This window comes from Megalopta genalis, unplaced genomic scaffold, assembly GCF_051020955.1.
Source record: "Megalopta genalis isolate 19385.01 unplaced genomic scaffold, iyMegGena1_principal scaffold0023, whole genome shotgun sequence".
Classification (NCBI taxonomy): domain Eukaryota; kingdom Metazoa; phylum Arthropoda; class Insecta; order Hymenoptera; family Halictidae; genus Megalopta; species Megalopta genalis.
Genome location: NW_027476093.1, coordinates 1,713,006 through 1,785,094, shown reverse-complemented (window position 1 = coordinate 1,785,094; position 72,089 = coordinate 1,713,006).

Here is a 72,089-nt window from a genome sequence, read left to right as displayed (position 1 = left end):
CTGATCTCGCGAATAATCGTGGAAATCAATTGATACAATTTAGCAGAGAAATTTAATTAAATTAAATTGAATCAAATATTATCAAATTAAATTAAGAGAAAAAACAAAAGAAAGGCGAAACATTTTCTTCGTCGGTGAAAAAAGAATAACAGAGAGTAACAGAGAGTAAAAGAGCGTAAAAGAGAGTAATAGAGAGCAAAAGAGCAAAAGAGAGGAATATAGAGCATAATAGAGCAAATTAGAGTAAAAGAGAACAAAGAGAACAAAAGAGAATAAAAGACCGCAAAAGAGAGCAATATAGAGCACAATAGAGCAAAATAGAGTAAAATAGAGCAAAGAGAACAAAAGAGAGCAAAATAGAGAAAAATAGAGTAAAATAGAGCAAAAGAAAGCAATATAGAGCCAAAGAGAGCAAAAGAGAGCAAGAGAGAGACAGTAAAAGATAGCAATGAGAGCAAGAGGGAGCAAAAGACAGCAAAATAGAGAAAAATAGAGTAAAATAGAGAAACATAGAGAAAAATAGGGAAAAAGAGAGCAAAAGAGAGCAAAAGAGAGCAATATAGAGCCAAAGAGAGCAAAAGAGAGCAAGAGAGAGAGAGACAGTAAAAGATAGCAATGAGAGCAAAAGAGAGCAAAAGACAGCAAAATAGAGAAAAATAGAACAAAATAGGGAAAAATAGGGAAATGAGAGCAAAAGAGAGCAAAAGAGAGCGAAAGAGAGCAAAGAAAGCGAAAGAGAGCAAAAGAAAGCACAAGAGAGCCTCGGAGAGCAAAAGAGAGCAAAAGAGAGTAAAATAGAGCAAAATGTAGAGGAAACGGGGAAAATAGAGCAAAATAGAGAAAAATAGAGGAAAATAGAGACAAATAGAGCAAAATAGAGCGAAATAAGGCAAAATATAAGCATAAAAATATATATAAAATAGAGAAAAATAAAGAAAAAAATATAAAAAAATAGAGGAAAATAAGGAAAGACTTGCTTCAAGGATCGCGAAAACTCGCGTCGCACGAAGGACTATACTTCGAAGCGTACGCGTCGCGCTCTAAACAATGAGCCCGTTGTTCGAAGCGGAATCCGAAAAACCCGTTCATTGGCGCGGGAAGATCGGACGAGCGCGATCCGTTCTACCGCGCGTCGCAATTCCGATGTATGTACTCGTCGTCGCGGTGGCCGCGCGGTCGATTTAAATTAATAAAGCTAATCGCGCCATAATCTATCGGCTGGAGAGCGCCTAAAGCCGCGCGCCGGTTCATTGTTCACGGCGCGTTTCGAAATATGCAAATGAACGGGGGATGAAAGCGCCCCGACGCGACGCTGTCGGCCCGTCATCACTCAGGTGGTCGCGCGCGACGCCATCCTCTCTCTCTCTCTCTCTCTCTCTCTCTCTCTCTCGCTGCTTCCCTGCGTGGACCCCGCCCGTCAACCGGTGATAATGAAAATGCCGCGATGCCAGCGGGCTCGCCGATCATTATGCTCGTCTAGATGACCGACTCGATAGTCGATCAATTAAACGTACCCTGCCGGACCGTGGACGAAATCGATGACGGTGACCGAGGCGCGCCGGCGAATAGAATCCTTTCCCGCTCGTTCGAACGGGAACTATACTACAACTAGTATAGTATAGTATACAGGGTGTCCCAAAAATGTCTCGCAATCCAAAAGCGGCGGGTTCCTCAGGTCATTTGAAGCAACTTTTTCCTTTACAAAAATTTTCTCCAAGGCACCGTTAACGAGTTATTAACGAAAAACAGTGACCAATGAGAGGCGACCTCTGCTGGCGCGAGGCGACCGAGCCAATGAGTGGAACTGGGCTTCGCGCGCTGGTTGGCTGGGCCGCCTCGCGTCAGCCGTCCTCGATTCTTATTGGTCGCTGTTTTTCGTTAATAACTCGTTAACGGTGCCTCGGAGAACATTTTTGTAAAGGAAGAAGCTGCTTCAAATGATCCGAGGAACCCGCCATTTTCGAATTGCGAGACATTTTTGGGGACACTCTGTATACATATACAATATATATAGTATATATACTATATTAGTATATAACTATACTATAATTAGACTGTGAATGCAATTTATACGAAGAAGTGAATATGCACCATGTGCAATATATGTATATATAAGAGATGCCGTGAGCATTTGTTTCGAGTTTTAATGATTTTATCTGACTGAAAATAAGACAACATAATTTATAAGTTCCTCAAACGATCTTATTATTTTATATTATTTATATTATTTCTGTTTTATATATATTTTCGAGAAGTCCAATTGGCGAGCTGGATTTCCCGAAAAATCGGCCGTCGCCTGGAGCGCAGTGATTAATGATCTCTCGGATTCATTTCGATGTCGTTGTCACCGCGAACTCGACATTTCAACGCGCGCCATGTGTGTCTACATTATACAGGGTGTCCCACAATTATGGTACTGAGCGATTCCTGAAGTGATTCGAAGCAACTTTCTCCTTTACAAAAATGTTCTCCGAGGCATCGTTCACGAGTTATTCACGAAAAACACTGACCAATGGGCGGCGAGCGCTCGGCTAGCGCGAGGCGGCCGAGCCAATCAGCAGAACTGAGCTTCGCGCGCTCGTTGGCACGCTGAGCTCGCCTCTCATTGGTCACTGTTTTTTGTTAATATCTCGTAAACGAAGCGTTGTAGAACATTTTCGCTAAGGAAAAAGTTGCTTCGAATCACCTCAGGAACCCCTCACTTCCCGGAAATACCATAATTTTGGGACACCATGTAGAGTAGCTATCAACGATCTCGCCTAGAGTCGTGTATCCGAGAATTTAAAAAGCGATGATCCGTCGGACTGGTTCTAATTCTCGAAGGGAAAAATGGACAATTGGCATAACACCTAGAAGAAGATCGTGCGCGGAGTTTCGCACGGTACAGTCACCTCTAGATTCATCCGTCTTTTTAGACGTTAGAAACCTCGTTTGAAACCTGGAATCTATTCGCGAGGCACAATGCCGGACGATGTTCCGTTGGCTAAACTTTTCTTACGCCGATCTGCTCGGATCGCGCGCTATCAGCGTACGCCGATCAAAAGAAGAAACCATCCGGCCCGCGAGGATCGTTTGATTTTTATTTAACGACGGGTTGCGAAACCGCGTCGACCGGCGATAAATTACGACCGGCCCCGGCTTCCAGCAAAGTAATGCGCTTCCCCGAACGGCTTGTATTAGGTTGAACTCGCGCGCGAACGCGAACGCGCGAGCGCGCTCGCGCTCATGCCATTCCGTGAAACACACCGCGCGTCGTACTTTTTCGGTGTAAATTATTACGCTCTCGAACGAGGATCCCGGGCTATCCGGGAGACTGTAAAAAGCCAGCAATAAGAGAGGCCGGCCGTCCGCAACCATCGCTCCCTTCTATGCAACTTCTTCGGCATCGCCTTGAAATACGAGCGGCCGGAGAGGCGGGACACGCTTGCCGTTCGAGCAACGCGATTCTAACGGGCCACGTGGCCTCGCCGACGTAAATATTACGCCCGGTAGGCAAACCGCTCGTCATGTTTCCATGAATTCAACGGCGATCGTTGTTCCGGCCCCGCGGTAACGCTGTTCCACGTTCCTAACTGTCGTTTTAGTTGCATTAGGCGTCGTTGATTATCCGATTTTTCGGCGGAGCGACCGCGATGACATTTTTTAAACACGGCGAGGTCACTCTAATTGATGCTTAGATAGTGTGAAAATTATAAAGATTAACTGGAAGGCTCGAATAATCGTGTCTGCTCTACCCGAATTGTCCATTTTTGTTTCCAAGCTGGCCGGCAATTACGGAGAATTTACTGGACAGTAATGTCTCTCTAATTGACGCTCTGATTGTGCAGGAAAATGGACGATTTAGGGACAGGAGATACGATTTTCATTCGAGCCTTGCGGCGCGTTTTTATAGTTCTTGACAATTTACTAACTACGTAAACGAACCGCAAGGCTCGAATAATCGTATCTCCTGTTCCCATATTGTTCCCATTTTGATCGCAGAATGCGGCTGCTTTTCGAGGGATTGTCCGACGAGACCGACGGACATATACGACGGATACGAGTTTCGAGGATCTTGCTGAGGAAAAATGACGGTGAAATTCATTTTCTGCGCGTTGTACAGTAATGTCTCCCTGATTGACGCTCAGATTGTGCAGAAAAATGGACGATTTAGGGAGAGGAGATACGATTTTTATTCGAGCCTCGCGGCTCGTTTTTATAGTTATTGATTGTCAAGGACTATAACGAAGCGCAAGGGTTGAATAATCGTATTTCTTCTTCCAAAATTCTCCATTTTTGTTTGCAATCTCGCCGTCAATTACGAAGAATTTATTGTGCAACAATGTCTCCCTAATTGACGTTTAGATTGTACACGAAAATGGACAATTTGGGAAGAGTAGATGCGATTATTCGAGCCTTGCTCGATAATTATTGAAAAATTCGTAACTATAAATTCGGATAAAGCGTTGAATTCTACATAAAAAATTATTACATATATGTATATTAGGTATTAAGTATTACATATTATTATAAATTCATTATTTATACTACATATAAAGTATTAGGTATATATTTTGAAAAGATTTCAATATTGGAACATCTGGTGGCAGTAACATGACAGCAAATTTCGCCTAACAGGACAACGAGGATCCTCTTAAAAAGCAACTATGTAATAACAATAAAATCTATCGATAACATTGGTGCCATGGTCACACTACTCGCGTCACTTTGATGACCCTCGGTAGCACGCGTGTAAACCTCGATGCGTTAAGGTGCCCGTATTCGAAGTTACATTAGAATCGTTAGCTATTAAAAAAATATCTGTTATTTGCTTGCTGTAAAAGAGATATGGGTTCGATGAAACGATTCATTCCTCCACTCCCGATTTATTTACTATTTATTTTACCGTTCCAATATATTCTTATTAACATTTTATTTCTTGGTGGCCTATTAATTTATTACCCAATGATTGAATCCAATCGATAATAAATAAACTCGATAATTTGCTTCCAAAACGTGACTTTGGAAGAAGTTGCTACATTATATAAACTCAAATAATCTGTTGAATGATGGATAAAATTATAGTCGTTCTTTCATTAATTTGTTCTGAAATTTCCAGCTGTTGTATTTCGATTATAAAAAGACTATGAAGAACTATAAAAGATCATAAAGACTGTTAAAGAATATTATATTATATAATATTATATAATATGTAATATTTATTTATATAATATTTTTATTAAATTTTATTTTCATTTATATAATACAATATTTATTATATAATACTATATAATATAATATTTGTTAAATAATATTATACAAAATAATATTTATTGTATAATATTGCACAATATAATATATAATTTTATAATATTATACAATATAATATTCATTATATAATATTATACAATATAATATTTATTATATAATATTATACAATATAATATTTATTATATAATATTATATAATATAATATTTAATTTTTAGTATTATATAATAAATTACTATAATATAATAAATAATGTTTGCTACCAAACGACTATCTCTGCAGACATTTCCCTTGCCTTTAAAATATTCTTTAATCTGTCCCCGTCCCTCAACCATCCGAGATCCGTGCAGCATACAGCAATCTTGAGATTGCTACATTTTTAACCTCCGATTCAACCCTCGCGCATTTTCAGGTTCTCAGCATCTGTCCTCTTTGATCATCCTCGAGCAATAATTCCGTAATTTTCGTGATCTCGCGGGATCGCCGAGAGGATTAGAATTGTCCCCGGGTCCCATCATTTCTTTCTAAACCGAAACAGAAAAAAAAGTTTACGATCGACGATGCATCGACGCGATATTACACGTAGAAAGTAGGCTACTTGGTTAAACCGAAGCCCACGGTTATGATGCCCACTCCCGTTTTCAAGTTAATTATCCAATTACGATTCCGTGGCTGTCTCTGGCCACGGGAAAAAGCACGGCTTTAATGCGCGTATAAATCGGTTTATTACGCGACTCGCTCGAGCCGAAAATTGCGGCTATATTATGACGTTTGCCAGCCGCGTGCTGCTATTTCCGGCGTAGAAAACTTGCCGTTTCCCACGAAAACCGAAACATAACTGGGAAACGTTAACGAGCAGTATCCATTCGAAACTAGGAGGTCGTGGAAATTTCAACTGAAATCCGGTGCTTCGCGTCGTAAAATAATTACGAAGGATAATTGCAAACGAAAAAAATTGTATTCAGTTTTCGTTATAGACTCAGAGAGAAGAGCTAAAAAGCTCGAATTTTGTTTTATTTTTGGTCATTCCAAGTCGTAGCGTAATTAGAATAATGACATTATAGTCATTGTATAGTAGAGACTATTATTTAAAAAATATTATTATTATTATAGTCATTGTCCAGTAGAGGCTATTATTTAATATTACTATTATAGTCATTGCCTTACTAGACAATTAAATATTACTTAATATTACTATTATAGTCATTGTCTTACTAGACAATTAAATATTATTTAATATTACTATTATAGTCGTTGTCTAGTAGAGACTATTATTTAATATTAATATTATAGTTACTGTCTAGTAGAGACTATTATTTAATATTACTATTATAGTTACTGTCTAGTAGAGACCATTATTTAATGTTACTATTATAGTAATTGTCTAGTAGAGACTATTATCTAATATTACTATTATACTTATTGACTAGTAGAAACTATTATTTAATATTAATATTATAGTCATTGTCTTACTAGACAATTAAATATTATTTAATATTACTATTATAGTCATTGTCTAGTAGAGACTATTATTTAATATTATTATTATAGTCATTGTCTAGTAGAAACTATTATTTAATATTACTATTATAGTTACTGTCTAGTAGAGACTATTATCTAATATTACTATTATATTATAATATAATTATATTATTATGATTATGACTATAGAATGACAAGAACGACAAAAAATAGAATACAAAAACGTAACAAACAAATCACTAACAACTTAAAAAATTCCACTATTACTTCAAAGCTTGACTCGCCTATTCTTCACGCTTCGTAAAACAACAATTTTCAACCAGATGCAAACTCATGCACACAAACACACCACCATAAAATAAAATATCGCCTAGTTCTTCCATCTTCAAGCTATTACTCCCATCATCCCCTTTACACGTACTTGTCCCATTCACTGCGCCTCTCGACTGCATTTCCACGGAAACGAAGCCCCGCGATTGCCGTTATCGACAGTTTGAAATCCTCCAGTGTATAACTTTCCGAGTGGAGTACAAAAAAAAAGAAAAAAAAACAAGGACATCGAGGTGCGCCCACGCGAGCGGTGCGAATCAGCGCGGTCGCACCGCGAAGGAAGAGCACACTAATTCGCAGAAGCGGGTGGCGAGAAGGATGCGAGTAGAGAAACGGGGGAAAAGATCGTACGGCGAAGCAAAAGAGAGCGAAAGAGAAAAAGAGAGAGCGCGCGCGCGAGAGTGAGAGAGAGAGGAGAGGAAGGCACGACGAGTTCGGCAGAGCGGACGACAAAGGCGCGCATTGTGCGTGTCGAGGCCGCGCGAGGAGTTAAGACAAAAGCTCCTTTTCTCTGTTTCGACGGCCGGGAGAGGCCCCGGGGCATTATGCGGGGCGAACGTGTCTACGACTCGCGGAGAGAGCAGCGAGAGATCTTAATTTGCATGAGCTCGCCCGGCCGAGATAAACGCGGTGCGCAATAAAACTCCGTAAATCCTTCAGTCATCAGGCCGCGCTCCGCGGCGCGGAGGAAAAAGCTGCGCCGGGAAAAGACCGGCGAGATTCGGTCTGTCGGCTGAATAGAAACATGTCGCGCAACTTTAGCGAGGTGGTGCGGGGTGGGGGCGAGATAGCACCCCTTGTACGCCGTTATTTAAATTAGGCCAATAAACCTCGGGACGGCGGCGCGCGGGACGCCGAGGAAAACTGTTCCGTCGCGGCGACGGACGGGGCCGTGTGCGGGCGGCCCGATTTGCCGCGGACGAAATTTGGCGCCGCGGGCCCCGAATTTCCCTCGGAAGATGGCGGCTTTTCTCCGCTTTCGCCGGCAACGATTGCCAATCTCCCAGCATCGGTGGGATAAGTCCCTATCGTCGGCAATGATTGCGCGCCTATATCACCGGTGCGCGTCTGGACGAACCGAGGTTCTCCGTCGGCGACGTCGTTGTCGTCGGCGACGACCGATCGCGATAAACGCCCTTCGGCCGAGGTAACGGATCACGATCGTCGCGCCGATACGCGCTCGATCGTACCCGGCGCTTAGGATATCTTCTCGCGGAAGGAAGGATTACCCGAAAGGAATTTCACTGTTTTTTTCTTTGTTTTTTTTTTGGTGTTCTTCTTTGAGAGTCGGCGTCGATGCTGATGATCGTGAACTTGGTTTTTGGTATGTTTTATTGGGTGTCGTGATTTCTTTGTTTTGCGGATCGAACGGCGGAGGGTTTTGATTTATCGTGTTTTATAGTAATATGAGATTTTTGATTATTTTGTTATGTGTTTGGAATGATTCGTTGAGCAATTAATGCAGTTGGTGTGATTACTGTTTTATGTGGAATTCGTCGGTTTATCCGAGTTCTGGGAGAAATGTTAATGTTAGTTAATATTATTATTATTACTATTGTTATTAATTAATATTTATGTCGTTATTATTTATATCATTGTATCATTATTATTATTATTATTATTATTCATTAATATTCATATCAGTATTATTTATATCACTGTATCATTATTATTATTATTATTATTCGTTAATATTTATATCAGTATTATTTATATCATTATATCATTATTAATATTATTATTATCATATCATTATTAATATTATTGTATATATTGATATCAGTATTATTTGTATCATTATATCATTTAAATAATTGAAGGTGATGATTTCATATCTTGATTAAAAAGCAAAATAACAAAACTGATTATAATACTATGTGTCGCACTGGAAGCCGTATAACTTTTATCCGAAACATTTTTTCGTAGAACATATGTTTAACGAGTTATTTGTGGTCGTCACGTTACGAGACTCACCCTGTATATTGACGTATTATAAATATTGATGTCTATTGATATATTATAAATATTACTGTGTATTGACATATTATAAATATTAATATATTTTGATATATTGTAAATATTAGTGTGTACTGACATATTATAAATATTAATATATATTGACATATTGTAAATATTAGTATGCATTGACATATTCTAAATATTAATATACATTGACATATTATATAAATTATTACATAACCTTACCATATTCGATTATGTTTCATTTCCTATGCAAGCCAAACAGCTTCTGCCACGAACTAATCGATCGACACCGATTTTGTTCTGACAATCTAACAAAGCAAAGATCAAAAATCGATCTACACTTCTGAAACGATGCAAACTGAAAATAAAAATGCATTAAAAAATTCATTTTCATTCCAATATATTCGAACAAACTGAATTTGCCTAGGACGCGAAGAAATTCTAATGAAATCCACCATAATAAATTTCAACATTCCAGTTTCAGTTCACTTAATTAAATTTACCTGATTTACCTTAGTCAATTAATTAAATTGCTTTGACTTTACGAGAATATTAGTATTAGTTGATTATCGTCACTGAACTTGTCAAAGGATTAATTAAAAGTCAAAGTTAAAAATGTACACAAAGACCAAGAAAAAAAAGAAACAACGCACAGCCGAACAACGAATCTCCCAAAGAATTAAAAAAAAAACAAATGCGAAGAGCATCGAACGCACAGGTTTGACGCGTCAGCTCCTGGTAATAGTAGTATTTCGCCCTCGACCCATCGAGGGATGACGATAGTCACGGGGCGCAAAGAAATGATTCCTAATTACAGCGTCTACGCACGTGGCAATCGTGGCGCGTTTCGTTTTCCTTTTTTCTTTTTTTTTCGTGACTGGACTCGTCATGTGTTCGGGTGGGCAGCGACAGTGTAATTCGCGAAGTGTGTACACCATATTTCCGTGGCACGTGGTCACGCCGCCGGACTGACTAACCTACATATGGGCGAAAGGATTGGCGCGACCGCAGCCGCTCCGGGAAAAACGAAATGCAACTGTCGGGGATGATAATTCCCGGCCGTAGGAGCATCGCGACGTACGGGCAGCCGTTCGGGGGTGGTTTTCCGTGGGGGTTCGTGAACGCATCATACGGCCTCGAATATAAATAGCAGCGTGATAGAAGGGGTATCGCGGCATTGGGGATCGAAACGAATGTGTCATCCGGATCGGTTCGTGTCCGGGAAGCTTCGAGGGATTCACCGACGCTGACCGATCGCTCTTCGCGCCCTGGATAAGCCTCAAGTATTCGCCGAATGCGGGGAGAGGATCGCGTGCGTGCACGCTCCCCGCTTCGATTAATGCGTCTCCCTCCCCCCGTCTCTCTCTCCCCCTTTCTCCCCGCCTCTCGTCGTTGTAATTCCTCGCGACTTAAACTCGTCAAACAACGAGCGACGTTTAATTAACGCGTTATCGGCCGCCCGCCAGCAGCCAAGCCCCGGCAAATAGTTTTCCGCGCGGCATCGATCCGCGAACATGATCGAGCCGGGGATGCGTTTTCGTACGCAGATTCGTATGCAACTCGCATGAAAAATGGACAATTTCGGGAGAGGAGATACGATTCTCATTCGAGTCTCGCGGCGCGTTTTTATAGCTGTTGACAATTGGTAACTATGAAAACGAGTTGCTAGGCTCGAATAATCGTATCTCCTGCTCTCAAATTGTTCCCATTTTTCTGCGCAATCTAAGCGTCAATTAGAGTGACATTACTGTACCTGTTTATGCATCAGAATTGATTTCGTAGTCTTCGAAATAGGTCACGTCGAAAGCGGTACAGTAAAGTCTCTCAAACTGTTCCTCAGCTCGTACACAATAATGTACAGTAATGTCTCTCTAATTGACGTCCAAATTGTCTCCCTAACTGACGCTTGGATCGCGCACAAAAATGGACAATTTTGGGAAGAGGAGACACGATTATTGGAGCCTTGCAGCTCGTTTTTATAGTTCTTGACAATTTACTAACTATGTAAACGAACCGCGAGGCTCGAATAATCGTATCTCCTGTTCCCAAATTGTTCCCATTTTGATGAACACGCAGGATGCGGCTGCTTTTCGAGGGATTGTCCGACGAGACCGACGGAGTCGAACGTCGGTAGACGAGTTTCGAGGATCTTGCTGAGGAAAAATAATAAAAATAAAAATAAAATAATAACATTAATATAAATATAAATACTATTAATATTAATAGTATTATGAATATTATGAAATATAAATATGAAAACGAATATTGCTGTATATAATATTATTATTATTATAATATTACTATATATAATATCATTATTAATAATATAATAATATTATATATATATATATTAATATTAATATTATTATAAATATACATATGGCTCTTGGATGTCATAATAAATGCAGACAATTTTTATTCTTGCACAAAGATCTCCCATAATTTCAACTTAACCTCGAACAACATTATCAACGTTTCCTACAATAATTTAAATATTGCAGACAATTTTCGAACTTCCCTCACGTAGCTTGCAGAATTTTTCCAGAAAGTTCAGTAAAATATTTTATTACTATATTATATTATATATTATATTATTTACTTTTATATTTTCAAGGTAAACCATGGCAAATTAAAAAGGTCTCCTGACATCGAGATCTCCTCGCTTAGCCACCTGAATCTCAATCGATCGCTCTAAAAAGCGATCGCAGCAACGCACAGCTCCCAAGATCGTCCATTTAGAAATGAAAAATGACGTCCGACCGGAAGCGCACAGTTGCACGAAAGGGTTGCGTGCGCCGCTCGTTGACGCGTGTTTGCGCAAGCTCGATTACCAACTCCGCGGATCATCTTGAAGACCGACATTCGATGTCAGACTATGACGTCATCGCGTCGCTTAACACGGTTCAGCGAATATCTCTCTCGTTGTCCAGCGCGGAAGTCGCCCGTAACGCGACTCGATTCCGTGTCGCCGGTGGGTGCTCTCGAACAACCTGCAATTATCGCGGCGATCGAGGAGCGCGGAATTAATAAGCGCGTGCCGTGCCAGCGATTCGCAGAAAGATCGCAATTAGCGGGTCCACGATGCTTGCGAAAGACGGGGGACCGTTCCGGCGTTGTAAGGACCCAGCCGAGTACAAGGTGGACGGGCAAAGACGGGCCGTTGCGGACTGCACGTTGCGGACGGTGGAACAATTCCCTGGAATTCATTCGTTCGTCGTCGAGCGTGCTAATGGCTTTAATCCCGACGACGGGGATTATTACGCGTAGGTAGTCACGGAAAGAGAAAGACCATCCCGGCCCGTTGCTGCAACGCTCCTCGCAGATCGGATGTTAACTAGGGACAATTAACGTTGCGATAGGGGGCGTGTCGAGTCCTCTACGTTCCTTGAAAATTGTGCAAAGATCGTCACAGATACGTCGACGTCGGAACACGGACGCGGGTTTCAGTAATATTACCGCGGCGTGTGTTCATGATTCAGTATCCCGTATCGGAAAGTTTTCGTCGAACGCGGAAAAGCTTCTGGTTGACCGGGCTTTTCTTACGCGTATTTAATGCTAGATTTACGGAGCATAAAAAATAGCTGTTTCGCATTGGCTTAGAAATGTGATAGATAAGAGGTTTGTTCTGATTTTTAACGAGTGTTATTTTTTTAGCAAGCGTTGTTAACATTTGCTGTAAGTAACATAAATTTAATTAACATAAATTGAAGTAACATAAATTGAATTAACATAAATTGGAGTAACATAAATTGAAGTAACATAAATTGGAGTAACATAAATTGGAGTAACATAAATTGAAGTAACATAAATTGAATTAACATAAATTGAATTAACATAAATTGAATTAACATAAATTGAATTAACATAAATTGAAGTAACATAAATTGAAGTAACATAAGTTGAATTAACATAAATTGAATCAACATAAATTGAATTAACATAAAATGAATAAGTATATTGAATAAAATGTATAAATGTATCTTTACGATATGAATGATCGTAAATAAAAAAATTAGTGACCCGTCATTTCGACGGTTTCCATAAATCTAGTGTCAACGTTAATACTTTTTTTATTGGCTGTTTTAAACTGTTTTATTTTAAACTTAAACATCGGTAGCGAGAATATTAAGAAGAAAAAAACTATACCACAGCAGTAACAGTTTAATCTATAATTCGACAATGTTTGGATCAATTTAATGCAATGATTTCTTCTGAAATTATTATTCAAAATAAGATGATCAAGTTTCTTTTAAATAGAGCACAGTTATCAAAAATTCTATTAATCTGACGCCACGTCGCATATATGGCAGATTTTAAACAAATAAAAAATAATAATAACAGTAACGCATGGCGTGAATCCTTAAATTTTTTATAACGTTATGGATAAATGTATTATTTAAATTACAAATTTTCTTATTAAAATTACGTATAATAATAATAATAATGCACAACGTGTATCCTTGTATTTTTTATAACATTATCGACAAACGTACTATTCGAATGACAAATTTTCTTATTAAAATTATGTACAACAATAATAACGCACGACGCGTATCCTTATATTTTCTATAACATTACCGACAAACGTATTATTCAAATAACAAACATTTTTACTAAAATTTCTCAAATTGCGAAGCATCAACGAACGACGTAACTCGTTAATAAACATAATTAGACGTCCGGCCTTAGACAGAGGATCGGTTCACCGATCAGATTTTGCAACAGAATACTTAATAACGGTCGCTAATGCGCCGGGCTAATTGATTTAATGCCCGTGTTTACGCTTTCCCGGGCCCCACTTGTCGCTCTCGAAGCTACCGGCTCGGTTCGCTGGAAACCAGAGAAGCGACTTCCACGAAACGATCAATTTAACCCAGATATTAACCCTTCCTTGCCACAACAGATCGGCACAAGTTAAGTCGTTAATTTATATTCATTAGATACAAATTGAATATTGTATTATTCCGCGATGGGGGGGGGGAGCAACATCCCCTACGGCCATTCGGCGCACCCGCTGGCGCTGGGCGTCGCGCGAAATTCTGGCACGATCGACGACAACAACACACTTTCGGGGCCCGGTTGACGAATAGACCGTGTCGCGACGGTAATACGTTTTCGCCTGGCGTCGGAGGAGGGTCGGGGGTGGTCGGTTATCAATAAAGCGGGATCTAAATTGCGGCGATAATACGGCCGCGATAACGCGACAATGATTTACCGGGAGCCGAGATGAAAAAAATGTCGCAGATTTATTTCCGTGCGTCGATGCTTATCGGTCGCGGGACTCTCGGAAACTTCGAAACGACGCGAAGTCCATGGAAGGATCACTGTTTTTTTTGTTTTTTTTTTGATAGCTGACTGTCCCTCGAGAGAACAGAAGGCGCTGCCGACATCGGCAATGACTCTGCTTTCTGGTTGTTTTTTTTTTATAATAGAAACTCTCGACGCTGCGCTTATTTCGGGCGTTTTATCGACCGCTGTAAATCATAATAATGTCGCTGCTTAATACGGTGACAGAATTTTCGTGACAGCTAGGTCGCCGCAGTGTCACGCGAGAGATCGTAAAACCGTGATGCCATGACTTGTAAACTTTGAACGTAATGACGTTTTCTTTTTTTACGTTAAATTCGAACGGATCAATGTTTAACCAGTTTTTATTTTCGATCGACGATGCGATCGGCCTTGTTTTCGACAACCTTTTGCCATCCAGCGAGCGAATTTTCAACGCCGAGTCGATCGAAATCGCTCGGTTTTCGAGAGAAATATCCGGAGACGGCGCTTTCGACGTCGTCCGAATTTTCAAATTTGTTGCCGCTTGGAAAATGTCGCGGCGATCGGAACAAATGGAAATCCGACGGCGCGATGACCGGCGAGTACGGTGGCCGAGGTGACACATCCCGCCCTAATTCGTTAATTTAATCCACGGTTCGTCGCCGAGGCGATAAGTTGCACGCGGTTGATCGGTCAGCTTTGTTTTCTTCGGACAGATTATGCGACGCCCGAACACCCGCTCCGCTTGCTTCACCGATCCGCTGCAAATGTTCTCAAACGATCGACCAAGATTAGTCAAGAGCGTTCGACGGTTCCTCGATCGTCCGACACGGATTCTAATTGACTGATTCTTCATTGTTATAGTTCTTGACAATCGATAACTATAAGAACAAGTCGCAAGGCTCGAATAATCGTATCTCCTCTTCCTTAATTGTTGTCAAAAGCGTCGATTAGAGAGACATTAGTGTACAGTAACGTCGTTGACGCGCTTCATTGTTATAGTTCTTGACAATCGATAACTATAAGAACGAGCCTTAAGGCTCGAATAAAAATCGTATCTCCTCTTCCTAAATTGTCCATTTTTGTGCAGAATCTGTGCGTCAGTTAGGGAGACATTACTGTACCGTTTCGAGCGTGCAGGAAATCGCAGCCGACTGCAACGTAATCGCTGTTATGGGAGGAAGAAAATAGCGTGGTCTGGTAACGCGAAACGAGCACAGGTAAGATCGGGCCGGTAATGCCGGATAATTATTACAGATAGGAGACGCGTCGTCGCGGCTCTATTAAGCCGAGTGGCACGTATTTCCACTCGTCGCTCGGTCCCGTGCCTCGCAAGAGTTTAATCATTTCTGCAATGGTTGCAACTTCCCTTCAATTAGGGCTGGCTCGGGCTCGGGCCAGCCACCTGGGTAAACCTTCTCGAAGTGTTCGGGTAGACGAAAGCTTTTTCCCTTATCGAACCGATGGCTCTCCTTCTCTGCTGATCCTGGGGCTTTTTTCGGCCGAGCCAGCAGACGTTAATTAGAACGGATGATCGTGTGGGATCTAGATTAAGGAAAGCTGCTGCTGATATAAATAACACCGAGGGAGGCAGACCGGTGTCCGTCGTTTTATAGGCGATCGAATTCTGCCGTTGCTTTTCTGATCCATTCTTTAATAGTTGTACAGTCGGACACGCAGTTGCTATAAAAGTGTTCGTACAGTTTTTCAAAACCGAATCAAATGATTTGAATCTTTTTTTGGATGATACAGAAATCACTCTAATAGACGATGAGAAGATAAGAGGATGATAAGAAGCTTTCTTTTTTTTAAATTTTGCTATTACTTGGAGTGAGAAGAAAATATTAGAAATCTCTCGCTTTTTTTGAACCTTTTTATCTGAGGCTGTAACGAAAATTTAGAAAATGTGTGCCTTTTGTAGATCTCTTGTAGATCTTTCGCAGATCTTGTAACTGATGTGCACAATAAAAATTTTATCGAAATCAGTTCACGTTGTCGCGAGTTCCGACGAATTAAAGATGGCAAAAATCGCAGTTTTCTCACGATTTCCGATCCAAAAATTGCAAGAAGTCTGCAGTTTCTAACCGTTTGTCGATTCCTTATTCTGCAGTTTTCTCTGCAATTTAACCGATTTTTTATTTAATTATATGCAGAATTTATATGCACCGTACTTAATTCCCCGTAATTAATGCATGAAACCTGCTGGTCAAATAATTAGATACGATTGCCACCGAATGATTCTGACTTTTGACAAATCAATTGTCAAATCATTGATGCAAGTCGCTCTAAAAATCTCTGTTCAGCTCTAAAAAGCTCTATTCGAATTCAAGATCGCAATTTTCCAAAGCCCGCATTCAACGATACAATTTTGCGAATCGAACTCGAAGGTTTGCAATTGCGACAATCGTTTCGCGAAAGACAAGACAAGCTCTCGTTGGCTAAAAAACCAGATCCCCGATCCCCTTGCGGGACATTGACCGCGAAATGAATCAGGATGTATTCATTTTGATTGCATGTTTACGAATGTTGATTACGTCTTATTGAAAAGGGAGGACGCGGATACGACCCGTGTACACCCACCGGCTTTGTCGGACCCTTTTTCTTTCTCTTTTTTTTCTTCTTCAATCCTTTCATCGACCCTTCCCGAATGGAACGAAACCAGAACAAAAGGGTATTGCCTCCGCCAAAGGCACTAAAGATTCTTTTGAAGTATCGGTTCTTTCTGTGCCCTCTCTCGAAACCGGGAAACAGGAATTTAGCATTCGCTCCCTGGAGAAATAATACGCGAGTACCTTGACGCGCGTGTCTCAGACGGAATCCGAACTCTGATCTCGGAGCGCATCGCGAGATATCGCCTGTTCGAACTGGTCGATACCATGAAAAACGAAGAAAACGAAAGAAAAAAGAAAAACGCTTTCGCCAGAAAAACGCGCTCGACAGCAGGAGAAAAAGTAGACGAATTTAATCCTTTAATTCTTTAGTTGAATCCTTTAGTCGCCGCGTGCCCGCGAAGACGTCGGCAGGGCTCTCGACCCAATTTTCACCCTAACCGCGCCCTCCCCTCCCCTCATTCTCTTCATCATCTGTTCCGCGAAGTGGCTGCCGTGTTCCCCGAAGTTCGCGACACGAACGCGTCGGCACACGAACAATAAAAAAAGAAGAAAAAAGAAAGAAAAAATAGCGGAGCATGAGAAGGAGAGAGGAGGAGAGAGGAGGAGGAAGGGAACGTCGGAGGCGAAAGCGAGACACGGGAGCGCCGATGCAGAGGAGAGACGGAAGAACCTCTCATTAGCAAGGTTGTAGTCCGCGAGGAGGGCAGTGACGTTCGCGTTTCATAACACGTTACGGCGGGCACGCATGTGCACACGCGACCAAGAAGAGACGGCCGACCGGTCGTCTTCCCTCGCGTGGCTCGTTTGCAAGGTGACACACGCCCACGAGCCGTGCGCATGATACAAAAGGGCTTGAAATTATCCAGGAACCGCCGGGAACCTATGTTCAGACGGTAAAGAACGTCTTTGCGAGAGCGAGGGCCGCGCGACTACAAAAGGGGCCCCGTCGCTTGTGGGGGCGTCCCCCCTATATTGGGGGGTTCGGGGGGGAGGGTTGACTCTTCCGTGTATTCCCGTAATTTTCATTCCGCGCGGGAGCGGCCGGGGGAGGGTGCTCGCTCCCCGAACATTGCAACAATCTTGGCGCAAACGTGCAATCAAACGAACCGCGCGATACTCTCGGGTCAGTGACTGATAGCATCTAGCAATCCTTTTTTAGCGTTCCTTTTTTCAGCAATCCTTTTTTACACCGTTCGAGTCGTTTACCTTCGTCCGCGCGCGGTTTCTTCGAGCTCCTGCCTCCGCGAGATCTCCTTTCCTCCCTTCCGCCCCTTTTCTCCCTTTTCCCTGGCCGTTTTGCTCTTCCCTTTTGTCTTCTTTCTGCCTTCTTTCTGTCTTCTTTCTGTCTTCTTTCTGCTCACACCCCTTTACCCCTCTTCCTCCGCAGAAGGATTCGCCGATCCGGTTTTGGCTACCGTTCGTGTTACGCATCCTCCCGCTGGGACGGAGACCGCGCTTCGCTTCTGCCGTTCATTGATCAGGCCTTGTTGAACCACTTTCGGAGCCGGTGTTGCTTATTAAGTGGGGGGGGGGGGTCGAAATGGACGAGGACCGATCGGCGAATGTCCCGCGGAACGGCGATCGTTAGTTATCCGATGACAATGGCGCGAGCCTCGGACTACTTGGCTTATTCAATCGGTACGGAGCATCGAAAGTTGCGCGCTTTAAAAAATGATTTGAAGCTGTGATTTCGTTGGTATCGTTCGCTTTTTGTGTGCGGGAGGCATTTTGGGATCGCAAGTGTAGTTTCTTCGTCGAAGAAACTGAATCAGCATGATTTATCGTTGACGACGCGGTGGAATTACGCATTTTAGTCTTGCAGTAATGTCTCTCTAATCGACGCTTTTGACGACAATTAAGGAAGAGGAGATACGATTTTTATTCGAGCCTTGCGGCTCTTTCTAATAGTTATCGATTGTCAAGAACTATAACATTGAAGCGCGTCAACGACGTTACTGTACAGTAATGTCTCTCTAATCGACGCTTTTGACGACAATTAAGGAAGAGGATATACGATTCTTATTCGAGATCACGCGAGAATAACTTGTTCAAAATCAAATGAAAATCGCACTAATTACAAGTCACAGAAGCTATGATAATGTTATTGCGCTTTAAAAGAACAAATTTCAATTTTTGTAATTTATAATTTTTTGTATATATATAGCCCTTGTCTGGTAAACTAATCACTCTAAAATCCCTAGACAAATTTAGACCGTTTGGCCCATTTATAATAATGTTATGACACTTTAAAAGAACAAATTGCAATTGTAAATAATTTGTTATCCTTAGTATTATTAGTTTATCTAGTAAACTAATCGCTCTATCATCCCTAAAAATATTCAGGCCCAATTATAATAATGTTATTACGTTCTAAACGAACAAATTGCAATTGTAAATAATTTGTTATCCTTAGTATTATTAGTTTATCTAGTAAACTAATCGCTCTATCATCCCTAAAAATATCCAGGCCTAATTATAATAATGTTATTACGTTGTAAAAGAACAAATTGCAATTCTTGTGAATAATTTTTCAGCCCTTATTTAGTAAACTAATCACCCTAACATCCCTAAAAAAATTTAGGCCTAATTATAATAATATTATTACATTTGGAAAGGTATACAAATACTTTCTACAGCCACTGTATGTGTGTTAAATTACATCCAGGGAGAAAAAGAGGAAGAGAGAGAAGGAGAGAGAGAGGGAGGAAGAGGGAGGAAGAGGGAGAGGATGTGGGGTAAAAGAGAGTTTCGGATCGACATACCCTATCGTGTTACGATCGCGGTAACGAGATCATCCTTGATCTCTGATCAGGCAGCTTTCAGAGTAAAGCCCGGAGGCGTCTTCGAGTTCCAGTTTCTCGGCTCGAAGACGGACGACCCCCTCGAGAGGGCCGCAATTTCGCCGGATCCTCGGCTGGAAAATGCTACTAATTATAATCGCATTAGGATCGCTGGCGCCGTTTCTTGTTCCAGGTTCGGCCTGATCCGAATCCTCCTTCTCGACGTTTTCTACCCGGTCGCCAAGAACGATGTTTACTTTAACCGTTTTCCTCGCCTCCCCTGCTTCCTCCTCGTCCTGCTCCATCCAACTCCTCGACTCCACCGGCTCTTCTTCCTCCAGCGTTCCGCTAATTATGTATCCCGCGATCCCGTTTAGACTCGGCCGAGCTTCTTACCGGGATTAGTATCATAATAGCGGCTCTCTCGCGTGTCGTGATTTATTTGCGGAGTGTAACAATCTCCGCTGGAATAAAGTACGCGATCGATTAATCGAAATATGCACTGTCCTTCGAATTATGAAAATCGATGGTTTCGGGAAACCAGATACCTGCCACGCGTAACATAAAGACAATTACTTCCAAAATCTTGAGATTAAACATAATTAGTGTTTAAATAGGTTCCACGTTTTAAAAGAACAAATTGCAATTTTTTTAGCCCTTATCTAGTAAACTAATCGCTCTAACATCCGTAAACAAATTTAGGCTGCTTGGTTAAATTATAATAATGTTGTTACGATTTAAAAGAACAAATTGCAATTTTTGTTTAATTATTTCTTAGTCCTTGTCTAGTAAACTAATCGCTCTAACATCCGTAAACAAATTTAGGCCGCTTGGCCCAATTATAATAATGTTATCATGTTTAAAAAAGTAGTCTAGTAAACTAACCATTCTAACATCCCTAAACAAATTTAAAATTAAAGACTAACTATAGTTAAAGACTATAGTTAACTTTACAGTTAAAGACTAACAATGTTATTAAACAAATCAAAGCATACATTCTTCTAAATGAAAGTTCATAAAAATTCTACGAACGAAAGAAAAATCTTCAACGAACATTGAATCGTAAAGATATCATTGTATTATATATATAGTGGCCCAGAAAAAAGTGTTCGCACACCTTTCAAAACCTAATAACTTTTTTAAAACTGGACTAAGTGTCTGGAATATTCTTGAATTTTCGTTACAGGCTCAAATAAAAAAGAAAAGTTAAAAAACGAGAGCTTTTCATCTTTTTCCATCATCCTAAACCTAATAACCTTTTTAAAACTGGACTAAGTGTCTGGAATATTCTTGAATTTTCGTTACAGGCTCAAATAAAAAAGAAAAGTTAAAAAACGAGAGCTTTTCATCTTTTTCCATCATCCTAAACCTAATAACCTTTTTAAAACTGGACTAAGTATCACGAATTTTCTTAAATTTCCGTTACAATTATCCCAAGCAACAGCAAAACTTAAAAAAGACATTTCGCACATTAAATACTCTATCATACTACTCCCCCTATCACCCTCCCCCCAAAAAAAGAAAATCCAAATCACACTGAGTCCAGTTTCAAAAAAGGTTATCGCTTTTTAAAACGTGTACGAACACTTTCGCCGCTGTAAAAGTCTTCATTAAGTACCACGTGTATCCTTCGCAAGAAAAAAAAAGCCACGCGGCTAATTGCAAGTTCGTTTTTCAACGTCGCCGGTCAGAGAGCTAGTTTCACTGACCCGTTCTAGCAGCGACTGTCCTCGCTATAACGATAGGTTCTCGAGCAGAAGGGAGCAGGGTGGGGGAAGAAGCAGTGATCGAGCCCGATGGGGTTCGCAGCGGTCGCGACGTGGCGGGCCGGGCTCGGGCCCGCGCGGCGGCCCGGCTCGCGACGGAACGGAGCGGCGCGGAGCGGTGCAGAGCGGAGCGAGCAGCGTCGAGAGCGGAGAGGCGAGGTATTAAAGCTGGAGCGGAACACGCGTGCACGTTCTGGGCGGTGTAAGAGCGCGATCCGCAGGGCCAGGAGTCATCGGGTGACACACGCACGACTGCCACGCTTCGTGGTCACGGTCAAAGCGCACGCGAAACACCGGGCGACGTCGGAGGGACGGGACACGGTTCGGTTGCTCCTGTAAACGGAGCGCCTCGAGGATCAAAACCACCGGGGGGGTTCTTCGATTTCGATCGGGAACGCCGAGATTCAGTTTCATGGCACAGGTGAAATCGAAATCGGCGACGACGGGACCCTAAAGAGGATTATGTACTTCTTACCTGGAACAGGGTTCGGAGGCGGGACCATAAGGAGTGAAGGGACAATCGGCTGCTTTTGGTGGTCCATTTTGCTCTAAAGAGTTCGTTATACGGTAATGTCTCTCTAATTGACGCTGAGATTGTGCAGAAAAATGGACGATTTGAGGAGAGGAGATACGATTTTTGTTCGAGCCTTGCGGCGCGTTTTTATAGTTATCGATTAACAATGACGAGCAAGGGTCGAATAATCGTATTTTTTCTTCCAAGATTCTACATTTTTGTTTGCAAACTGGCCGTCAATTACGGAGAATTTAGTGTACGGTAAAGTCTCTCTAATTGACGCTCCGATTGTGCTGAAAAATGAACGATTTAGGGAGAGGAGATACGATTATTCGAGCCTTGCCGTTCGTTTTCACAGTCACGAATTGTCAAGAACTATAAAAACGGGCCGCAAGGCTCGAATAATCGTGTCTCCTTTTCCGAAATCGCCAATTTTTCTGCGCAATCTAAGCGTCAGTTAGGGATACCATCTGAGCGTCAGTTAGGGAGACATTACTGTATAGTATTGTGTGCGAGCTGAGGGACAATTTGAGAGAATTTACTGCACTACTTTCGACGTGACCTATTTCGAAGGCTACCAAATCAAATCTGCCGCGAGATATTTTTTCGGACGCCCTGTATAAGAATGACAAGCCCGAATTTACTTCGACATTTCACCGTATTTCCTGCAGAAGAGAGACTTTATGATAACAATAATCTCGAAATGAAAAATGTGAAATTGACCGGCCTGATAGTGTAAAAGTGTAAAAGATGATCAATTTTCAATGTAAATACTGCAAAATATTTTTATCGATTTTTAAGCTTGACAAGTTAGGAGTACAGTAATGTCTCTTTAATTGACGCTCTGATTGTGCAGAAAAATGGACGATTTAGTTTTGTTGCATCACGTTTTAAGATTTATTTTTATATCAAGAAAATTCAGATTTTAAAAATTGTTAAGAGTGCAACTGTCGCGCGAGTCCCCCATAAAATAAAAATACAATGAGTAAAAAAAATGATTTTATATTCACAGTTAAAATAGCTTCGAGTGCAAAGGGTTAATTCGAAGCCACGTCGCGCGCGCGCGCGGCGCACGATTATTATTTTCCGCGCGCGCGCGCTTTGAGGAAGGTCGAACACGCCGGAGAAAATTGGTCATTGTGTAGCCCCGTTTTTACGCCGTCGATGTTTCTCTTTCGCGAGACCACGAGCCAGCGAGCCGGGCCCCTCTCGAGCCGTCTCTTCCTTTTGTTTCTCCGTACGCTCCGCGTACGCGCGCGGGGCGCATCAGCTGCGCCGAAAGCTTCGCACGCGTAGCGGTATTGGTAACAGCTACCGACGATTTATTCAAGAGTGAAAATTAGGGTCTGGCTCCCGGGGCCGACCGGGTTTTCGGCTATTACCCCCGAACCATTCCAGCCACCGGTCATCATTAACCATCATGCTTGTATGCTTATATCGACGTCAATCATTCGCCTGTTTCGGGGAACCTCTCGACTACTCTCGTTCATAATGAACTGGCTGGTAGGCGATTATTTTGCAAAATTATTCTCTCCGACGATATCGCCGTTCTCGCATTAAAACGACGGCGAAATATTTGTATTCGAAAGGTATGGTAGAACAATTGTTCCGATACTGCAATCGATTCGCTCTAATCGACGTTCAAATTACAGTAATGTCTCTCTAATTGACGCTCAGATTGTCCACAGAAATGGACAATTTGGGAAGAGGAGATACGATTATTCGGGCCTTGCGGCTCGGTTTTATAATTGTGGACAATTGGTCCAGTTTTGTGGACAATCGGCGCGTCAGTTAGGGAGACAATCCGAGCGACAATTGGGGAGACATTACTGTACAGTCGAGCCTCGCAGCTCGTTTTTTTAATAGTCGTTGACAATCGGTAACTACAAAAATAAACCGCAAGGCTCGAATAATCGTATCTCCCCTTCCCAAATTGTCCATTTTCGTGGACAATCGGCGCGTCAGTTAGGGAGACAATTCTAGCGTCAATTAGGGAAACATTTCTCTACAGTCGAGCTTCGCAGCTCGTTTTTTTAATAGTCGTTGACAATCGGTAACTACAAAAATAAACCGCAAGGCTCGAATAATCGTATCTCCCCTTCCCAAATTGTCCATTTTCGTGGACAATCGGCGCGTCAGTTAGGGAGACAATCCTAGCGTCAATTAGGGAGACATTTCTCTACAGTCGAGCTTCGCAGCTCGTTTTTTTAATAGTCGTTGACAATCGGTAACTACAAAAATAAACCGCAGGGCTCGAATAATCATATCTTCCCTTCCCAAATTGTCCATTTTTGTGGTCAATCTGGACATCAATTAGGGAGACATTACTGTAATACGCGACACATCAAGCGCATCGAGTCTTTACAAAAGGACTAGCCAACAATGTCCCCATATCAGTCAGCAGCCAATACATAAACGAAGTCCCCTATATAAAAGACATATGTACAACATTCTAAAGCGGACTGGTTTCAGAAAAGATCGGTCCATCAATCCTCCGGCAGGATGAAGAAAAGAAGGAAACGATTAACAAGGAAACGAAAGGCAAGGAAATGCAAGTAAAAGAAAGGCAGCTTGGTTCCCGGTGGATCGGCGATGGCGCGCGTCCTTGCGCTCGCGCGCGCAAGAAGAGGACTCCTCGGGAGTCTTTGGCGTCGGTGGGTGCACGGCACGGCACGGCACGGCACGACACGGCATGGCATGGCATGGCATGGCATCGTCGGCAGGGGAACACCTAAGCCAAGCCGGCACGCGTACATGTAACTCGTTCCTCGACGGAGGCGCCTGCCTCCCGTAATTTCAGCTAACCCCAAAGCCTGACCCTGCGCACATGGGCCGCGAGCGTGTCACGTCACGTCAGCCCGGAATACTGGCAATAATTGCGGCTCGCGGGAGCGCACGAGACGCGCGCTGTCCCGGACCGAAGGAAAACACGAGGGAAGAAGGAAAAGAAGAAGAAGAAGAAGAAGACGAAGAAGAAGAACAGTAGGAGGAGGAGGAGGCGGCGGAGGAGACGCGCGAGGGAATACCAGAAGCGAGGAGAGGAGGCCATGTGGCGAACAGTAGTTGTGTGTCGAGGCCTACGAGAGAGGAGAGAGAACCGACCTCTCGAGTCATCCACCCCTGAGGGAGAGAAGCCGACGGTAAATGTTGCAGCCGCCGTCTTCGTCGCCGGCGAAGCTGCCTCTGCTTACGCCTGATCCTCTTTCTCTCGGCTTCTTCTCGCTCCGTTGCGGTTCTCTTTCTTTCTCTCTCTCTCTCTCTCTTTCTCTATCTCTTCCTCCTTTCGTCTCTTCGTGGTCGATGCACCGGTTGTTAAACGCCACGACTCGGCGGAGGGGATTGGATGGTAAATTAAATGATAGGCGACCGCTCGGTTAGGAGGTTTCTCGTTGAGATCTAATCTCTAGCCGCTCCGTTTTTTTAATTCGATCTCGTTGCGCGACGTATCGGTGCGCCGCGTGTGTTCATTTTACGTGACCGTTTTTCATTTTTTTTTCTTTTTTTAACAGAGGCGTTGAAATCGCGCGGGAGACGTGCACGTGAAAATTTCGAGGTCAACGCGGATGCTTCTCTTTTTTAATTATCTTTGCGGTTGGATGATGATGTAGCGTTGTTTGCAATACTTGCGAAAATCTGCGGTAATGTCTCTCTAATTGACGCTCTGATTGTGCAGAAAAATGGACGATTTGGGGAACGGAGATACGATTTTTGTTCGAGACTTGCGGCGCGTTTTTATAATTATCGATTAACAATAAAGAGCAAGGGTTGAATAATCGTATTTTTTCTTCTAAAATTCGCCATTTTTGTTTGCAAACTGGCCGTCAATTACGGAGAATTTACTGTACGGTAATGTCTCTCTAAGTGACGCTCTGATTGTGCAGAAAAATGGACGATTTAGGGAGAGGAGATACGATTTTTGTTCGAGCCTTGCGGCTCGTTTTTATGGTTACCGATTGTCAAGAACCATAACAATGAAGCGCAAGGGTTGAATAATCGTATTTCTTCTTCCCAAATTCTCCATTTTTGTTTCCAAGCTGGGCGTCAGTTACGGAGAATTTATTGTACAATAATGTCTCTCTAATTGACACTCTGATTGTCCACGAAGAATGGACGATTTAGGGAGGGGAGATACGATTATTCGAGCCTTGCAGTTAGTTTTTAGTTTTCATAGTTACCGATTGTCGACAATTATAAAGAGCAGCAAGGCTCGAATAATCGTATCTCCTCTTCCCAAACTTGTCCATTTTTGTGTGAATATTGCGCATTTTTTTCAATAGCCAGACATCACGAAATATAAACATTTATGATAATACTAAAGTTGTTTTTACATTGTTATACAATTTCCATCGACACAGCTGATCTGCGACAGAGTGTCAACACGCCAGAAATACCAGCGAACCCGCTCGAAAGGTATTCGAAAGCTCGAACAATAAAAGCAACAGCAAGCTTCCTCCGAATCAGCTTCGGCCGAATCAAATGTAACCAGAGGGCGTGTAATCTTCGTCCCCCCGGCCCTATCCTCACGATTTCAATATCGATGATGAACGTCACCTACGCGAGGATTCCTTCGGATTGGAACGAGCTTCTCGGGAACGAGATTTGCGAGGGGCGTAGCAGAGCTCAGCGCTTGCGAACGCGTGGCCCGCGCGGCTAGCAGCACGTGACGATTGCTAAAGTAAGTGGCTGACTTAAAGAATCGAAGCTGAGAGTCGGGTGGCACAGGTGTGCGAGCGTAATCGCGATGTCACGGCCGAGTCACGGTCCTCTTCTCTGTCCCTTCACGTCACCCCCCCCCCCCCGCCCTTCTTGGGCCCCTGCGGTCCCATCCCGGCCGGCTTTTCTTCTCCTTTCTCCTCGCCCTCGTTCTTTCTTCTCGTGGCCGGACCTGTCCGCGCAGCAGCGGACTCCTTCTCGTCGATGAGGAGACGAGAGAAAACAGAGAGAGAGAGAGAGAGAGCGAGTGAGAAAGAGAGAGAGGGGGGGAAGGGAATCAGCCAGGCGCGCCTCTCGAAACGTCGCGTCCCGTCGCGTCCCGTCGCGTCGTCGCCCTTTTCTTACCCGTATCGTAATATCTTGTTTTATTCGCTCTCGCTTCCAAGGTAACTTGTTACCTTCTTGCTCTGATCCGACAGGCTGCGTTTTCACGAGCGCGCGCGCGCGGACCGTTTGGCCGCGTTTAATCGGCCGAACGACGACCGGCCCGCCGAAAGAAACGGCGAACGTTGCTCTGGCGCGCCCTCGAGCCAGCCTTCGGATTTTTCGATTTCTTCCGGCTCTGATCGATGAACGAACCCCGTTTCTAGACGATGTTCTCCGCGAGTGTCGCGGAAGCTACTTCCAGCAAACCCGTCTACGGGTTTCTTAAGGTTCGCGCGGCGCGAATATAGCTGGAGGAGCGAGCGCGTTAGCAGGCAAGAGGAGAGCGTCGAGTCTAATCTGTCTTCAGGGTTTTCTTGTTTGATGAAATTTTCTGAATAAAGTAGTATCAGTTTAGAAGGTGGACGACGCGTGGTGCCGTTTGAAAATGATTGTGATCCTTGGATGACGCTTCTGTTCAGACAAATTCTGTTATATATGTATCGTATTTTAATATATCTTATATATCATATATTAATATATCTTATATATTATATCATCTCAATATATCTTCTATATCATATCTTAATATATCTTATATATCATGTCATATTTTATATTTATATTATTATATATCATATCTTAATATATCTCATACATATCATATCATCTTAATATATCTTATATATCATATCTTAATATATTTTATATATCGTATCATCTCAATATATCTTATATATCATATCATTATTCTATCTTCTACATTATATCTTAGTATATCTTATATATCATATCATTATTATATTTTAATATATCTCATATATCATATCATTATATTGTATCTTATATATCATATCATTTTTTATATTTATATTATTATATATCATATCTTAATAGATCTTATATACAGGGTGTCCCAAAAATGTCTCGAAATCCGAAAGTGATGGGTTCCTCGGGTCATTTCAAGCAACTTCTTCTATTACAAAAATGTTCTCCGAGGCACCGTTAACGAGTTATTAACGAAAAACAGTGACCAATAAGAATCGAGTACGGATGACGCGAGGCGGCCCAGCCAACCAGCGCGCGAAGCCCAGTTCCGCTCATTGGCTAGGTCGCTTCGCGCCAGTCGAGCTCGCCTCTCATTGGTCACTGTTTTTCGTTAATAACTCGTTAACGGTGCCTCGGAGAACATTTTTGTAAAGGAAAATGTTGCTTCAAATAACCCGAGGAACCCATCACTTTCGGATTTCGAGACATTTTTGGGACACCCTGTATATCATATCTCAATATATCTTATATGTATATCAGATCTTAATATACCTTATATATTATATCTTAATCATTACACTGCATATTTTCTGCATTTATGGTAAAAATAACCGGATAAAACAGCAATGGGTAAATATATCAGAAGAATTTAGAACCATCGTCATCTTCCTTTTAATATATTAATATCACTAAAAGACCTATTGTATATATTTCTATCTTATTTATATTAAATTCCAGTCTTTCAAACTTCAGTCACTACCGTAACATAATCGGTATTCCCATACATTCGGTTCCCTATTTCATCAACACTCACTATACACACTCACATACTCACTATACTTATACATACACTATTTTTAATCCTACTTCATCGCTAGATTTATCTGGTCCACGAACCAAAGAACGACAAAGAGTCAGTCACGACAAATAAAGAAGCGCGCGCGCGCCCCCCATCAGAGCTCAACGAACTCCGCGAAATTATCATATTATCCAAATCGCGCAGGGCAGACCGTCTAATTGCAGGAAACCCTGAATCCGCCTAAAATTCTCCGAAGCATCGTCCGGGTCGGTAAGCCGCGCGCACATCATGGGACCTGTTAATGGCGGATTGTATAAGTAACAATTCCAGCGCGGTTTCTCGGTACACAATTAACCCGTTGCCTTCACTTTTCGACCAGTCCAATTCGTCATGCAAATTTAAACTAGTAATAACTTATCGAGTATCGTTATTCTGTCTTTTCAAAATTAAAATAAAATTCTAATCTCTTGTCGTCGATATTTAACCCTTTGCACTCGAGTGGCGACACCGAGGCACCACTGAGATCGTTGTATCGCGTTCCAAGATCATTTTTATATTATCAAAGTTTAGATTTTTTGAAAATTAGGCTTTAAAAGCGTAATTGTTGCATGAATCGCGAGACGAAATTTTATATGCACAAAATGCACTTTGTTATATAAAATGGAAATACTATGAGGCAGAAGAATTGTTTTAAATTCACGATTGAAGTGGCTTCGAGTGCAAAGGGTTAAGCATTCAAGTAAATTTCGGCGCATTTATCTATTTTATTTTATTTCTTATTATTTTTTTGATTATATATCCTTGTATTCCTGCTATTTCGTTTCAAATCATTGTAAACATCAGGTTGGAACAAATAATCTGAATTTAATTTCCTTTTTATTGGATTATTTTATTACCTATTTTATTTTATTTTATAACTTTGTTAAATGAGCGAAATATTGATCGGGATAAAATTTAGGATAAAAATACGATAACATATCTCATTCTCAATGATATATAATATTTCGCTCATTTGGCGTAAAGAAATTTTGCCGCGTCTCGATAAATCTCACTTTTCTCGGCTCGTTCGACTTCTCGCGATCAAACGAACTCGGCGAGCAAACCCGTCGCGAAAGATAATAGCCTCGTGGCGACTGCTTTCCTCAATTCCGCGGCGCGATGCGTCGTCAACGCGCGACGACTCTCGACGACGCTTCATTCTGGAATATTAACGAGCATCGAGGTCGCCGGGGTTCACTGAAAATCCCGCGCGGCGTTTCGTTTCGTAAAGTAAAGTAAAGTAAAGTAAACTCGGCCGAGCCGCAAGTGGCAAATCGGCCGTGGCAATTCGCGACGCGCGAGGGAGCGATTAAAGCGAGCGGATGGGCAACGGCGGCTGCCACTGGAAAACGTTTCTACGTCGAGGCCGACGTTGAGAAACGTTTCTGGTGCCACGGCGAGGAACCATTTTTGTCTAGCGAATATTATATTCGTCGGAACGTAGCCGCGCGAATCGTCGATTACGCGTGTGTCGCGTAACTGAGCCCGTTATGGGCCACCTTGTGATCGAGATGCTACGATGGTTGCTCGCTCGGAACAGCTAAATATTCGTTGATAAATCGATAACGCGCGGATCGATGGAAATTAAGCGACTTTTTGTAAGGTTGATCGATTTAGGTGAATTTGCAAGAATAGTAAGAATAGCAAGAATAGCAAGAATAGCAAGAATAGCAAGAATAGCATGAATAGCAAAAATAGCAAAAATAAAAATAGTAAGAATAGCAAGAATAGCAAGAATAGCAAAAATAGCAAAAATAGCAAGAATAGCATGAATAGCAAAAATATCAAAAATAAAAATAGCAAGAATAGCAAGAATAGCAAGAATAGCAAGAATAGCGAGAATAGCAAGAATAGCAAGAATAGCAAGAATTGCAAAAATAGCAAAAGTAGCAAAAATAAAAATAGGAAAAATAGTAAAAATAGCAAAAGTAGCAAAAATAAAAATAGCAAAAATAGCAAAAATAAAAATAGCAAGGATAGCAAAAATAGCAAAAATAAAAATAGCAAGAATAGCAAAAATAGCAAAAATAGCAAGAATAGCAAAAATAAAAATAGCGAGAATAGCAAAAATAAAAATAGCAAGAATAGCAAGAATAGCAAAAATGATGGAAGGATTCTTGAAAAGTCCTCTTCTGTGAAAGAGTCAAAAAAAGTGTTTGTTCATATTTTAACCCATGATCCGCTAATGTATCATTTCCGGGGCGCTTTTTCAAACTTTTTTTCTTTCAAAAACAGCAACTTTTACGAAAACTGCAAGTAAAACAGTGAGAACGTATTAACCCTTTGCACTCGAAACTATTTGAACTGTAAATCAAAAATAATTTTTCTCACTTATGGTATTTTCATTTTACACGACAAAGTGTAAATAAATGCAATTTTGTCATTGTTACGAAACATTATTCCGCGTTGCACCGGTTGAATAATTCAACAGTGACTTATCCGGCGCGCATCGAACACGCATCAAATAATTAAAATGCAAAGCGAGAAGAAAATAACAAGTCGGCCGGTCAGCAAGAAGAAACGTGCGAGATTCTAGCGCAGAGAGATCTAGAGATGGAGCAGATAAGCTGCCCGGAGATCTCGAGAATAAATCGGCGTTAACACGATGTAAATTCCGCGCGAATCCCGGTAGTTCCGTTTCTAATTAAAACGCGCGACCTAACGAAGCAACGCGTAGAGAAAAACGAGTGGGAAAAGGGGGAGAGCACCGCTCGCGATAGACAGAGAGGAGGCTAACGATGCTGGCGCATGCCACAAGTGTGCCCAACACCGGCTCCCGATTGGGTTACAACCTGGCACTCTTCGTCTTCGTCGGCCGGGTTTAATGTTACGTCGCGTTACGCGGTATGGAAGCCCTAGGTCCACGGCAAAATGAACACGCATTCCACGTATCCTAGCACGTGAGCCCGAAGATACGATGCGCGCGGACAGCCCAACGAGTTAATCTGGCTCAAATGTTGCCCGTTTCGCGGACGCTGATTAAGGGTCGTCCGGAAAATTTCGATCGAGAACGACAAGGCTGGATTTAGGGGCGTTCTTACGGGCGTTCAACGAGGCGCCCTCGTTACAGGCTTATAATTTATGCGCGCGGATTTCCGCGAAATTTAATAAACGTCAGAACACGTCCGACGTATGTTTATAGACTGCGCGCTGAACGAAGCCGAACGAAGATTCTTCTGTGCTTATTCGTTTGAACATACGCGCGCGACAAATAGGTCTCGAGACTCGGACGATATCTCGGTAACTAATAGTGGCATCTACGTTTTTAGACCGGCGTTTGAAAGCTGTGACATTCTTCTTTCAAACAGTATCAATCTTAGTTCAATCTGTTGATAAATAGCAAAGTTATAACAGTTCTTTCTAAACAACTTTCTCGTCGATGTTGAGATACTGACATGGAACAAAGAGCGGTTATATCGCGGAGAATTTGGTAAAACTGCATCGGAAACATTGCGGTTGATGCAGAAAGTGTACGACACTGATTGTTCGAGTAGAGCAAATGTTTTTCCGTGGCACAAACGTTTTTTGGAAGGCAGAGAGAGGGTAGAAGACGACGATCGCGAAGGAAGGCCAACTTCGGACACCCGAAATGATCGAAAAAGCGCGTGATTTTATCGCGAATGATCGCAACGCTTCGCTGAAAATGATGGAAGAGGCTTCGAACATCGGCGAAGAAACAATCCGAACCGTTCTTCGCGAGAATTTGGGCAAAACGAAGGTCCGTGCAAGATTCGTTCCACGCGCTTCGACGGACGACCAAAAATCGTTGCGCGTCGATCGTTCCAAAGAAGTCGTTGCAGCCGCCGGAAATGTTCCAAACTTCCTGAAATCAATTGTCACGGGTGACGAAACACGGTGCTTTCGGTAGGACCTAGAAACCAAGCGTCGAAGTGCGGAATGGAAGTCGAAAGATTCGCCGCGAGCCAGAAAAACACGGAAAGTTCCATCGAACGATCGAGACGATGCTCGTTACATTCTTCGATAGCGAAGGAATCATCCGCAGGGAATTCGTTCCAACCGGCCAAACAATTACCGGCGCATATTATCTCGAGGTTCCGAAGCGTTCGACGGCCAGAATCCGTCGCGTTCGACCGGAATATCGCGATCCAGAGACCCGGTGTCCGTTGCACGACGATGCGCCGAGGCGCGCCTCGCTCATCGTTCGTCAATTTCTGGCTCGAAATTGAGTCCGCGTGTCGAATCGTTCACCGTATTCGCCTGATTTGGCCCCGCGCGACTTCTCCCTGTTCCCAAAATTGAAATCGAAGTCGAAAGGATGTTTCCTTAAAGACATCTCGACCATCGAAACAGCTGCAACGCGACCGCTCGAGGCGATTCCACAAAATGAGCTGGAACACGCATTCGAATCACAAGTGCATTGAAACTGGAGGAGAATATTTCGAATAAAAAAAGTCGAAAAACATTCATATATCTTGTTCCAATGATATTTTCCACGGCCAGTCTCGACACTTATTTGTCGCTTACCCTGTATACGTCCAATAAAAGCAACAAGTTTTTAGCATATGATTTACATGTGCCGATTCTTATCCCTCGTGATTGATGGAATAATTTCGCTCGTTCGACTTTCCGATTTCGAAAGATGTGTACGATACCGCGACGATATTAGTAAACGAACTATAAAACGAACTATTACAAGGTTTCCCAATCAGAGCATATTGGTATACAATTCTTTATTTATCATATTTTTTATTCTCTCGTGTTCGTATTAGGGAAATTGTACTTGCTTTCACGAGAAAATATTGCTTCTCAAAAAAATGGTCAATTTTGGAAGAGAAAATACGATTGTTCGAGCCTTGTGGCTCGTTTTTTATGGTTATCAATTCTCAACAACTATAAAAACACGCTGCAAGGCTCGAATAATCGTATCACCTTTTCACAAATTGTCCATTTTTGCGGGCGATCTAAGCGTCGGTTAGGGAGACAATCCGAGCGTCAATCAGGGAGACATAACTGTATTCCGTATCGCGAAGTTCGGTCTATCGCGAGTTAATGGATTCGAGCGCGGTTTCGTCGAAGTAACCGTCCATAAATTCGCTTAATTGGATTTACACGGTACGATCTAACGGTAAAATCGATCGCCGTCGTGCAGAAGAAGCGTCGACGGAGATAATTCGGCCGACAATGAAGTTTCGCGATCGATACCGAGAGGTGTCGTTTTCGAGACGTCGTTCCGTGCGGCGCGCGTTTCAAACGCGGTTCCATCAAAAATCGTCGTAAGGTTACGCCACTCTCCCTTTCAAAGCCGCGGCTCATTTTGCAGCGTTATACCGTATTATTTCACCGGCTTAATGCCTGCATCCTACAATAACTGGTTAGCCGGTTACGTAACGGCCATAAGATAAGAAATCCCGTAGGGCAGTAAAACTCGTAATGCGCCCGATTGCTTTTAGTTTTCCGCCCGGGGTTTCGCGGCGGCGGCGGCGTGTTCTGCACGCTCGTTACCTCTCGCAAGCACGATTCGATTTCTCGAGGCTTTCGCGCCCGTTCCCGAACGAAGTAGCGGAACAAGAAGACGGCGGCAAAGCGGGAGAGAAAATGGGACGTGTAACGACGACGAATCGGCGGGCGAACCGGCGCGGCGTCGACGGAGACCGCGAAACAAAGGGAATAAGATAAACAAAGCCGCGGCTCCGGGGTTTGGCTAGGGGGGGAGAGGGGGGCGACGACGACGACGAGAAAGAGAAGGCGCGGGTTTGCGACCTATCAGATCATGCTAAGTTCATGCTGCCTCGTAAACGGATAATAGATAATAGCTGCTGGCAAAAAGATCTCGCGAGAGGAGAGGGGAAAAGTTCAACGCGGACCATGGAATAATATACAGACGCGGAAAGTTTGGATGCAGTTCGCCGCTCGAAACGGACCCGCGGGTTCATTCGGACCCCTTTGTTTTCCCCGTCGTATTTTAAGCGCGACATTTTAGTCGATCTATCTAGTATAGCACTGAAATATGTTTATGTAATTGTAATATAATTGTATAAATTTAAGAAAGAAATTGTAAATTATATTAGGATGTACTTAATATGATTTTCATGGTTATGTCGAGTTAAGTAGTCCGTGAATTCTTTGCATAATCTAGCTTGAAAATCATATTAATTGTATTATAATATAATTTATAATTTCTTTTTTAAATTTATATAACTATTTTATGTAAATTTATATATTCGCGGACTATTTAACTTGACATAACCTCGAAAGTCATATTAATTATATTATAATATTAAAAAAATGGTTAAAATTGCACTGTACAGTAATGTCTCTCCAATTGACGCTCAGAATGTCCACACAAAAATGGACAATTTTGGAAAAGGAGATACGATTGTTCTCGTAACTCAATTTTTATGGTTATTGATCGTCGACAACTATAAAAACGAGTTGCAAGGCTCAAATAATTGTAATCCCTCTTCCCAAACTGTCCATTTTTGTGGGCGATCTAAGCGTCAGTTAGGGAGACAATCCGAGCGTCAGTTAGGGAAACATCACTGTACATTATTATGTACGAGCTGAGGGACAATTTGAGAGAATTTATTGTGCTACTTTCGACGTGATCTATTTCGAAAGCTACGAAATCAATTCTGATGCATGAACAGGCACAGTAATGTCTCTCTAATTGACGCTTAGATCGTGCAGAAAAATGGACAATTTTGGGAACAGGAGACGCAATTATTCCGGCATTGCACCTTGTTTTTATAATCGTTGACAATCGATAACTATAAGAACGAGCTGCAAGGCTCGAGTAATCGTGTCTCCTTTTCACAAATTGTCCCTTTTTGGCGGGCGATCTAAGCGTCAGTTAGGGAGACAATCCGAGCGTCAATCAGGGAGACATTACTGTACTCGCAAGTAGGCTAAATTTCCTGCGCATAAATCGCAATAAAGTGTACCAAATAGAAACACTGTAGATCAGTAATCATGTTTTCGATTTCGAATTCGAACAGCTTCGACTGCAAAGGGTTAAATATATATATATATAGACAAAATTACATCACCAAAAAATATTCCAGTAAAAACTCCCAAAAGTGCTTCGTGAACGCACTTAGTGTGGTCAAGCACTATTTCGGAAGCTTCTTCTTCTTTCTATAGTGTCAAACCAGGAGAGAGAGAGAAAGAGAGAGAGAGAGAGATGAAGAAGGAGCAGAAGGATTCGTTTTCTTCCTGGACGATCTCGATCGGCGCAGATGACGCGTCGCGTCCAATTGTTGACGAAGCGAAGCTCTCTGGCCTGAACCAGAATCGGATCCAATGAAGTCAATACGGACAATGGCCCGATAAGTAGATAATAATGCATAATATAATAAGAGAGCACCGGCTGCACGTAGCCGTACGGGAGGGCGGTGTGTGTTGGTAGCACGCGCCACATTGAGCCGCCAATTCAACTGGTTGAGCGGCCTTTAACGACTCCTTTCTACGCGGCTGCGACTCGGCGCACAATGCCGTTTCTTAAATTTTATCGTTACTCGTTGGCCGCCGGTATTGTTGAATTTATGTAACGCAGGCCTTAACTGCGTTTGATAAGCCTAAACTGCTCCACGCCGGGTCCCGTTACCTTTCTCCCTCTGGCGCCTTTTTTTCCCTTTAGTTTTCGTTCGAGCGCGCTTAACCGCGCGACTCGCCGCGCACAATTGGGGTCAATAAACTCAAGGTGTTCGGGCAAAAAAAAGGGTTAAGCTAACTCCGCGACGCAGCCCCGTCGATCGCGACCATCGAGAAATATCATTTCAACCGCGTCGATCGAAAAAAAACAACGAAATTTGTCCTCGTCGAACTTGAAAATCCATTCCGAATTGATCTACGTTCAACTCCATAGTGCCATAATTTCGACTCTCTGATTTCCGCTCCGCCTAATTAGATCGCTTCGATCGTACGGAATTTTTCGGATCGAGCAGTTGCGAGTTTTCAAACGATTTTATAATGTTTTATAATATTTTACGCGTACAATCGATCGTTCGATTCTTCGGGATAACGTAAAATATGTTTTATCGGTTATTGAGTGAGAAATCATTTTTGTTTTTTCCTCGATAACGGTCGTCGCGCAATTACAATGATCAGTCGTATAATATCGACGGAGCGGCGCCGACAAAATAATACACGCTCGTCGGACGCTTTTTATTCGCTTCTGCTTCGCACGATAAACATTTACGACGCGTCGCGCGCGATTATTTATTAAGGGGAAAAATGTTATTTAACGGCGTCCAATGCAACGTTTATAATGCGCGTGTAACACGGCAACGTTAACGATGCCGAGATTATGGCAGGTATCGATATCGTAGGATTTCTGGGAGGAAGCTTTCTCTAGCTCGCTGCTGCCGGCTCGGCTCGGCTCGGCTCGTTCAGGGTCAACGAAGTCCCTTTACGTTATTGAGCAACGCCGACATTGTGCAACTGAATTAAATCAGCCAGCCGCCTGTTACAGGCGAGCGACAGTATTCCGAAAAAATACCGGCCGGCAAATAATTAATAAACACATCCAGATAAGGATCCGGCTGAATTGAAATACGCTGCGCCGAGAGAGAACATATTGGTTGATCGAAACTGGTCGAGCGTTTCTTTTTTCTCGAAAAATGCGCGCGAACGAGCGCGGCAGTATGTACAACGAAACGCAGAACTGGATCGGATCTGGTGCGGAAATTGATGTTACATAAATAGTCAAGTTGTTGTTCACTTTTTTTATGCAAATATTATTCGTACGACAGAACATAAAGTACAGTGTAAATAGAAGGCGAGTTTGTAAAATATTTTATAAAATCTGATCCCCTGGATCTCGGATTCAATGGAGCGATGCCGATTTACAGTAATATACAGTAACTTGCAGTAATGTCTCCCCAATTGACGCTCAGATTGTCCACGAAAATGAAGAATTTTGGAAGAGGAGATACGATCGTTCGAGCCTCGCGGCTCGTTTTAATAATTGTTGAAAATCGGTGACTATAAAAACGAGTCGCAAGGCTCGAATTCGCAGGGCTACTCTTCCCAAATTGTCCATTTCTGAGGACAATCTGAGCGTCGATTAGGGAGACATTACTGTAGTTGCTCGAGAGATGGGAATCGGTAATTGGAAGCACATTTTTACAAGCAAGAAAGAAAATAGCAACTGGTAAAAATATGATAGCGAGCGAACGTTCGACCAAAATGGAATTGGTTAGGGTAATCTGTTCAACGAATGAACGAAATTTATACAGTATTTAAGCTTATTTATCTGTACATATGTTTTGTAAATGTCACGTTGTTCTTGCTTGTAATTTGTTTCGTTAGCAATTGTCCTAATTGCTGAAACACGAACCGAGGTTAAATCGACGACTTTGTTATAAATCCATGAAATCTAGCCCGTGTATTCTTGTGCAACATCTAAATAGCATTGTGACATTTATAAGAGTTGCTCTGAATATCTAGAATTATTTTTCGAAAGCTTCGAAAACGGGAGAAAAATGTTTATTTCATAACGATCGCGTTTTCTGTTGAAATTCGCATAATACGTTTCGCTATACTTTGATGTCGATAGAGATTAGCTCAAATCCGTCGATGTGGCATTAAAGAGTGGTCTTTTGGCTACGTGTATGTATAAAGTAAAGTAGATAATCGTGTTTCAATGCTTTAAAAAATACCTCTTCCTAAATCCCTATTTCTTTTCGTTCTTTCCTATACATATAATTAGATCTACGAAGAGGTTATGTCAACGTTACGTCAAGATCACTCGAATCAATCTGCAAAAGAAGAAAAAGGTTTCCTTATAAATTTCTAAAAAAGATTTTCTTATGTAAATTATCTGTCTGCAACTAATTATTAGTTGCAGTTTTTAAAAGAAGAACATTTAAGAAAGCGTCCCAAAAATAGAAACATTGCCGGACAATGGGTTAACACGTTGAACGCCGCGTCACCCATACCTGGGCGACGGCTGTGTTTCCGCAGTCTTCGTCCAATTAGAGCAGGATTTTCGAGGCAATTTATAGTAATTTTATTTGCAACGCAACTGTGACGAGTATAAACAATATAGGGTAACAATAAAGTATAAAGTAAACAGAAGCAAGCATTAAAAGTATACTTATACTAATAATAAAACATGATAATAAAATATAAAATATACATGTACCATCACATTGTACTTATGTTTAAATTCGTTTTTCAAATATTATAACATTTTATTAGTTACCATGGAATTCGTTGGAACATTCTAAACATTATTGGGGTGACTCTGGACACTCAGGACAAAAAGAAGGACACACTAAAAAGAATATAGACTCAGACAAAAGAGTTAAAAAACGAGAGTTTCTTATTTTCTTTCTTTTCTTGTCATTCCAAGTAGTAATAAAATTTTAAAATAGCATTCCGATAATCCCCTGGTATTTATTTAATAACTAATACATAATTAATGTGACTCTGGAGACTCAGAACAATATATTATAGTCTTTCGTAAATTCTTTTTTCATTTCTTAACACCGAGAGAAACTCGACCGATTCACACGCTGGCCGATCAATCTGTTAAATATCACCGTACAAACGATTCTATTCGTCTTCTCAACAAATCAGCTCCTCAGGATCGTTTCAAATTCGTCTAATCAAAGTCACGGTCTCTCGCGAGGGTGTTATTCAAAGAGGCGAGGGTGTTATTCGTGCGGAAAAAACGGCGTCGCTAATTGCCGCGACGATCCCTTAACCGGCGAAAGAACATGATAAATACTCGCTCGGGCCCGCGATTAAAGAGTAATTTCGCTTGCACGCGCGGCCGGCGCGGCGTCGAGGGGGATGGAATAATTAAAATCGAGACCGCGGCGGCCCGCCGCGGAGGCTTGCTTTTCCGGCGCGCGGAAAAATCAAAGCGTAAAAAGGCCCGCTGCTTGTCGCGGTGCGGCGCCAAGCTGTATGTGTTCGACAAAGAAAAAGAGAAAGAGAGAGAAGACGAGAGAGAGAGAGAAAGCAAGAGAGAGAGAAGGCGAGAGAGAGAATGCGAGTAAGAGACAAGGTGAGAGAGAGAGAGAGAGAGAGAAGGCGAGAGAGATAGAAGACGAGAGAGAGAGAGAGAGAGAGAGAGAGAGGGAGAGAGAAGACGAGGGAGAGAATTCGAGAGAGAGAGAGAGAAGGCGAAATAAAACGAGAGAGAGAGAAAGAGCAAGGCAGAGAGAAGCGAGAGAGAGAAAGAGAGAGAGAGAGAGAAAGCGAGAAAAGGCGAGAGAGACAGAAGGCGGGAGAGAGAGGGAAGGCGAGAGAGAGAAGGCGAGATAAAGCGAGAGAGAGAGAGAGATTGAGAGAGAGAGAGAGAAGGCGAGAGAGAGAGTGAGAGAGGGGGGGAGCCGGCAACACGGGGGCGCAAAAGACGGTGGCGCAAAAACCGCGGAAACGGATAGGAGAGCAGAGCGAAGAGTGCGCGGCGTGTACGCGGACAAGAAGAAAACGTCGGCCTGGGTAAAAGCGAGAGAGTGCAATTACCCAGTGGAAAACAAACTAAAGGGAAAAGAGCCCTGGGCCGGAGGGGCCGGGGGAAGAGAGGGCCGAGGGGGATCGACAGAGGTGAGGCTCGCGCTCCGGGCGAGCGGGCCGCCGGAGCGGAGGGAGGCGCGGGGAATAGGAGAAATGCCGTGACGCGTATGTTTCACCGAAGCCAGCGAGGAAAAGAGGGAAACCGAAGGCAATGGAACACGGAGAGAAGCTGGCAGAAGAACGTAGGCTCGATTGGATCGACCGAGAAACAACCGAGAGCGATGGAGCCGCTCGCTCTGTCTGTGTCTGTGTGCGTCTATGTGTATACGAGCGAGAGAGAGAGAGAGAGAGAGAGAGAGAGAGAGAGAGGAAAAGCGAGAAAGAGAAGCGAGAGGCGCAGAGAACTAGGCGAGAGGGAGGGAAGGAGATGCAAAGATTACCATATAATGGTGCCCTGAGGGCGCATAAGCTGCGCCACAACGTAATTTCTTCGTCCCTTTTCAACGAACGGTGGCAACGGTACGTACACACGTACGATCCAGCTCTCTGCCTCTCACAGACCTTCTTTCCCTCCTCACTCTTTCTCTCTCTTTCTCTCTACAGCGATCCCTCTCGGTTCTCTCCAACGCGTTTTTCTCTCGGTCCCGCGCCGCGCGGCGCAGCGACGACGACGACGACGTTACCCTCGCCGAGAGACCGTCCCCGGAGAACTTGTTGCGAGCCCGCGCGCATTGCGTTGTCAAGTCAGTCAAATGTAATCCACCTACTTAACCGGGGACCCCTTCCCCAAACGGATATCATTCGCCGCGTGGGTCATCGAAAGCGCGCGGATACGCGTGATTTCACGCGGAGGTGTCCGCGGCCCGTTTACGTGCGCCGCTCGGCCGCGCCGCGCGGAGAACGTTTCACGCTTGTCGCTTTGAGGTTGTATTTGGTTGGCAACTAAGTAATTGCCGATTTGTTCAATGAAATAAAAAATTTTTTTTTACTTGGAATGAAGTTTAATCTGTAATGTATTTTCCATTTTGTTCGATGACCTTTTGCCATCTCTCTGACAACTTGAAAATTCCACGCTCGTAGAAAGTCTGATGAAAAGTCTGAAGTTAAGTGAGATTTTACAGCGTCATCATCATTAAAAGTTTTACCACGAAGGGAGTTGTCCAGGGATCGAAATAAGTGGTAATCCGATGGCGCGAGATCAGGGCTATATGGTGGGTGTAACATCAATTCCCAACCAATATCCATCAATTTTTGCCGAGTGGACAAAGACGTGTGCGGCCTAGCATTGTCCTGCTGGGAAATGACACCTTTACGATTGACCAATTCTGGTCGCTTTTCCTTGACCGCTGCATTCAATTTGTCCAGTTGCTAACATTCGCGGATAATAAGAAATAACAAAATAATAATAATAATAATAATAATAATAATAATAATAATAATAATAATAATAATAATAATAATAATAATTTTACAATATAACATTTACGGATATCGTAAAAATGGGAGTGAAAGACATCTATAACTGAAATCGGCAATTATTTAGTTGCCAACCCAATATTATCTTCAGCGGATTTTCACGGGCTCTCTCTCTCTCTCTCTCTCTCTCTCTCTCTCTCTCTGTGTGTGTCTCTCTCTCTCTCTCTCTCTCTCTCTCTCTCTCTCTCTGTGTGTGTGTGTGTGTGTGTGTGTGTGTGTACGCTTTATGAATTTGTTAGCAGAGAGTCGTTGTTATTATTTCAATTCGTGCCACGATGGATGTTTCCGCGAGTGTCTAGTCTGAGACGAGTCTGATCGCGCGCGGTTATGTCAAGATTAAACTTGGTATTGTTGGAATTTCATCGTCGCCGAATGTGTCACCCGTTATATTTCGTAGTATAGCGAGACTGATAGGTTTGCAGGAAGCGTCTTTGAACATTTGTTTGGAGATTCAGATGATTTAAAGCTCTGATTTAATTTATTGGAATATTTCTTGAAGTCTATGCAATGATCTGGAAGTGAATTTTCGGTTAATTGAGCGAAAGTGATCAGGAAAAATAGCATGCGGTTGAACAAGTAGGATGTTGAAATGGAAGCGAGATACATAGAAGCAAGATACAGAGGCAGAATGTGACTCTTAACGTTAATTAATTATATTTAAGAGCGCAGGAATAATGGTAACAATACGGTAATAATAATAATAACAATAATAATGATAATAGTAACAACAAGATATCTAGAAGCAAGATACAGTGCTAGAATGTGACTCATAACGTTAATTAATAATATTTATAAGCGCAAGAACAATGGTAACAATATGGTAATAATAATAATAGTAATAATAATAGTAACAACAAGATACATAACCTTGACATAACCTTGACATAACGTTAATTAATAATATTTAAAAGCGCAAGAGTAATGGTAACAATATGGTAATAATAATAATAGTAACAATAATAGTAAGAACAAAATGATACAAGATAAATCGCGATAAATAAGCAATATTTGCAGCACGTATTCGGCAATTAAAGAAACGAGAGAAGTTCAGAGTAACGAATCTCGTTCTCTTCGATCTCGTTTGTTCGTTCGTTCGTTCTCGCGCTTCGCTCGTCTTTTATTGCCGATAATCGACCATTTAATTCCCGAGTCTCTGATTCCCCGAGTCGTGACGAATAAACGGAAGAAACTCGTGCTGCCGATCGTTACTCCCGTTGAAACAGTTTTGTTACCGTTTTGCGGATCGATGCGCCGCCGATGTAGTTTGCATCGTTTGTACCGAAGGTGCAATCATTTCTTGATTAGATCCGATCGTAAGAAACTGGAACGCGATGAAATCGCGAAGGAGAACCACACCGGAGAGTGCGCGCGAAGTTCTTTAACCCCGAATCCGCCAGTTATGATGCAAACTGTTACCACGTTTTATCGGCCGCGCGTAACCAGATTAACAAACATGCGTGTTAAACGCCGCACAAAACTTTCGCTTGATGTCTCTATCGATCGTTTGAATAAAATCCAGTCCTAAATACGGTTCGTCGCGCGTACAGTAATGTCTCCCTAATTGACGCTCAGATTGTCTCCCTAACTGACGCTTAGATCTCCCGCAAAAATGGACAATTTATGAAAAGCAGACACAATTACTCGAGCCTTGCAGCTCGTTCTTATAGTTATCGATTGTCAATGATTATAAAAATAAGATGCAAAGTCGGAATAATCGTGTCTCCTGGAAGAAAACGAATCCTTCTGCTCCTTCTTCATCTCTCCCTCTCTCTCTCTCTCTCTCTCTCTCTCTCTCCTGGTTTGACACTGTAGAAAGAAGAAGAAGCTTCCGAAATAGTGCTTGATCACACTAATTGCGTTCACGAAGCACTTTTGGGAGTTTTCGCTGGGTTTGATGTGCTGAATATTTTCATTATTGTATTTGAATATTTTTTTGGTGATGCAATTTTGTCAATATTTAACTCTTTGCAGTCGAAGCTGTTCGAATTCGAAATCGAAAACAAGATTACTGATCTACGGTGTTTCTATTTGATACAATTTATTGCGATTTATGCGCAGGAAATTTAGCCTACTTGCGAGTACAGTAATGTCTCCCTGATTGACGCTCAGATTGTCTCCCTAACTGACGCTTGGATCGCCCCCAAAAATGGACAATTTGGGAAAAGGAGACACGATTACTCGAGTCTTCCAGCTTGTTCTTATAGTTATCGATTGTCAACGATTATAAAAACAAGGTGCAAAGCCGGAATAATCGTGTCTCCTGTTCCCAAAATTGTCCATTTTTCTGCACAATCTAAGCGTGAATTAGAGAGACATTAGTGTACCTGTTTATGCATCAGAATTGATTTCGTAGCCTTTGAAATAGGTCACGTCGAAAGCAGCACAATAAATTCTCTCAAATTGTCCCTCAGTTCGTACACAATATTCTACAGTAATGTCTCTCTAATTGACGCTTAGATTGTCTCCCTAACTGACGCTTAGATCGCCCACAAATATGGGCGTATTTCTGTATTTCTATTTCACCCGTATCGAACACGTTCAACTAACTCAAACACACCGACATACCAGCTTCTGTGTCCACGGCCCGGATCGGGCCGTACCGGGCCGGGCTTCTCTCGCGAAATCCGGCCCCGCCGCGCCGCGCCGCGCCGTGTCACTGTAAACTCGATTTTTTACGCGCTTGGGCCCCGTTGCAAAGAACGAGGCGTAATCGGCCCGGCAATTATAAGGACGCGAGGAGGCGCCTCGAACAGCAGCGAGGTCGGGGAAGCTAACGGAACTCGTGGCGACTGCTCCGTATCTCACGTTCCGCGAAGCGTTTCTGCGAGGCGAAACGTCAAGATGGAACAGCCCCGCGAGTCGCTCCTCCGAGTCGAAGATGCTATCGTGCTCGGACATTATTGCCGCTTTTCATGGTCCCCGGACGGGGAGGGGAACGGGTCGGGCCCGTACGCGTCCGACGGAAGGTTAAACGAATAAAGGCGCGCGTGTACGACACGCGGGACACGCAAGTGCACGCGTGTAGACGCATATACCCGGCCGTGCAAAACCGGGGATACCGGCAGAGAAACGCGCGACGGAAATACGCGCGCGAGAAAGAGGAGAGAAGAAAAGCGAGGCAAACGAGCTCGCTGACGAACGGGGGAAAAGAAGGGATCGGGGGAAAAGGGAAAAAGCGAGAGAGAAATAGAAAAGAAAGGAGAGAGAGGCAAAAAGGGACAGAGAGAGAGAGAGAGAGAGAGAGACAAAGAGAGAGAGAAAGAAAGAGAGGGAGAGAAAGAAAGAGAGATAGACAGAGAGAGGGAGGGAGGACGGAGAGAAACAGCGCGCCGGCGAACGGAGAAAAAGAAGGGTTCGAGGGAAAAGGGAAAAAGCGAGAGAGAAATAGAAAAGAAAGGAGAGAGAGGCAAAAAGGGACAGAGAGAGAGAGAGAGAGAGAGAGAGAGACAAAGAGAGAGAGAGAAAGAAAGAGAGGGAGAGAAAGAAAGAGAGAGAGACAGAGAGAGGGAGGGAGGACGGAGAGAAACAGCGCGCCGGCGAACGGAGAAAAAGAAGGGTTCGAGGGAAAAGGGAAAAAGCGAGAGAGAAATAGAAAAGAAAAGAGACAGAGAAAGAGAGAGAGAAAGAAAAAGAGAGAGAAACAGAGAGAGGAGGAAAGAAAGGAGAGAGACAGTGCGCCGGCGAACGGAGAAAAACAAGGGTTCGAGGGAAAAGGCAAAAAGCGAGGAAGAAATAGAAGAGAAAGGAGACAGAGAGAGAGAGAGAGAGAGAGAGAGACAGAGAAAGAAAGAGAGAGAGAGACAAGAAGAAAGCATAAACATGGCCCATTATACACACGTAAAAGCCACGTCGTCGTCGTCGTCGACGTCGTCAACGTCGCTCGCACGTTCGTTTCGTTCGTGTACATACAAGAGAGGTGAAGTTCATTGCCTTCTCGTATGCGTTACACCACTGGTAACCACCGCTGCATCTCTCTGCACACTACTTTCGCGAACGTGCTCGCGCGCGCGCGCGCGTACCCGTGCACGTGCACGCTTGCCAGACGAGAGCGACTGTCACAAGTCGCGTCCCCCCCCCCCCTCCATCACCGCTTTCGCACCGCGGATTCTCGATGCATATGTGTCGCTCGTAAATATACGAGTCACGTGCTGCCTGAAGACGTCAAAATGTGAGACGTAACTCAAGCCCGGGGACAAGACGGTGCAAAGACAACTCCCACGCGATCGGGATCCCTGCGGCGCGTGTTATCGATCGGCGCGCGTTATCGTCGAGCCACCGATTCGTACGGAGAACAGATTTAACGATTTTGGTCCAATCGCGGAAACTGGGTTACCGTGATTCCTCGTGTCACGTCGATGATTGGCTTCTGGGAGGTTTATATTATTTTGTGACAGATTTTTGGGAGGATCATAATTCGCAAGTAGTGCGATAGTTAGCATAAGTACTGCAATAGCGAGCATAAGTAGTGCAATAGCAAGTATAAGTAGTGCAATATCAAGCATAAGTAGTGCAATATCAAGCATAAATAGTGCAATAGCAAGCATATATATTGCAATAGCAAGTATAAGTAGTGCAATAGCAAGCATAAGTAGTGCAATAACAAGCTTAAGTAGTGCAATAGCGAGCATAAGTAGTGCAATAGCGAACATAAGTAGTGCAACAGCAAGCATAAGTAGTGCAATAGCGAGTATAAGTAATGCAATAGCAAGTATAAGTAGTGCAATAGCAAGCATAAATAGTGCAATAGCAAGCCTAAGTAGTGCAATAGCAAGCATAAGTAGTGCAATAGCGAGCATAAGTAGTGCAATAGCAAGAATAAGTAGTGCAATAGCGAGTATAAGCAGTGCAATAGCAAGTATAAGTAATGCAATACTAAGCATACACAGTGTATCGAAGCTGTTCAAACGTCGCGGCCGACGGAGCCGCGTGGTATTAATTGCGAGAACGATCGGAATTTTATTAACACATCGAAACCTCGCGATATCGAAGCGCGTGCGATTAACATCGCCCCGATACGTATCACATTGTTCTCCGATTCGCATTTTCGATCGGCAATCTCAAAAAACGCAACATCGAACGTCCTCACGTCCGTTGAACCCGCGCATCTCGAGGTCGTCGTATGCGAGTTACACGAAATCCCCGGGGATCTTTCTTTGAACGACGGCGAAGAAACCACCACGGTGGCTCGGTTAACTCGTAAAACGAATCGAATTTACCATCCGACCGGCCGTCCGCGAGGGATCAACGAGAAAATTACTCGTGATGCCGAGGCCGCGCGAAGAATTAACGCGCGTTGCGTGCGCTCGAGTGCGCCCGAACCGCCGCGCGCGTCCTCGCAAAAAAACCGTCGTGCTATCAATCCTCCTCAACAGAAACCGCGTTGCTTTCGTTCTATACTAGCTGACACTCTGTGGAACACGATGGAAACAATTGGCGCGCGCTTTCACCGATATCGTCGAAGATTTAACGAAAAAACGGCGCGCGAGTCGCGCCGTCACGAACGAAATTCGCGATCCGAGAAATCGGTTGTCGCTCGTCGCAGAACGACAGCCGAGGGAAACGAATGGATTGAAAACCGGGGGCGTGGGTCGGTCGATAATAAAAACAATCGATCCGCGCGCAACGTCATCCGCTGCAACGGTCAGTGGAGCGCGAGCGAGCGAGCGAGCGTAGCCGCAGCGCACGGTCACAGGCGTATACCATGCAATTTTCTTAAGTCCGACCACTTATGCTCATTTACGTTCACGTTTACATCATCGAGGCAGTAAAGTGTTACTGCTGGCGCACAGGTGCGCCCTGGATTTTCTTTTTATCCTTTGCTGTCCGTTCGTCGTCGGTCGACCGGTCGGGACGGTTCGCGGTCGGTTCGGTTCGGTTCGGTCGGTTCGTTCGTTCGTTCGGTCGTCAGCTTTTTTGTTCGTGGCCTACGTGCACCTAACGAGTCACGGCCTGTCATTATCCGCTGTTGCTATACCCCCTGGCTCTCCTAGCTGTGCTCTCCATCCACGCGCAGATTATCCTGGAAACTTATTGCGGTAACCTCGGACAATAACGACAGAATCGAATGCGTTTGCTGAATGTACACCGTCCAGGCCACTGGCCTCGCCTTCCTATCGTTTCTTTCTTTTCGCGGTTGCTTCGTGCTAAGGATCTGTCGCGTGGCCTGCGCAACCTCTCTTCTCCTTCTCTCTGTAAAGTGCTGTAAGTGTTGGTCGTTGTCGGTCGCAGCGCAGTGGGCTGGATCGAGATATTCAGCGACATTCTATTGTAACCGTCGAAGCATCGGAGATAATGCAATGAAATTGCATCGCTAAGAATATTTAGAAAATAGTCATTTTCTATTGTGGATAAATAGAGATTTTTGGCATTTATTTGTTAAGCGATAATTTTTAATTCATTTTTATTGGCATTCTTTGTGAGAAAGAAAATTATTTAAATATGAAGTTACGAACTGTCTGTAATATTATAGTACAAACGTACCTGGAATAAACATAATTATGTTTAGAATGTTCCAACGAAATCCATGGTAACTAATAAAATGTTATAATATTTGAAAAACAAATTTAAACATAAGTACAATTTGATGGTACAAGTATATTTTATATTTTATTATCATGTTTTATTATTAGCATAAGTATACTTTTAATGCTTGCTTCTGTTTACTTTATACTTTATTGTTACCCTATATTGTTTATACTCGTCACAATTGCGTTGTAAATAAAATTACTATAAATTGCCTCGAAAATCCTGCTCTAATTGGACGAAGACTGCGGAAACACAGCCGTCGTCCAGATACGGGTAACGCGGCGTTCAACGTGTTAAACCATTGTCCGGCAATGTTTCTATTTTTGGGACGCTTTTTCAAATGTTCTTCTTTTAAAAACTGCAACTAATAATTAGTTGCAGACAGATAATTTACATAAGAAAATCTTTTTTAGAAATTTATAAGGAAACCTTTTTCTTCTTTTGCAGATTGATTCGAGTGATCTTGACGTAACGTTGACATAACCTCTTCGTAGATCTAATTACATGTATAGGAAAGAACGAAAAGAAATAGGGATTCAGGAAGAGGTATTTTTTAAAGCATTGAAACACGATTATCTACTTTACTTTATACATACACGTAGCCAAAAGACCACTCTTTAATGCCGCATCGACGGATTTGAGCTAATCTCTATCGACATCAAAGTATAGCGAAACGTATTATGCGAATTTCAACAGAAAACGCGATCGTTATGAAATAAACATTTTTCACCCGTTTTCGAAGCTTTCGAAAAATAATTCTAGATATTCAGAGCAACTCTTATAAATGTCACAATGCTATTTAGATGTTGCACAAGAATACACGGGCTAGATTTCATGGATTTATAACAAAGTCGTCGATTTAACCTCGGTTCGTGTTTCAGCAATTAGGACAATTGCTAACGAAACAAATTACAAGCAAGAACAACGTCACATTTACAAAACATATGTACAGATAAATTAGCTTAAATACTGTATAAATTTCGTTCATTCGTTGAACAGATTACCCTAACCAATTCCATTTTGGTCGAACGTTCGTTCGCTATCATATTTTTACCAGTTGCTATTTTCTTTCTTGCTTGTAAAAATGTGCTTCCAATTACCGATTCCCATCTCTCGAGCAACTACAGTAATGTCTCCCTAATCGACGTTCAGATTGTCCTCAGAAATGGACAATTTGGGAAGAGTAGCCCTGCGAATTCGAGCCTTGCGACTGGTTTTTATAGTAACCGATTTTCAACAATTATTAAAACGAGCCGCGAGGCTCGAACAATCGTATCGCCTCTTCCAAAATTCTCCATTTTCGTGGACAATCTGAGCGTCAATTAGGGAGACATTACTGTAAATTACTGTAAATTACTCTAAACCAGCATCGCTCCATTGAATCCGAGGATCCAGAGGTTCAGATTTTATAAAATGTCTCTCGAGCAACTAAATCGGCATCGCTCCGTATAGATTTTGTTCATTCATTGAACAGATTACCAATTCCATCATGGTCGAACGTGGCTGTTCAACGTGATGTTATCAAGGTATATCCTGTCGAAGAGACTATTGAAAATGTAGAGTAGTCATTGGCAGATCGTTCGCGAACCGAACGACGACCGAAATTCTGTTAATAGCACACCCACTTTCTTTTTCATTCGCTACGACCCAGACGACGGATCGCATCAACTTATCACTGCGCTCGCAATAAGTCGCGACGCGATCGTTCCCGTTGCTCGGGTACACACGTATTACGCATAAGCAGCTGACACCGGGACGAGTTTTCGAGTTCGCGAGCCAGGTACGCGGAAATAATTACGTCGCGATTCGATAAAGCGGCGCGATAAAAATCTGGCGCGTAATAGCGCCAGTCATCTCTAACGGGAACTAGTTTATCGAGGCGTATCTGCTCGCGAACGCATTAATATCCGCGAAACAGCCACTCACGCAAACTTATCGGTCACTCTGCTCCGTTCTGCTCCGCTCCGATCCGCTCCGTTCGGCCCCGGAACCGAGCCGCGCCGCGAGAAAAAAATCCTCGGAGAAAATTGATTCGTTACCGGCCGGTGTCTCATCGCACACCAACGAATCTCGCACGCCTGTCCCGCGGCCTTTTAACGATCTATTAATGCGCGCGACCGCCGCGCCGGTGCCTTATTTCAGAGAAAATTACGCGCTACCTCGGCGCGCGGTTCGCCTCTTCCGTGTGTGCGAGCGCGCGCGCGTGCGCTTATGAAAGCCGCGGCGTAATCGTAAATCCAAGCGAATTGCCACGAGAGTAGTTTGTGCGTAGTTATGGGAATACGATAAAAGACGGCGCGACATAGATCGGCGAAAAAGTGCGGCCAATTACTATGATCTCTTCGCTTACTGTCCGCTGCTCGAAAGAAGGAGTCAGTTGAGAGAGAGGTGTAGGATCGATTAGTACCGACGTAATCGTGTTAACGTTCTCGCAGAAGTAGGGCAAACGCGTTTCTCTTATTGGCAGAATCATTCCTTCGTATTGGACACGAAGCGGTCGCAGTACTGAATTTTCACGAAACGAGGCACTCGAGCTCGGTCGATTGAAAAGAAACAACGACTCTTGATGTATCGAGTTCTTTTATTTCATCGGGGAATCCTCTGCGTTCTAATATTCGTTTATACAGCGTGTCACGAGGATTTAACAGTTTAATTTAATTGGTATATTAGTTAATATACTGTTATTAATATTAAGTTATATTAAGTATGTGTTTAATTAATATTATTATTCTTATTATTATTATCTCTGATGTCCCAGCTATATTGTAAATTTTTAATATTATAGTTATATTTAGTATAAGTATAAGTTTAAGTATAACTTTAATTAATATTATTATTCTTATTATTATTATCTCTGATGTTCAAACTATATTGTAAATTTTTAATATTAATTAATATTATTATTCTTATTATTATTATTTCTGATATTCAAGCCATATTGTAAATTTTTAATATTAATTAATATTATTATTCTTCTTATTATTATTTCTGATATTCAAGCTATATTGTAAATTTTTAATATTAATTAATATTATTATTCTTATTATTATTATCTCTGATGTTCAAGCTATATTGTAAATTTTTTCTGGTTCGATAGTAATTTAAATCTGTTAAATTCGGTACCGCGAAATCTTCAAAACATGTGAACAATTTTATGCAAATTATATTATTATCCGCGTAAAATTGTTTACACGTTTCGAAGATTTCACAGTGCTGAATTTGAATCAATTCTTAATCATTCTAAATAATAATTCTTAATAATTCTTAATAATGATTCTTAATAATTCTTAATAATAATTCTTAATAATTTTTAATAATGATTCTTAATAATTCTTAATAATGATTCTTAATCATACTTAATAATAATTCTTAATAATACTTTATAATAATTCTTAATAATTCTTAATAAAATTCTTCGTATACTAATGTCTCCCTAATTGATTAGAGAGAGTCTTACGGTTCGTTTTTATAGTTCGTTTGATAATTTGTAAGCTATTAGGATCGAATAATCGTATCTTCTCTTCCCTAACTGTTCATTTTTCTGCAGAATCTGAGCGCCAATTAGAGAGACATTGCCGTATTTAATTAGTCCCACATTTCTCTGTAGGACCGATCCCAGCACGACTCTCTCTCTCTCTCTCTCTCTCTCTCTCTCTCCTACAAATGCATCTCTCCGACGTAAAATCGCTTTCTTCGCGATAACCGACAATCATAATCGAGGATCGAAGAGCAACGCCAGCGATTCGCGGCGGGATTTTCGGATCACCCTGTACGATCGCAACGAATGGCAATGAGAGAACGCGAACGTCGTACACGATCCAAAGCGAGCAAAATGGAAAAGGGCCTGGCGAAGTGAATAGGCTCGTAATTTCCATCAGAAAAGTAACGCCGTTTCCATTACCAGGCACGCCGTGGTCTCTCCGGGCCGCGCTCGTCCGGCCGCGCGCGCGCGAGCAAATCATGCTACCGAGCGCGGGCCCCGCGATTTCTCGCTCAAGTCGTCCAATTATCGCGCGGCCGCGCGCCAAGCCCCGTCCGCTCGCAGCGACAAATAGTAAATAATAGTAAATAATGGTAACGGGCACCGGGGACTGGCAGTTTCCACGTGCCGCGGCAACGCGACCGCGAACACGTGCGCCGCATATACGCCGCGGTCGAATGACAGCTTATATCAGCTCGGCTTCGGCAACGGGACCCGTGAGCTTGTAACTCGTCTCTCCTCTTGGCCCTGACGAACGTTCCACGGCGACCTGAACGGCAGAAGAAGAGAAACGAATAGAGGCGACGGTAATGGCTCGTCGCTTTTTAAGATCGGATCGAACGAGATCTCAACCTCCGTTAAGAGAGCGAACTCGAAACGTTTGTTGACACTGGCTGCGTCATGATGCTCCCATTTTTCGGGCCCAGGAAGGGCCCGATCGACGCAAATTCGACCGTATCGCTCGCCCCCGCCCCTCCGGCCGATGACAAAGCGGAATCGAGGGGGGTGTGGGAGGCAGGAAGTGTTGTTAATACGGTGATGTCTCCCTAATTGACGTTCAGAGTTTGCAGAAAAATGGACAATTTGGACAATTGGACAAATGGACGAATGCGATTAATCAGGCTGGTTGTTCAATTATAGAAACAAAGCTGTAAGGCTCGTATAATCGTATCTACTTCTTCCGAATTGTCCACTTTTGTGTACAATTCGGGCGTCAATTAGGGAGACTCTTGCTCTGTGTACTCAGTTTTCCTGGACGACGTTCCAAGAAATCCGCTAAATCCAAGAAAACAGCTAAATCCGAAAAAACAGCTAAATCTGAAAAAAAACAGCTAAATCCAAGAAAACAGCTAAATCCAAGAAAATAGCTAAATCCTAGAAATCAGCTAAATCCGAAAAAATTTCCGGATTGCGAGACATTTTCGGGACACCACACAATTAGGGAGACTCTTGCTCTGTGTTCTCAGTTTTCCTGAACGATGCTCGACTGTGTAGAAAATGCACATGTTTTTGGGCACTGTTGCGCCAAATAGTGTCAAGATTAAAGAATAATCGTATCTTCTCTTCCCGAATTGTCCATTATTTTGCACAATTTGGGCGTCAATTAGAGAGACTCTCGCTCTGTGTTCTCAGTTTTCCTGAACAATACTCGATCATCTCGAAAATGCCCATTCTTTGGGCACTGTTGCGCCAAGTAGTATTACAGTTATCTCCAAAAAATGGCGTAACAATTTCCAGCGACGCTCGAGATTCGCTATTCGAGTGCAAAGGGTTAACATCTAATACATATTAAAAACAACGAGGGAATCGATACAGCGAATTGATAAAAGTGGATCACCGAAAACAAACATACTAACGTCGTCGTGGATCTGTTTGTTCTTCGGTTAAATTGCTTGGTTGTAGTAGCGCGTGTAATGGAAAAAGCGAGCAAAAAGCGCAGCACCGCGGAAGCTGACGTTGAAAATGATCAAGCTCTCTCGCGCGGTCGTCGGAATATTCTCAAGGAAAAAAGGCACGAAGAAACGCGGAGAATCCCGGCAAGTCTAACGCGCGTTTTTCTCGCGAACGGGAGGGATCAAGAGAGAGGGAGAGATTATCGAGGGAGCATCCGAGAATCCTGGGCATTCGTTTCCATCCGCGTGTCGGCCGAACCATAAATATCGCTCAGATACGCACCGGCACGTGCACGTGTAGGTGCACGGGCCCTGCACCCACGCTGCGCTTCACCCCTCCCCCCTCTCTCTCTTTCTCTTCCTATTTTTCTATTTATCTTTTCTCTCTCTCTCTCTCTCTCTCTTGATCGCTCTGGCTCTCTCTCGCTCTCTTTCTCTCGATCGCTCTGGCTCTCCCTCGCTCTCTCTCTCTCTCTCGATCGCTTAGGCGCTCTCTCTCTCTTTCTCTCTCGATATGCGCTCTCTTCCTCTCTCTCGATCGCTCTGGCTCTCTCTCTCTCTCTCTCTCTCTCTCGAGTGCGCTCTCTCTTTCTCTCTCTCTCTCTCTCTCTCTCTCTCGAGTGCGCTCTCTCTTTCTCTCTCTCTCTCTCTCTCTCTCTCTCGAGTGCGCTCTCTCTTTCTCTCGATCGCTCTCCCTCCCCCCTCTCTCTCGATCGCTCTAGCTCTCTCTCTCTCTCGATTGCGCTCTCTCTCTCAATTGTTCTCTCTCTCAATTGCTCTCTCTCTCAATCGCGCTCTCTCTCAATCACTCTCTCTCTCTCTCTCTCTCTCTCTCTTCCTATTTATCTATTTACCTTTTCTCTGTCGATTCCGCTCTCTCTCTCTCTCTCTCTCTCTCAATCGCTCTCTCTCTCTTGATTGCGCTCTCTCTCTCGCTCTCTCTCTCGTTCTCTCTCTCTCTCTCTTCCTATTTACCTATTTACCTTCTCTCTCTCTCTCTCGTTCTCTCTCTCTCTCTTCCTATTTACCTATTTACCTTCTCTCTCTCTCTCTCTCTTCCTATTTATCTATCTTTTCTCCCTCTCTCGCTGTCCACTCTCTTCGTTCGTCCCTCTCTCGCTCTCCTCTCTCCTCGTTCGTGCGGTTACGTCAGGTATTAAGAGGCCGTGTGGCTCACGGTGACGAAAGTCTCAAGGTTGCCTCGTGCGCCGGGGTGCGATGACTCGCACGATTTTCGCGTAAAAATATCAACATTGTGTACCGACCCCTCCGAAATGATGCAGCCGATCGCTGGGAGGCTAGGTGAGCTCGCAACTTTCACGGAATTAGTGTTTCGGGATCCCTAATCTGTCTTCAGACAAGGGTTACTGACTGCGCTTGACACTGGGTGACGCGAACCTTTTTTCTCGTGCACCGAAACCTCTGATCAAAAAGTATTGTTGGCCACGAAATTGTTCTTACACGTTTTAAAGCGCGATAACTTTTTTGAAGCTGGACTAAGTGACTCGAATTTCTTCCTTTTTTTATCATAAAGGGATTAATTTACTAGATGATGGCTGAAATACTGTTTTCTTTAATTTTGCTATTATTTGGAACGACGAAGTAATAAAAATCTCTCATTTCTTTCTTTTTAGCTTTTTTATCTGAGGCTCGCGAAAGTTTAGAAAATGTATTTTGTAGATCTTGGTGACATATACAGGGTGTCCCAAAAATGTCTGGCAATCCGAAAGCGGCGGTTTCCTCGGGTCATTCGAAGCAACTTTTTCCTTTACAACAATTTTCTCCGAGGCACCGTTAACGAGTTATTAACGAAAAGCAGTTACCAATGAGAGGCGAGCTCGGCTGGCGCGAGGCGACCGAGCCAACGAACAGAACTGGGCTTCGCGCGCTGGTTGGCTGGGCCGCCTCGCGTCGGCCGTACTCGATTCTTATTGGTCACTGTTTTTCGTTGATAACTCGTTAACGGTGCCTCGGAGAACATTTTTGTAAAGGAAGAAGTTGTTTCAAATGATCCGAGGAACCCGCTACTTCCGGATTGCGAGACATTTTCAGGACACCCTGTGTATAAACCAGCGGAGATCCTGATCGGCTGGTCCAGCTGTCCGTTGCTCGAGCACGTTTCGGTTGATGGGTGTGTAACCTCGACAGAGTAAGCGCGGTTTGTTGATCGCGCGTAACCCTGTCGCTCGTGCAAAGGAGCCGGAGAGTATAGCGGCGCGAGGGAGGGAGGGAGGGATGGAGCGAAAGAGGCGGGAAGATCGCTAACGTAGAACAGAAGATGGTGTTCCATCCACGGTGTTCCTTGTCCGGACGCGATACGGCGAAGGCCCCGTTTGGTGTTGGAGTCGGTGTCCCGGGCTGGTGTTGGTGTCGACGAGCCGCGTGGGTAACCGGTTTGGCGGGTCCTGCAGTTGCAGTGCACGCACGTGCACGTATCGGTGCGCGCTCGCGCTCCCGCGTCCACGGGCTCACGCAGCAACGCGTATACACGCTCACGTGCACGCACACGCACACACACACCTGTGGCTGCGTGTCCAGCGGCAGAGGATCCTCCGACTCCAACCGAACGTATTATACACCCGAGATACTGGTCTAAATATAGCATCGCATTTACATACGAGTCCTAAAGACCAGGGCTGGATTAATGTGTAGGCGAAACGGACAGCCTTCTCTTTCTCCTTCGCTCCTTCTTTTTCTCCGCCGTTCCCTCTTTCCCTTGCTCCTCCGTCGCCCCTCTCATCCCCCCCGAGCCTTCGCCCGATGGTCCACCAGACAATCGGTCGACCGATTTTCTTCCTGGCGACAGGTAACTCCGCGAGGGACACGATCACGTGGGCTCTAGGCTGCCTGCGACCTGCACGAACCTCGTGGAATATATTCCTTGGACCGTTTTCCAAGCTTGGATTTTTCTAGCGGGTGGTTTGTTTTTCCATTTCTTTTTCTTTTTTTTTTGTTAATGGAGCACCGTGTTTGTTTGGGAGAATTTTATGCTGTGACTGTTTTGGATTCGGTGAGAAAATTAATAACGATGATTTATACGGAATTTTAGTAAACTGACGGTGGGAGGTTGAAATTTGTAAATGGTATTTTATAATGTTATGATAAAATGCGGGTTGATGAATGCTCGAATGTGTTACGATAGAAATGAATTTCTGAGGGCTAGTCAAACATTGGTGTCGCCCATGTGTGACCTATATGGCACTGAAATTGTATTAGATTTTGTTACTCGTTTATGGAAGCTTTTGAGGATTTAATTTAGGATGGACGATAAGAGGTGCTAATTCTTCTTTAACAATTTTATCAGGTTTTAGAGTTTTTATTTCTCTTCGGGGGTGAAGATTTAGAATTGCAGACAATCAGGTGAATATAGATATAAATGTATATGAATTATGCATAAATGTGTACAAATGTAAATATGATATATATTATAATATATGTAATGTAATATAATATAATATAATATAATATAATATAATATAATATAATATAATATAATATAATATAATATTATATAATGTGTATAATATAATATAATATAATGTGTATAATATGATACAATATAATATAATCTGTATAATATAATATAATATAATATATATGTATATTCCATTGCGTACTTTATCTATAAATAAATAATTTGAACATTTCTGTCCACAATATGTTCAAACTCAGTTTCCCACAATCAAGCTTATAGTTAACTACTTCCTCAGAATAAAAGTTTCCCTAATTCGAGCTTCCATAATTACACCATAACAAATATACTTCTACTGCAAAAGCGTTAACGGTTTCGACAATTGAAGCAATTCTCTCATTTTTATCGTTACCATGAGACTAAATGCACTGCGGTTCAGCGACGACGTATTGACAGCCGTGATCATCACGTGTCAGAAACGTACGGAGGAGGCCGAGAGTGAACATTTTAACTCGCGGATGGCTCGTGCGAGAGGTCAAAACCGACGTTCCTCCCGCTTCGGGAGGAGGAGGACCGGTCGTCTCGCGGGGCTCACGGATGATCTTTCAAAGATTTCCAAGAGAGATTAAAGGTTCCTGCGAACTCACGGAGTCGGACGGCGATCCTTTCGGAGTACGGAACTCTCTCGTGGCTGATCCACCGAAAACCGGACCCTGTCAATGTCGATGCACCAAGGCTCATCGTCCATGGATAATCGGTGCACGCAACGAGATCAAACCGGACATGATGCGTTGCACGGCTACCGGATCCAACGATGAAAACCGTGCTCTGATTTTCATCGCGAATTGCTCTTTTGTCCACGATGAAAATGGCTTCGTGAAAATTTCATGTCGCCAGCTAGATTCTATAAATGTATATATATTTATAATAATGGTAAATCTTAAATATCCAAAACAGTTAGCTGTTTTTGACGAGAATACTCGATATGATACAAAACGTTGCCATTTCTTCGTGACGAAGTATACTTGTCGAAAGCTGCTAATCGGTTAAGAAGGATATTGTACTTTGATATATTGTGAAGATATTTTATATATATTTTTATATATACTTTGATATTTTGTAAAGGTAATTTATATATATTTTTATATATACTTCGATATTTTGTAAAGATATTTTATATACATTTTGATATTTCAAAACAGCTAAATCCAAGAAATCAGCTAAATACAAGAAATTAGCTATATCCAAGAAAACAGCTAAATCCAAAAAGACAGCTGAATCCAAGAAATCAGCTAAATCCAAGAAATCAGCTAAATTCAAGAAAATAGCTAATTCCGAAAAAAACAGCTAAATAGTATTTATACTATTTTATATATTTTATATTGATTAAATTACATGATATTTTGCTACATATAGTTTTATATAGATTGAATCTCTTTTCAAAGTGATTCTCCTCTCATATAAATAAAAATGTATTGTTTGTGCAAATGTACATATTTGCTGAATTCTAATTTTATTCAATCTGATATATTATATTCTATGTTAATTGAGTTATATAAATTACTCTCGCCTAAATTCGAGAATATAATAATTAACATCAATAAAAAATGCATTGTCTCCCTTTTACCCACATTAGCTGAATTATAGTTTTCTTCAATCTGATATATCATGATATATTATACGATATATTATATTCTATGTTAATCGAGACATCTAAATTGCTCTCGCATAAATTCGAGGATGCAACAATCAACATCAATAAAAAAAATGTATCGTCTCCCCGTTTTCCCACATTCGCCGTATTATAATTAGCTCAGTAACGCAGTACCATAAAATAGCAGTTTTCAAAAATACCGAAAACTACCAACTATGACCAATCTCGAACTATAAAATCCGTCTTTGTCCGACAAAATGTCCACTTTCCACAAGCCCCGTACGTCGAAACTCTCCGCGACCGCATAAAGACGTCGCAAGCAAAGCAATCTCGCAAATTACTGTTACGGCAGTCGGAGTGTCGTCGGAAGGGAAAAGGGCGAGAGCGATTCGTTTCGAAGCGATTGATTCCTCCCCGCAGCCCGCGGTTCCCATCAACAATGGCCAGACCGTCGAACGAGACGCGACAGTCATGACTCGCGTGTTTCCCGTAATTTCCAGGTTCGTTCCCTGGGACAGCGGAGTCGGACGGACGGGACGCGGTGCTAAGGATTCACTTTCTCGGCCCTCGATGTTGGAAAATAAATGGTGGAACTTGACAGGTTCGTTCGCGACGCGACGTGGCCAGAGGGGGCCCGGGGAGAGGGGGGAGAAGGGACCGAGCGAGCCGAGGTGCGCGACAGAAAGAGAGGGCCCCGATCGCTTCTCCCGCTGTTCCCCGTTCGCTTGCCCCCCGCCCCCCTCCCTCCTGTACCCTCGTCTTCTTTCCCTCTCGAAACAAATTATCAACGCATCAAATATAACTTAGCTCGGCTACCGTATTCTTAAGCCGTCGCCGAACCGACCGAGGCCGTCTTTATTATTTCTTATTAACTCGACGCGTTTTATTGCGGGCCCGTTCGGGCCGCCGCTTTTAATTGGACGCTCGTACGTGCCACCGATGATTCGGTGCTTCAACGAGTTTACACGCGACTCGATCGTTAACGACAACCGTGTATCTTTTTCGGGGTCCGTCGGCCGACCGCGCCTCTCTCGCGTCCTCATTCGGCCGGCCACGATCACGGCTGGATTCTCGTCGGACCCAAAGAGACGGGCCCTATCGACGCCAGATTTCTTTGCGCAGCTCTTCCTTCGAACGCTTTAGAGTCTCAGTTTCTTCGTTTGCTTCGGCTGATTTTCCTAGCGATGCTCGACGCTTCGCGGATACAGTTATGTCTCCCTAATTGACGCTCGGATTGTCTCCCTAACTGACGCACCGATTGTCCACAAAAATGGACCAATTGTCCACAATTATAAAAACGAGCCGCAATGAGCTCGAATAATCGTATCTCCTCTTCACAAATTGTCCATTCTTTGGGACAATCTGAGCGTCAGTAAGGGAGACATTACTGTATCGACGCGATAAGTATAATCCTGCTCGAATGTTCTTATCTCGACGAGATAATGTATTGTATGAAGCTTCGGGCAACATTCGAGCTTCGAACATGTCGGCCGTGATCTTTGCTTGCCGATGAAAAGAATGTTCGCTCGTTCTGCGTCTTGTCGAATTATAGTAATGTCTCCCTTACTGACGCTCAAATTGTCCGCTAAAATGGACAATTTGGGAAGAGGAGGTACGATTATTCGAGCCTTGCGGCACATTTTTATAATTGTGGACAATTGGTCCATTTTTGTGGACAATCGGCGCGTCAGCTAGGGAGACAATCCGAACGTCAATTAGGGAGACATTACTGTACGCTGCTCTCGATTCGATTCGTTCGCCTCTTTCTCCTTAAATTAGTGAATTTAAGCTGAATTTCAGTTCTGTAATTAGCCAGAAACGTGTAAAACGCGTGTTTATTTCATCGAATAGAGTTTAATGGAGGAGAGGGGGGGGGGGGAGTTCCATTGGATCCAGATCGGAACGAAGTTTCGAAGGCAAGTTCGTTGTATACGAAGCCATCTTGAAGTACGTAATTAATGAGATCAATTAAATCAAGATCTAAAAACATATCGATTTAGCGTACGCAGACTTCAAAAGTACTGTACAATCGATTTAAACAATAAATTCGAATAACAGAAAAAAATTTCATACGATAAATGAGCGCATTTTTCTTTTAGTCCATGCCATAACTTCAAGTCACCACGTTTGCTGAAAATTCTACTGAAAAATAGATTGCAATGTACTGCATAATATAATAAAAAAAATGCGTTTGAGCGACAGCCTTTACAATTTACATGTACATGAAAAGTTTATTATAGTAATAGTATTATATTTATTATTATATTGTTAGTAATATTATAGCAATTATATTATTATATTTATTATTATATTGTTAATAACATTATAGCAATTATATTATTATATTTACTATTACATTTATTATTATATTATCAATAATATTATATTAATTATATTATTACGCTATTAAATTGTTATATTATTATATTATTATATTACTATACTATTATATTATTGTCGACGATCATCGATCTCCCGTTCTTAATTTAGAACGTCTTATCCACTTTACAAAGTTCCATGCATAATTCCATTTATTTGTTTCCGCTCGTTTCTAAATGATTTTATTCATTTGAAGCATTATCTTTCAGAGAATCAGAAACATCAGTTAGAACAATTAAATCGGGGGGCGGCGGGGGGACGGGGAGGTGGCAGTAATGTTACCATTAGACAGGTTTGATCCATCCCGACTAATTACGCGGTGAAAACGTGTGCCGAAAATCGCGTCGAAGATCGCGGTTTGCTACCGGGGTCGCCGCGGGACGCGACGACACCACGGGAAAGCTACAAGATGGAGGAGGCGCAAGTAAGTTGGCGGAGGCAGGAAGGATCAGGTACGGTAGCGGTCGTAGCGCATCGGTGACTGCTAGCCTCGCAGGACGTGCGCGGATTTATGAACGGAGGAGGCCGGCTGGCACCGTTCCAGGACCCGGAGAGTTAGCATTTATCCCCGTTGCTCCTCCGGTTTTCACGAGGACGCCGATCGAGTATGTATGGGGTTGCGGGCCCTCGGGCCGCCGTGCCCAGAGAGAGGGAGGGAGCCCGTGTATTACCCTACAGAGCGCTAAATTATGCGCGAGAGAGAGCTTTTTACTAGCGCGGAAATCGCCGTCTGAAGGCACCGGTCGCGTCTCCCCCGGAAGACTCCGGAACCGAGCGAACAGCGCGAGAGGAAAAGTTTCCGCGGAAACACGGGGAGGGGGGGGGGGCATCGGGGTCGAGCGGACGACCCCCAGGATAGGTTATCAGCGATGATCGATCGCAGTAAAAGCGCAGTAGCAAAAGGGTTACAATTTCGATGGAATAATTCAGAGACACAAGACCGTGAATGGGAGCTCCGGGAGGAGCTGTTGACTGGAGGATCGTTTTTATCGGCGACTTACTTCGGATTCATGGGTCTGGATGAACAACGCCCGGACGGTGGAAATATAACGATTTATACTCTACAGGAAGTGACTACTGGATCGCGCCGCGTGAAATGCCACACTCTGGATAATTCTATTGTTCTCTTTTCCTGCGATTTTTTGTTCTTGTTTTGGTGGAGCGACAAGAAAATGGTAATTGAGTTTTTGGGACACTTGACAACTGACGATGCTGAAAATATTATGTGGTACATAAATGTAATAATATAATAATACAATAACATAATAATATAATAATATAGTAGAATAATAATATAATAATACAATAATATAATAGAATAATAATATAATAATATAACAATATAATTAATATAATGGTACAATAATATAAAAAAAAAAATGTGATAATAAAATAACATAATAGTATAATAGTATACCAATATAATAATATTACAATATAATAGTATACTAATATAATAATGTAATAATACAATAGTATACTAATATAATAATATAATAGTATGCTAATATAATAATATAATAGTATAATAATATAATAATATAATAGTATGCTAACATAATAATATAATAGTATAATAATATAGTAATATAATTAATATAATATTATCGATAATATAATAACAAATAATATAACATTAATAACATAATAACAAATAATATAACATTAATAACATAATAATAATTAAAAATTGAAATCATCATAAATTGATATATTACAAAATATATTATTATTACATATTATTATATAACAGAAGCAATATCAGCAGTAGGAAGTGTTTTTGTTGCAAGATCGACAACCCGTCGCGCCCAATTTCTCCGAAGCAGTCGAATGAGCCGGTAATTTGGTGACGATGATAAGCAGGTTCCTCCGATTCCTCCTTTGGAAACGACATCAAAAAGGTAAGCGAGTCTCCATGATCGGGGCAGGGAGCGGGCGAGAGAGCAGAGATCTTATTCAAGGGCGAAAGAAGCCGGCCTTTTTTCTGCGTGTCGCTGTTGAGCAACGGCCGGAAAAAATCTTGCGCATGACTATCGCGTGCATAATGGTAGGGCCGTCATTAAAAAACTTTCCTGGCGTCGGTGTGCGTGTGTGCGTGCGTGCGTGCGTGCGATTCTTTCTTCCTTTCCTCGGCTCTTCTTCTCTCTCCCTCTCTCTCTCTCTCTCTCTCTCTCCCTCTCTCTCTCCTTCTCTCTCTCCTTCTCTCTCTCTCTCTCTCTCTCTCTCTCTCTCTCTCTCTCCCTCTCTCTCCCCCAACACCTCCCGCGAAGCGATTTCCGATGGTTCGCTCGCTCGACGGCTTCTGCATGCGAATCGTCACGAGACTACACACGGAATTGCGTAAGAACCGGAACTTTGCGGTTGCGCCAGTCGTCGCGAGAGAATAGGAAAGCTCCTGGAAAATTGCCGGGCCTGCTCGGGTTCCATGTAATTGTTGGTAAGAGAAAGAGATGCTCGCGAATGCTTGCATAGAAGAAATGGAGGCGAACATTTTTGAAGCTGATTGAACTTGTTTAGGCGATGGGTGATGACTATAGAGGCACGACTTTTCGTGGATTATGCGGAAGAAGTTGGTACGTCCTTTATTTGAGAGTTGATTTGTTTGAAAAGGAGAAACTTTCTACCACAGTTTTTGTATATGTCATAATAACTTTATTATTTTATATTATGTTATGTTATTTCGTTTTATCGAAATTTCTTTAAATGTGTTAATATTTCATAGTTTATTGTATTATGTTATGTTATATGATATTACATTATATTACATTACATTACATTTCATTACATTGTACTATATTACATTACATTTCATTACATTGTACTACATTACATTACATTGTATTACATTACATTACATTACATTGCATTACATTGTACTACATTACATTACATTGTATTACATTGTACTACATTACATTACATCGTATTACATTACATTACATTACATCGTATTACATTACATTACATTACATCGTATTACATTACATTACATTACATTACATTATATTGTACTACATTACATTACATCGTATTACATTACATTACATTAAGTTACATTACATTACATTACATTACATTGCATTACATTGTATTATATTCTCGGATTTATAAAATTTATAAAATTCTCGGATTTTTTGTTCTAGAGTGTTGTATTAAATCGTGTGTTAAATCGTGTCACAAATGTTCGCTAAATAGCACAAATTAAATAGGGATTAATTCAATCAAGCCAGCGACGCACAACAGAAGAAGATAATCGACACGGTGAATAACACTCTGGCTTGCACAAACGGAGACGCAGTTTTTTTCGCAGCGAGACTGCACGAACAGCTCAGGGTCGTTATTTGTTTAATCCTTCCACGAAGGATGCGTCTAAGATTCTTCTAGCGCTAGCCAGCCAGGATTTTTAATATTCAGGTTGGATAGCCTGACGGCGATATAACGTGGACTGCGGATTGAAATAATTGTCACCTCGGCCTTGCTCGAGCTAATGCGATTCCGCGAAAGGCGTGTCGAGAAAACTTTCAAACCCAGGCCACGATAACGGCCGCCGAGAGCCGTCTCAGATAAGGGACGAGCGATACGGCTTGGCTCGTGGCCAGCCAACGAGACAAGCGGCGTTCCTTGACTCGGGAACGTGTCCATCGAAGTTGTAATCCACTTTGTAAAAGTGCCCGGGAGACGGTCGTCCCATCGACTTGCATCTTTCCTGCTCCATTAACTTCTCGGCGCGCTCCCGAGAATCTTGGCGTTCGTTGTTACCGAGAGGGGAAGGCGCGGCTGGACATATTTTACACGGGAAATCTATGCGTTGCGAGTTTCCTCTGCGAATCGAGGCTCGTTCGAATATTCACCGAACTTTCTCTCGCTTTGAATTTCAGCGAACTCTTTGGCGGGCCGAATCAGCTTCTATTTATTTTTGTTTCTATGAACATTTATCTTCTGTTATAAATCATGATTTTTTATCGAATAGTGCCGTTTATGAAATGGCAATATAAATTTTTTTTTTTCAGGTCAATATTATTATCTCGAATATTATTCTTTATTTATTCTTCTTTAATTTATTCTGATTATCGCTTTTATTAATTAGCTTCCTAAGCACTGTAGCAAATATGTGATAATTCACGTTATTTTTTTGTTTCTATAAACATTTACCTTCTGTTATAAATTATGCTTTTTTATCGAATAATGCCGTTTAAAAAACGGCAATACAAATATTCTTTTATTTATTTATTTCTTTTTCTGCAGGTCTCTCTCTCAATATTATTATATTATCTCGAATATTATCTTTACTTATTCTTCTTTAATTTATTTTAATTATCGCTTTTATTAATCAACTTTCTAAGCACTGCAGCAAATATAATTAACTTTATTATATTTATAATAAATAATTAATTAATTGTTTCTATGTTAATTATTTCTAATTAATTTTTTGTTTCTATAAACATTTACCTTCTGTTATAAATCATACTTTTTCATCGAATAATGCCGTTTATGAAACGACAATACAACACAAATATTCTTTTACTTATTTACTTCTCTTTTTCAGGTCAATATTATTATCTCGAATATTATCTTCACTTATTCTTCATTAATTTATTCTAATTAGTCGAGTTTTCGACGAAGTTTTCGCGCGCCAATCGGACAGCTAATCATTCCGGTGAGCGGAGCCTTCGTTTCGAACTTCGCTCCACTATTCCCGATCAACATTCGGCCGGCACCGGCGCGCGGTTTAATTGTTTACGCATGAGCTACTTAATCGCGCAATAATATTTGCCCCGCGCGAAATCCCCGCGGCAGAAATGTAATTTTAATCAAGCGTTGATCAGGTCGCGTCGGCCCGATCAAAATTGGAAGCCCTCTAATTGGTCGATCGATCGGACAAACCGCGGCTGATCCCGCCCGATAAGCTTCTTTCCTACGGAACGTTTTGCGGTGTTTCGTTGCGCGAACACGCGCAAATGAGCCGAGTTTTGGGGGGATTTAACATTTCGATGGAAAAACCGGCGCGGCGCGCACCAGCGAATCGCGCGCGCGATGCCGCGCGAACGAACGAACGAATTTGTGTGCAACACGCGCTGTCCGCTCGGCTGTTTGTACTCGTTTTTGACAAGAATGCGATTATTTCATTGTTGTCTATATACAGTGGACTAAAAAAGTGTTCGTACACCTTCTAGAATGCGATAGCTTTTTTTAAAATTGGTCTAAGTGACTTGAATTTTTAACAAAAATGATAGCAGGACACCAGACGATGATCGAAATGCTTTTTTTAAATTTTGTTATTACTTGGAATGACGAAAAAAAATAATTAAAAAACTCTCGTTTTTCAACTTTTTCGTGTGAGCCTATTTTTTAGCCTAATTTTATCGAAATCAGTTCACATTGTTACGAGTTATAATAGATTAAATATGGCGAAAAACGCAGTTTTATTACGATTTTTGCCAAAAACTGGAAGACAAGAACAAGTTGTTGAGAATTCGTAACTAGAGAAACGAACCGTAAGAATCGAATAAACGTATCTCTTCTTCCGAAACTGTCCACTTTTGTGGACAATCTGAGAGACAGTTAGGGAGACATTACTGCATTACTTTCGATTCATTGAAATTCGTAAGGAACGAAGTTTCTATTGGATTCACGTTTATTGCAATCGATGGAAACACTTCTTATTTCGCATAAAGATCCACAGTTTGATGTTTATATAACATAACTTTACATTTAACTGACACTAGTTTGAGCGTCAGTTAGGGAGAGATTACTGTGTTGCTTTCAATTCATTGAAATTCTTAACGAAAGATGTTTCTATTGGATTGGAAGTTTGTTGCAATCGATGGAAATACTTTTTATTTCGCTTAAAAATCCACAGTCTGACATTTACAGTAATGTCTCCCTAACTGTCGCTAGTCTGAGCGTCAGTTAGGGAGAGATTGCTGTATTACTTTCGATTCATTGAAATTCTTAACGAAAACAGTTTCTATTGGATTCACGTTTGTTACAATCGATGATGATACTTTTTATTTCGCATAATAATCGACAGTCTAATATTTACAGTAACGTCTCTCTAACTGACGTTCAGACTAGCGACAGTTACGGAGACATTACTGTATTGCTTTCGATTCATTGAAATTCTTAACGAAAGAAATTTCTATTGGATTGGAAGTTTGTTGCAATCGATGGAAACACTTCTTATTTCGCATAAAGATCCACAGTTGGATATTTACAGTAATGTCTCCCTAACTGACGCTCAGATTGTCCCCAAAACTGGACAATTCGAGAAGATAAAGATACGATTATTCAAACCTAGAATCTCGTTTTTATGGTTAGTGACAATTCGTGACTATAAAAACGAACCGCAAGGCTCGAACAATCGTATCTCCTCTTCCTAAATTGTCGTCAAAAGCGTCAATTAGAGAGACATCACTGTACAGTAATATTTCCCTAAGAGACGCTCAGATTATCCGATTGATCCGCAAAAATGGGCAATTTGGGCAGAGGAAGATACGATTATCCGAGCCTTGGAGCAGCTCGTTTTTATAGTTGTTGACAATTCGCATGGCTCGAACAATCGCATCTCCTCTTCCTTAATTGTCGTCAAAAGCGTCAATTAGAGAGACACTACAGTACATTGACACCATCTCGAAACATCGAACCAGGAAAAGTCGAAAAATACGAAAGTCCGAAGGCAAAACGAATCGAACAAGGCCGCTAGATAAAATTGTTGCAATTAGAGAAACATTATCCTACAGTAATGTCTCCCTAACTGACGCTCAGATTGTCCGATCGATCCCCAAAAGAGAAGATGATTATTCGTACCTTGAATCTCGTTTTCATAATTGTTGACAATTCGTAATTATAAAAACCAACCGCAAAGCTCGAACAATCATATCTCCTCTTCCTTAATCGTCGTCAAAAGCGTCAATTAGAGAGACATTACAGTACATGGACACCATCTCGAAACATCGAACCAGGAAAAGTCGAAAAATACGAAAGTCCAAAGCCAAAAAACGAATTGAACAAGGCCGCTAGATAAAATTGTAAAAAGAAGCAATCGTAACCTAGACGAGGCCCGATATCGGGCCCGATCTAGACGGACGGGCCATCAGATAGAGCCAGCGGTGGATCACGCGGAACGATAAGCTGATAACCGGTCACATGTGACAGTCGGGACCGACCGGGTATCCGGCCGGTAATAACGCGGCGGCAAGATCGAATCTTGGCCGCGATTTAACGGCAATTAGCTGACGCGCGTTCTTGACAAATTGCAACAAATGGCGGCGGTTGTCGCGGGACACGCGCCGAGCGGTGGCCCGTAATTATGCCGGGCCCGCGCCGCGCGGGGGCCTTGAAATTTTTCGATGCCGGGTACCGGGGCCACCGGTAACTCTGGTTCTGACTCCCACCCCTTGGCAGAGACTAGGTCAAGTCTACGTGACTTGACCGCACGAAGGACAAGTCGTACTTGCTCCGGCGGCGACTTACGACTTACGGCCACGAAAGTAAAAGCCGCCGGGATACTCGAGTCCGAGCCGAGCCTCGGCTCGATCATCTCTCGCGTACGCGCGCGCGCGCGCGAGCGAGACACTTCTCGACTATTGCCGCGGACAGGTTTCTCTGTTTCATCTCTCCGTGGAGAATGACTTAATCGAAGATTTATGCCTCGTAAACGTAAGCGGCCGCGCGCCGCTCTTCTCCTGCTCCTTTTCGCTTTTTTCTTTTCTTTTTTTTTACCGAGTCTACGTCGCGCGCCCTTCGAGCGAACGTCGCCGATCTTGTTAGCGCCGGAGCTTCGTGCGGAATCGTTTATCCTCGTTTTTTTCGAGACGCGATTCGGTCTACGATTCGATTTTTAGTTCGCGCAGGCAGCCGGGCGCTTTTGTTTCGAACAATGGGGAAACGGAAAGCTGAAACTCGGATATATAGAGATAATAAAAGACTGCTTCTATACTTGGCAGCGTTGTTGGTGGAATCGATGTATGAAACCTTTGAGGACGAAGACAGATTTCTAGAGAATGTAAATGTGTAATTGAATTGTGTACGTGACAAAAGATCGGAATATACTGATCTTGTATTTTAAAAATGCTCGGGCGCAAAGGGTTGAAAGTTGTTGCAAACAAATTTATATGTTATCTCGAACTAAGACTGAATATTGCTACAAAACAAGAAAAGCAATCGTCCTGGCAAGTTCTCCCATTTCTAGGAGAGTTAGAATACCCCTTTCACGGCACCCATCCCCTAATTGCATCGACAATTGAGTCCCTCAGTTGCTTCGACAATACTTACACCAAGGACTGGCGAGGCTATGTTTATTAGAAGTAAAATTTGGGTCACTTTTATTATATTAACCCTTCAACGGCTGATAATATAATATAATATAGTTTATAATATAATATTAGTTTATAATATAGTTTATAATATAATATTACTTCATAATATAGTTTATAGTATAATATTACTTTATAATATAGTTTATGATATAATATTACTTTATAATATAGTTTATAGTATAATATTACTTTATACTATAGTTTATGATATAATATTACTTTATAATATAGTTTATAATATAATATTAATATATAATATAGTTTATAACATAGTTTATAATATAATATTACTTTATAATATAGTTTATAATATAATATTACTTTATAATATAGTTTATAATATAATATTACTTCATAATATAGTTTATAATATTATATTACTTTATAATATAGTTTATAATATAATATTACTTTATAATATAGTTTATAATATAATGTTACTTTATAATATAGTTTATAATATAATATTACTTCATAATATAGTTTATAATATAATATTACTTTATAATATATAATCTTTAAAATTAAATTTCAAACGAACAACATCGATCTCAATATTATAATTAAAAATCCTTCTCTAGAAGAGATTTACTTCAATTTTATAAACAACTTTCAGTAAACATACTAGTGCCAATGAACATGTTAGCGCATCTATAGCAATCAACCTACATAAAATGATGGCATAAATAGTAGACATGCATCACGTTTTAAACTCTGCCCTTTTCGAATCAAGCAGACCGACGTAACTGCAATGTAAAAACTTGTTGCTACAGGAAGGAACAAACTCCGATATCTCTTGTACCATCAACTATTAACTCTCTAATTTCCAATTGCCTCGGTGAAAACATCGCCGAGCAATATGTCGACGTTTCAATTACACACCGTCGATACTCCTGGTCGATGTTACATTTAACGCGGTTACCAAAGTAAATGCCAGCATGATCTTTTAAAGGGGCGGAAGGGATACGTAACATCGCCCCGGCGTGGATCGTGACTCTGTGCCTCGTGTGCGCTAGATAGATTTAATGGACGTTTGGTATTTAGCATAAAACAACAAACGATCCTGGCCAGATTAGACGTGGAACGTGTTCGATGTTGCGCAGCCACGTTTATAATCGAGCCGAGCGATCGATAACCGGTAATCGGCGCCGATTTAATCGCGTTACTGACCTTGCATCGGAACGGCCGCTTCTGGAGAGCGTTCGCAGCACGTAGACAAGGAAGAAATCCGTATTAACTTGTCTGCCGCGGAGGAATATACAGGGTGTCCCGAAAAATGTCTCGCAATCTGGAGATGGCGGGTTCCTCGGATCATTTGAAGCAACTTCTTCCTTTACAAAAATGTTCTCCGAGGCACCGTTAACGAGTTATTAACGAAAAACAGCGACCAATAAGAATCGAGTACGGCTGACGCGAGGCGGCCCAGCCAACCAGCGCGCGAAGCCCAGTACCGCTCGTTGGCTCGGTCGCCTCGCGCCAGCCGAGCTCGCCTCTCATTGGTCACTGTTTTTCGTTGATAACTCGTTAACCGCACCTCGGAGAAAATTGTTGTAAAGGAAAAGGTTGCTTCGAATGACCCGAGGAACCCGACACTTTCAGATTGCGAGATATTTTTCGGACACCCTGTGTACGTATTCCATGCCACTGCCCGCAATCCTCCGAATCAAAACGATACTATTTGGCACTGACAGAATATCGATCAATTCTTCACGAAATAAAAAATTGTACAAAAGTAGGTTATGTTTGTACAAAATTAGGCGTTAAACCCAGGAAAATTAAACGCACTAGGTTTTTGTATTCTTTTCAATTGTGAAGGTTTAATGTAACATACTCGTTACTGTGATGTATTCCATGTAAAACTTTGTATATTTGATTTATTTTATTAAATGGAATTCTGATTCTTGAATTGTGTAAATAATTGTATAAGTAATTTACATTGTTCAATTTGTGAAATATTTTGTGTGGAAAGTAATTTGTATTTTAGTGGATGAAATTGTGGATGAAGTTATTTATTGTTTTATTTATTTATTGCTGTTGATCGTGGGACAATTTAGGTATGCATATAAATAATTGAAGCAAATTAAATAATTACATATGACTAACTGAAGCATATAAATAATTGCATATGAGTAACTGAACCATATAAATAATTGCATATAAGTAATTAAATATAAATAATTGAAGCATAGAAATAATTACATATAAATAATTGAAGCATAGAAATAATTGCATATAAATAATTGAAGCATACAAGTAATTGCATATAAATAATTGAAGCACAGAAATAATTGCATACAAATAATTGAAGCATATAAGTAATTGCATATAAATAATTGCATGTATATATACATATATTCAATTCTTTATACGCATACGTAAATAGTGCATATAAATTACTCATATGCACGCGTAAATAAATTATAAATATATATATTTTATATCCTCTAACGTGTATCGCTTGCGCATAATCACCGAATGCTGATGAATCGACGTCGACGACGACAACGACGACGACGACGGAATCGAGCCGTCCGTCGAGAACTACCAGCAATATTGGAACTTCGTCGGCAGTTAATTATGATTAGCACAATTATACGCGTTTAACCCACTTTCGCTGGCGTTGCGCAAAACCCCTCCGTTTACCTGTCTGAAACACCGCGACAGATGCTAATAACGATTTCCACCGGTTTAATAAGAGCGGCCGGCAACACAAAAAAAATAGAAAAAAATACGGGGCGAGTAACGATCTACGCGCCGCAATTAATTAATTCCGCGGATATTTATTAACGGCACCCGCGGGATGACAATCATAACAGCGAGGACTATCGCGCGGTCGATTCGGTGAATCATCGCTCGG